This window comes from Apium graveolens, chromosome 10 (genome assembly GCF_009905375.1).
Source record: "Apium graveolens cultivar Ventura chromosome 10, ASM990537v1, whole genome shotgun sequence".
NCBI lineage: Eukaryota > Viridiplantae > Streptophyta > Magnoliopsida > Apiales > Apiaceae > Apium > Apium graveolens.
The window spans coordinates 49,015,955-49,088,043 of NC_133656.1; the positions used below are offsets into that span (position 1 = coordinate 49,015,955).

At 38.7% G+C, this 72,089-nt stretch overlaps 1 protein-coding gene, 1 non-coding gene and 3 pseudogenes across 2 annotated transcripts; 1 reads left to right on the top strand and 4 right to left on the bottom strand.

Moving 5' to 3' along the window:
- Positions 1 to 3,837: 3,837 nt before the first annotated feature.
- Positions 3,838 to 20,557, bottom strand: LOC141690563 (trans-cinnamate 4-monooxygenase-like; annotated as a pseudogene).
- Positions 20,558 to 20,670: 113 nt separating this feature from the next.
- LOC141690565 (trans-cinnamate 4-monooxygenase-like) lies at positions 20,671 to 21,772 on the bottom strand (annotated as a pseudogene).
- A 188-nt stretch (positions 21,773 to 21,960) lies between these two features.
- Positions 21,961 to 50,044, bottom strand: LOC141690566 (uncharacterized; annotated as a pseudogene).
- On the top strand, positions 43,483 to 43,589 carry LOC141694081 (small nucleolar RNA R71). Its single transcript, XR_012563412.1, has one exon. It is a non-coding gene; the product is annotated as a small nucleolar RNA R71 (small nucleolar RNA).
- Positions 50,045 to 50,153: 109 nt separating the features above from the next.
- Positions 50,154 to 50,867, bottom strand: LOC141690567 (uncharacterized). Its single transcript, XM_074495354.1, has one exon. It carries the CDS (start codon positions 50,865 to 50,867, stop codon positions 50,154 to 50,156), a length of 714 nt encoding a protein of 237 aa, XP_074351455.1.
- Between the last annotated feature and the right edge of the window lie 21,222 nt (positions 50,868 to 72,089).

Here is a 72,089-nt window from a genome sequence, read left to right on the forward strand (position 1 = left end):
GTCTCTCGGGTGCTCCTAGGATGCCGGTTACCATCAAGCATCGGCTATTTACCAGCACGCCTCCTTCTTGGGGCCACATCATTATCCAAAGACTCGGAATCTCTCTCAATGTAAAGACCAGAGAATTCTTGATTCTCCGGGATAAGAGCCAAACCCCGTATATATTGGGGCCTCTGCCCTTACGCTTCACTCCGATTTGCATGTCCAATTCCTCCAACCTCAGGGTACAGGGGCATCCCATAAAGGGGTTAGTGGTCACAATAGTGGAATACTCATACCCAACGGGTCGAGAATTCACAGGTGCATGTAGCTGCTGAAATTGGGAATTCGTCCCTTGAGGAGCCGGGGAATTCGTCCCTTGTAGAGTTGGGGGATTCGTCCCTTGTGACTGAGGCTCAGTTACCCCTATCGGGGTTCCTCCTTGGGTAGAGGCATCAGACGAGTGTGGGGGTATCTCCACTATTGACGAAATCATTTAAGTTATTCCAGCTGGTGTTCCTTCTGGGGTGCTGTTTCCACTCCGTGTTCTCGCCATGGTTGTTGTAATACTTTCCCACAGACGTCGCCAATTGTTATGGATTGAAAACTAAGGTGTATTAATTACTGTATTTACTACTAGGGTTCGTGAGCTTCGAGGCTCGGTTTGACTGCTCTTGTGTCTCGTGACTCGATCTGCCTTAACAACAAGCCTCTGAATTAGAATGGACTTTGGAGTCCTAGGAAGTAGGAAACTGATTCCTTATCCTATGAGATTTCTTGGAGGCTAATCTCCAAGGAATTGTATCCTTATCTGGACTTTATCATTAGCTATTTTATCCCTTATTAATTAACACTACTAGAAAAATGCCCTTAGACATCGGTTATAAACATATGTCTTTTTTTTTCAAACCGATGTCTTCGCATGTGTAGAGAAAGGTAGGGGTCTTTAACATTGGTTTTTAGCCGATGTTAAAGATGTACATAGACATCAGTTTTCTTAGCAAACTGATGTATAATTAGCCCCTTTTTTTAATAAAATTTTAAAACTAGATTGTGAAAAATGGTAATTAGGATGTTAAGAAGCACTATAAACATATAACAGGGAAGAACATTAAACTGATAGAAATCAGATTATTAAAAGAAATGATGACTTACTTTCTATAGTACATTGGTTGCTATATAGAACCGATGTTAAATATGGTATATCACATCGATTTCAATTAGGTTATCGATGTTAAATATGGCATATCACACCGGTTTCACTTAGGTTAGCGATGTGAAAGTCCCTATTTATATCATTTTTCCTGTCAAAATTACCTTCCGCTTTCACACTTGAGCAAATTCTATATATATAGCTATTGTCTTTTGCTTATTTTTGACATCAGTTGGTTAATAATTAAAAGCTATATCGATAAAAAAATAACCTTAAATGAGAACAAATATATACCAAAAAAACATATATATCAGCATTCAACCAACATATTTCTATATCTACATCAACATCAAAAATTATCTTCTTACAATTACATTCTAACCTATCTAGCTCATTAAAGCCGCATTCCCCAAGAAATTCTCCCCAGATGGATATGCTGCTGAACCATAAATAGTATCAGCTGAAACAAAGTTGGTAGCATCACATACAACTCCCACAAAAACTCTAGCTTCGTCAATGACTTCATAGTTCTTGCCTTTGTGTTCCGTAGTCACAGAGAAATAGGAGCTAATAATCAGTCTAAAAGAAATACAACCGAATATTTAGCACATAGATGAAATTAAAAAGTTATCTCTAGCAGCTATTTCTTTAAAACTTTTACAGTTGAATAAATTCTCTCACACTTTGTTCAACAGCTCGGATAATGACTAAAGTAGGGTGGCCTGGACGTTGATTAGGAACCATTGCTCTCAGCTCAACTAAATCAACAATTTGAAACAGGGAAATTCAAAGAGCTGTCAAGACAAGAAAAAAATCACTAATTATGGCTTGCTTGTCGCTGCTAGAGTGAGACGAAGAGAATCAAGAGATGTCTCCTGCCCAACTGTATATGTTGCTGGAAATAGCAATTGTGTTGGTAATTACAACTAATATTATCATTGTTGCTCCAATAATCTTGTCATTCTTAGAAGAGATATCATGAACATCCCTGATAATGAAAAGAAAAGAAAAAGTTTAAAACTTAGTATGCATTGTTGTAAGAAGACAACTATGCTAATTATTACATCTTAATCAAGGAAAATAAATTATATAAAACTAGATACATGCTCAGCAGTCAGCATTATGTCTTCTAGTCATAAAACTTAACAAGTTTTGCCACCTGACATATAAATAGAGAGAAGGAGAGGGAGAAGGAGATTACTTGATAGCAATGGTTCCTGGAAAGATGAATGCAATGAAGACTGCAAAAGTCGATCCTAAAAACTGAAAGAAATACCATATATTTTGGAAGGCTATAGCTTCCAAGTAAGATAAAACTAACAAGATAAAAGTAAGGAACACAAATCTTTTGTGACCTCAAAGAGAAATTTAAGAGAGGAAACACCGGCATTAGGTGTAACACATAGTTTAATCAAACTACATCATTAGGTAAAGATCCCATTGCTGATCCAGAATCCTGATCAACATTTACAAGTATGTCTACCATAATGGAATCCCCAAACAATAAAAAAGATGGACTCCATATAATTTTACTCTATTTATTATATATTAATGTTTAAATTTTTTATATAGTAACGAGTTAGAAAAAATAAGTATTAAATAAGTAATAATGAATGAGTACTAATGGTTGCAATTAATATTTTATAAATATTAATTAGAGTATTTATGATTAAATTTGCTAATTGAACTTCTATTTTGTTATATTATATAAATAATAGATTGTAGATTATTATATACTTTTACAAAATATTTTTTTCTTAAATTATTTTTGATAATATATTAATAAAATATTTTAAAGTTTTGGTTTATATAACAATCTTAAGAAAATATAAAAGTTAAACAACATAATTATAAAAATTAAGTACATATGGGGTTAATTTCAAACAAAAAAAGGTACATATCAGGGTGAGTACTTTTCCTCCTTGGTGAAATCAAATAAAAGAAAGTTATTACTGGGGCTCCTACAAATAATGTGATGAATTTGTTAATTTAATTAATAAAAGTTTTTGTTCGTCAAAGAAAAAGGAAATTACACCAATGTTAACGGAATGATACTGCTGAACTCAACCTTAATGATTCTTCAAAACAAAAAACAAAGAACACCGATACAGGGTAAGAGTATATTTCTAATAATGTCACTTGTAATTAGAAATAAGTTCCTACTTCTATAATACTACAATAATACTATATGATAGGATTCTTTGATCATTAGATGTTCATAATGGATGCATTCGCATGTTACCTTTGCTTTTGAAATAGGCCTTGCTCCTGGCTCATCCCTCATGTCAAGGGTCAGTGTCCTGATTTCTGTATACATAATAACAAATATGCAAGATCTCAATTTCATATGTCTGCTTAGTTGCACTTTGCACCACCAGCCATAAACTAGTGATAAATCATGACAGCTATAGAGGCCACCTCAGGTTCAGTAGTTATTGTTATGTAGTTATTGTTATTTAATATTACACAAACATAGAGAATGACATACAGATAAACAAACACATAAATTGATTTTATTTTTGTATTCAAAGAACAAAGATAACTAATATAATTTTTAGCAAAAATCTTACTCTTCTCAACAGCAAATCTATTGTTCTTTAGAATTTCAGCAACAGTGACCACCATAGCAATAGCTGTAAATGACACAAGACGTAAATTTAATCGCAACCGTGCAAAGGCAAAAAAAAATCAGTATACTAAAGACCTTAATCCTTAAAGAGCTTCAACCTTTTGTCCTTGATCTCCTGGAAAAGTTTAAGATAACCCCTCAAGAAAGGGCGAAGAATAAGGATAAAATCTCCAAAATTTTACTCGAAGCTCTGAGCAAGCCTACTGCGCTCCCCATTCAAAGCTTTAAGCTTCAAGAACAAAGGATTATCTACACTCTCAAACCTTCTATAAAACATGATTATGTACATATTATTATACATGAGCAACTGCAACCGGTTCCTTAACACGATCCCTTTTGTAACAACCAAGATTGGCCTTAACATCTTCAACAACACGAGCAGCCTCATCCTCCCACCCAAATCGATACTGCTGAACAACTTTGTTAGTAAAGAAAGGTATTTTCATGATTCTCCTCATCTTCCTCCAATGCTCACTATAGACTGTGAACACCAATCATGTACAAATCATATCCAAAAAAGATAATAAATAATTTATAATTTTAGATTCTTCTATAGATTAAGAACCAAAAACCAACATTTTATCAAACTTTCTTAATCCATGATAATTCTTTTACTACATTCATGTTGGGTATATTTTAGTCAAAAGAGTATTTTTTTTGACAAATATTTATTTTACCAGCAAAATCATATATACCATATTAAGTTATATCATAATACAATATGTTGATTACTAAGAACCTGAAGAACCAAATACGAAGAAAAACTATTTTATCCATTTAACGAGATTATTCATTTATCGAAATTCAAAATTAAGGGGTAGGTAGGTGTAAGCATACCTGTGAAGATATCGAAAACAGCGTTACGAGTGCGTGATCCAAACTCAATACCCTGAGTATGCAAAACATCTTTAGCCAAACTAAATAAATCAACAAACTAAGAAATAAAAATAAAAAGAAAAAAGGAACAAATGAATTTAGATCTGAAATTAAGGTGAAAAAGAGATCTTGCAGAAAAGGAGTAGAGAAGAGAAGCAGCACAAGGACCAATAGAAACCTAATCGACGACATGATTGTGTTGTGTTGTGTTGTTGATGAGATGTGAAGGAGAATCTCTCCGAGATGTAAATACCCCTATTAACTTTTCTTACACTTTCAACTGCACCTTCCCTCTATAACATCCCCTAAATGATTTTGGGCATGGTCAGTGATACATACGGTAGCAAAAATTACCCTCGACCTTTACCCATTAAACTACTAAATTAATGAAGAAAATAATGGGATATGGATTCTTTTTTTTTCTTAAAAAAAGCTACTTGTATATATACCACCTCTATTAAAATAACAAACGCTTGTATACATACCTAATCAAGCAAATCCAACTTCTTTCAACATGAACAAAACTCCAGAGACCTGTAAACAAAACTTTATTAAAATAAAAAAAATAAAATTTAAAAATAAATTGGAAATAAACTTACTTTTCTCACACAAATCGAGTAGACCCAACTTTTTTCAAGATTATTTAGCACCAATCGAGCTCGATTTAGGAATTAATCAAGTTTAATTGAAGGTTTGTACAAATAGGGGTATAATTAGGTTTAAAGAGAGTGATTGAGAAGAGAGACAGTGAGAGATGAGAGAGAAGAGAGACTGAGAGAAGAGAGAAGAAAGAGGAGAGACAAGACAATGAGAGACAAGAGAGAATGAGAGCGAAAGAAGAGAGAATGAGAGATAGGGGAAAAGGTTTTGGTTAGGGGGGAAAACTGAGAATAAAATTTTTGGTTAAGGGGGAAATTTTGTGGTGTATTAACGGGGGAAAGAAGAAGCAGGCCTTTTTTACTTTTTTTTAAAAAAAACGATTATAGACATCGATTGGTTAAGATACCGATGTCTTACAACACCTTTAGCATCGGTTTTGAAGCGACCGATGTTAAAACTGCTTTTAACATCGGTGACATTTCTAACCGATGTTAAAGAGGTGATGTCGTAGGCACTATTTCTAGTAGTGTAATTACGAAACTAATTAATATTTAGGATTTTGGGCCCTTTCTAATGGGCTTAACTGTCATCCCAATTCAGGTATAATTAATATGACATTAATTACACAATTAGGATTTGTTTTACTCCATATCAATAACTGTGTTTGATTTAGAAATGGTGCAGAATGAAAGTAGTATAGAAATCAAAACACAAAGTAATCAAATACATGTATTTAAAAACTTTCTGGTGGATTGAACTTTTACACTAGAGATATATATTAAGTAGAGAACTCTGTGTTACAATGTTGTACACAGCTGCTTACAAGTTGAACTACAAGAACAGTGAAATTCTTTACAGATTTTTCCTTATCTATTTATATGGTTTTTTTGCTTTCTAACTTAGATAGATTTCTTAATGTTCTACTTGCTACACTTGGAATATATATCACCAAGTTACATGATAAAAAGACAAACAAGTAAGACAAAATGTTTCTAGTCTAATTTCATAGTGCTTCATTTCTCTATCCAGCATCTTTGAATATTTTCAGTTTAGCATGGAAATGAAAATGCTTCTTTGTTCTCTAAACCCTGCAAATAGGCTACCACATTCTATTTGCATACAATCAACGCATGTGACTGTCAAGTCACTGTCAACTGTTCTTTTGAATTTGAATATCCGTTGAAGCTTCATTAAATTATCCGTTGAAAATGTGGTTGATCATCCGTTGAAACTTTGGATCCGTTAAGTGCGACTTGGTTCGCTAAAAATTGAAATTTGAGTTAAACCGAGCCGTAAAGGATTGGGGACACGTGTTTGTTACTTTGTTTTAGTTGGAACACCTTTCAAAAAATTGAATAATTTTTTTTGATAAGAACAGAGTTTTATTCTCCTATTTCTTCTCCTTCTTTGATCTCTCTCCCCTCACTATCGAATCTCTCTGCTCTCTCTCGCAATCTCTCTATCTCTTTGTGTTCTCCCACTCTTCCTTCCCCGTTTGCTTCTTCCTCCCGGTAATTTCTGTGCCGTTTGTTTCTTTGTGCTTTGTTGTAAGAACCTAAATTTTTGACATCGGTAAAAGACCTTTATGAATGGTAATATAATAACTTGAATTTTTGAGACCTTATAAAACGTTTAATGAATAGTAACCCTGACGGGCGGGAAAAACCTTTAAGCCCACACTAAGTAGTGCACGAGAAAATGAGTTTCGGAGTTGATATTACGAGTATACTTACCAAATGAGTGTATGTAAAAGCTATTAGTTTTCGAAAAAAATGAACTTTGAAAAACGTCCGTATTTACGACTCATCGAGGATTACAGGAATCGTAATATAATTACAAGATTAAAACCCTACGGATTTATATTCAAGTATGATAATTAAAAATATAAGGAATAAATACGAAATAAATTACGCCGCGAACCATTTACGAATAAGTATTACGAAAATGTTTGAGCGACCGTGCGAACGCGTAAACGATAAATAAACGTAACGCACTAACTAAACCATGGTAAGGAATTAACCATGGTTACTTCATCAAATAGTGAGCTAACCATAGGATGAACAAGCTAGCTAGCAAAATAGTGTGCTAAAGAAGCTAACCAAGTAGTTTAGCTTGTAACCTAGCAAGCTATTAAGATTTGTCCCTAAGATTTGAAACCAAGAATCAACATAGAATGCTATACTAGGAGAATAAAATCAATTGCAAGATATCAACCCATCTTCCTAGAAGTTACCTAGCAAATCAACCAAGCTAAGCAATCAAGAGGAGTATAAATACCCCCCTTGATGCTCCATTCGGCCCTAATGATAAAGAATGGGAAATCCAATTCAAAATATCAAGTTCTAGCCATGGTAAAATCATCCCATTAATTTTCAAGCCTCCTAGAAATTAAACTAAGGTAAGAAAATTCTTTCATCTCTTTTTATCAAGGTTTGATGGGTGAAATAAATTCAAGAAACTCACTAGTGAATAGTATGAATAGTAACCTCTCCTTGGTTTCTTGATTTCAATGGTGGTTCTAGGCTCGAAAAATCATACCAAGCACTTGCAAGCCTCCAAAATACTCAAGAACACATCTCAAGCTTCCAAGAAAGGTAAAAATCTTTTGCCCATCTTTATTTAAGATTCACTTTTAAGATCCATTTAGTATGTGGTAGAAAACTTAGTTTAAGAAGTGGTATTGTTGAGATCTTGAAGTTTAAAGTTGAGTAGATTTAAGGTTGATTGTTGTTGCCACAAGAACATGATGTTCTTGAGAGGATTTTGTATGATGATTATTAAATGATTATTGTTGATGGTTGTGTTTAGAGTTAGGGCGTAAACGAAACCCCAATCGTAAGCGTAACTCCGTTAAAACCAACGAATCGTAACATTAAGTTTCTGCAGAAAGTCCCAAAGTTTTAAACTGTAGTTTCTTGAAAACTAACCCTTGATTATGATAGGAAATTTTATAAGGATCGTTTAGGCGCTTGAATCGCTTGATTCCGATTTACGGATCAAACGTTATGGTCATTTTAGTAAAAGTGATTTACGCGACAAAAACTGCTACAAATCACGAACTTTGAAAATATAAAGGATTGACTTAAAAGTTCTCATAAATCATGAAATTTCTACAGAGAGTAAAATATTGAGTTTTCTAACTCCCATAAAAAGTTCAAGTAAAAATAATGATTTCTCAATTTTATAAAAATATCAGAGCCGAGACCGCGCGAGTAGAAACCGTAAGAATCCATAAGCGGAGCCGACGACGATAAAGAGAATGAACCTAAGATACTTAGAAAAATGAAGCGACCATGATGTGAAGAAGGACTTAAAGGAATAATAAGGGTAGTATAAGTGGAGAGGGTGTATAATAAATAGCGCATGAGTGCGAGTCGCCGTAAATTAGAACGGGACCTAACGAAATGAATCGTGTTTGTGGTCATAGATTTCCGAGCGGAACCTAGAGCATCCTCCACCTCGAGATACCCATGCAAGTTTACAAACCCAACTCCATTTTTACTGTTGTGTTGTGAAAGGATTGTTTTACTATCATCGCTTAAATACCATGTTTGCCATGATGCGTAGTTGTTGAATTTTCACATAATATAGCGATGTTGTACGATAAGTATATATCGTCAAATGTTATTTCGCTTTAAGCATGACATATTATATAAGACCGAGGGTCGGTCGGGATTTAAGATAAAACCCGGAAATCATTCCGTAGATATTATAGGACGGGTATAACTCCATAATAGTACGTTTTAAAGGGACTCATCGTCCATTTACGAAACATTAAAACACCTCGAACTTTTAAAATGATTTCCCAACGAGCATATTCCCTCAACTATATTTTATTGATTCGGATAATAAATATTATATACGCATTCCTTTATTATAAGAGTATTATACTTCAACGTTTATTTATTCAAACCCGATTAATCATTATAGATTATTAATTCTGTTAACACAAACTAGTTGAGGAATATTATTTAAATAAATCTTTTAGAGAGTAAACTCATTCGAGGTATGATTAATATCAATTATCATTTAATTAATTATAGACTATTATTTAATTAATTATTATTTATTAAAGGATTGTTCTTGATTTAAAGATCATAGATTCTGATATACTTTCTGATTTAGAAGTATTATTCGAATAATTTCAGATCGTCGGTGAATATTATCCCGACTTATTATTATATTGAATATAGTTTCGAGAAGAAACTTTTCCCCCTTATTAATTATCTGTTGACAACGGTCAACTCACATCTTTAGTACTTCCTACGAAATTCTCGGAAGTACGTATATACATATATATACACTTATATCTTAAAGAAATAAACTATTTCTATCAACAAGCAAAACGCTTGGGGAACTTCGATGTGGTTCGAGTTCTCGAGATTAATAGAATTCTTTTAAAGGACAATGGAGGGGTAGACTCTGGTACAATGTGTGCTAGATGGGCTACCAAAGGTACCGCAGGTGAAGGTACTCAGTGTACTCAGGAACTTGTGAAGTATGTGCATACCCGAAAATGGGACACGTAGCCCGAATGCGGCCAGGGTGATACCCGAGAGATGACGGTGTCGTCCTTTTACTAGTAGAAAATGTTACTATTTCCGTAGTACAACTGATCATCGTATGCGGTGGCTCCAGTGAATGTCCTATTCTTCCAATTGGAATTGAAATGCAATACCGTAACCCAAGCCTAGGTGCTGGGATTACTATTAAGGTATTCGCAGGTTAATAAAATCCACTAAAGGATTGCTTTCATAAGAAGGTGTGTATCACCAAGGAAAACTATTTTGAAGAAAACGTATCTATCAAATATGATGTTTTACGTGAGTTTATCATACAGTCATTTTCATACTATACATTATTATGTTGGGCATTATAGCTCACTCTTGCTTTCTTTTAAATGACACAACACAACAGATAACCTGTATGCCGGTGTGGGTTTTAGTCCCTTGCAGTCATGGGGAGGTTCCCTGGCAGCTTTGTCTCAGGGGTGCTAGAGTATCAGATAGATATAAGATATCAGTCGTAATTATTGTAACTTCATGTAGAGGTTATGAATAATTATTTGAGATCCTGTAAAGTACATTCGAGTGTAATAAAAGAAGATTACATCTTGTACGTCATTTCTAAGACTATAACTTGTGTGTGTGAGTATGAGATTGGGGTCTGTGGATTATTGAATCAATACCAGGTTACACATGAGTGAAGGATGGCGTGACGTCCCAGATTCCTGACCCCGAAATTGGGGGCGTTACAGAAATGGTATCAGAGTATTAAGTTATAGTACTCAGAAACGAGAGTGTTAGGAGTCTGTCAAGATGCGAGATTTCGTGAGAGCTCATATAGAGTTCATCATTGGACTACCGGATGTAGCCCAATGGGTAAGTAAGGATAAGTGTGTATTTGAGGTATTAAAGTATGACTAATGAGAACATTAGAGATTATCAGAATAATGAGGAGAAAAATTAGAATCATATTTGATTTGGAAAGGATATGGATGTAGAACTTGGAGCTATCTCCAGAGCATTTGGGGTAAAAATGATATTATCAACACCATATGTAAATTTTGATAACACGAGCCTTGTTACCTGTAGTTCTGTGTAGGTTGCCCAAGAAGGGGCATCACATGTGAGAACCAAAAAGTCTAATTATTAATATACAGTTAATATTGACCCAGACTAGTTGAAGGTGTGATTTTACCAATGAGAAGGTGAATATCGTATTAATAACGAATTCAGCAGAAATAGTGTCTGATATACCCTTGAGGATTTTTATTTCCATTAAGGAAGATTTGAATATGATATACAAATTTCATCGTAAGACAACTACACTACATGATATTATTAGTACGCTTAACATGAAGAGTTATGATGGTTTAGCTCAGAGATCGAGAGCATCGAGAATTGATGGCATGACTACAATTTGATGGCATAAGATTACACGAGCGATGGTTTGATCTTAGAACCTTTTAAAAGGATAGACCAGTGAGTCTAGAGCGGAATTCTTCGGTAGAAATGATGTCAGAGGTAACGTATATATACACGTAGACCTCTAATATATTCGGTAACGTATGTTCAATTACACACACATGCCACTGCACTTATGGACTGCATTGAAATCCCTAAGAGATCTCTTTCATCTGTTCCCAGGGGGAACTGGCCACTTATAGTTAGTAACAGATGCGTGTAGCAGACAACTATCGGCTTAACAGATGTTTTAGAATATTTCTGAGTAAGGTCTTCGAGGTAAAACACCCGAATGATAGATATACGTACGAAAGTCAAGTTAGTAAATGATTTTAAAATGATGTGGAAAGAGAAACTATTTGAAACATGGAATTACGAAGAAGAAGAGGTGGGATCATTCTCAGATGGATAATGAAGAGAGTTAGGATAATCAGTGAAATATTTTAACACCTACTCACTGTCATGTTACTCCCTCCAAATTGTTGATTATTCGTATCGCCTTGATAAGTCATATCAAGCAATCCTTTTCGTTCCCTACTTTGAACTTCTGATGTGACCATATTGAATAATCTTTCTCCGTATCAGGACTTGTTCAATTCTTTTAGTTAAATCCATGAACTTTCATTCATAGATTATGATCTTCTTGTTCAACTCAGAAATATTTATACCTCATTTCAATAATCCAATAGATTTTTATATATATATAAATTTTCCCTCAATTCGTCGATGAATATTCATAATGAGTATCTTCAATAGATTCTTCTTTCATACTTACTCTTCTCAGTCGAGATTGTAAATATCTAACAAATTGTTAAAAATGTGGATGATCTAATATCCATATATTCCTCGGGAATCCTTTTCCTCTAATCGGGATGAAATTTTATATTGAACTTAGTAAGGGTATCAATTTGATATTGGTATTCCGATTCAATTCTATTTAAAGATCTGATAAAGTAGATGAACTAGGGCACCTATGAGTGTACCCTTTATTTGGAAAGAAATATTTGATAAGAGGCTATCGATTGTTCCGATGCCAAGACCGCTCGGTTTAGAGTTATAATTGTCTTTCTCAGCCCAAATTTAAAAACTCTTTATTTCAAAATCGCATCCAGGTAGCCACAATTTCTTCAGTGGTTACGATGTTGATATTTTTGCAAACAAACTGAAATATGCCTAGTTGCATATGTTCTCATGAATGACTAGTTAATTGTCCTAACTAGTCAAAATTTTAATTAATACGACAAAAGCCTAGCTAATTGTCCTAGCTAGTTGCTATGGGCCAAACCAATTGTGATGGCCATTTTCTTAGCCGGTTATTAATATTGCTTGATATGGACTAGTTATTATTTTGTTAGTTCCACTTCCAATAAAATTTTGATTATTCCATAATGCATTATACATGCCATATTTAATTGTTGATGAAATTTTCAAAGAATGATTTACTTGAGACCTAACTAGGTCGCCCACTCAAACGAGAATTCATATTCAGTTTTATGAAATATTTTGTTCATGAAATATTTTATTCTTTCGTTGTATAACGAATATCCAATTAAAATTACAAAGTGATTGAAGAACAATATAATTCCTTATTTATTAATCATTGAATCAAATTCCTTCTTTCAAAATAGCACCTCTTTGAGACCTCAATGGTTAACCTTTGGTTGAGGATGTTATTCGATATTTCTTTCATTTTTCAGGAAGAAAATTATTCCTTCAATGGAAAAATCTTACAAGTATCATTCGTATGATGTTATTATTCATCAAACATTGCTTTCAATGGATATTCTCCATAATATCACAATATAGAATTCTAAGGACATGGAAGGATAATCCTTGTTATATTCTTCCTTTCAAGTTATAAATCTTCTAAGTATTGCGACTCTTTTATTCAGAGCTCATTATTTGTTCAGATGTTAGATTTTGAAACCTTGTTAAGACTGTCTAAATTTCATCGATATCGTGAAAATCTTTTTTTTCCGAGGCTAATTGCCTTCCCAATAAGGAGAAATATAGTTGAGAACCGATTGTTGTAATATGAGACTGAAAGCTCAGTGCTATGATGGTGCAATCGGAGAATCATGATAAGTAAGTTATTTTAAAAAGAAGAACACCATGTTTATTTATTATCATAAGTATCTTTAATATGGTTATAGAAAAACGAAAATAGGGATACAACGTGATTAGTGAGGTACACTCCTATGAAACATTATCGGGATAGGTGCTAATTAGGGAAAGACCAAGCATGTATGAATTTGAGGAATAAGATTTTCAAAAGGTAAAGGTATGGTTAGTAGCAATCCCGTGCTAGAAATACTCGACGATAAAAATAGGATGTTGCGTGAAGTCTAATGACATGTCTACGCAGCTTAAGGACCGTGACATAAGGCTTTCTAATAATAATCTAGAATAATTGTGATAAGGTTCAGATTGAAAGGGACAAGGAGTTTACTTATGAGGAAATTTGGAATTTTTTTTACACGGAACACGAGATAGAGGATATAGTCAAAATGATTAAAGGCCATGATTGAGGAATTTATTATCATCAAGGAAAGGCCAATGTGGTGGCCGATACTTTAAGTAGGAAAAGATATATAGAGGATGACAAATCTCAGAATAACTGATGAGAAGGATCACATGAAAAGAACGCTTTATTACTTAACAAGAAGACTTAAAGATGCCTAAAAACGTACACAGATATTAGTCGTGACAGAATATGAATGGGGATGTCGTAAGTATTCGACATAGTTGGAAAATGTAAACGGAAAGGCAAAGGGTTAAAATTTTGGCGATTTCAACTTGTAGATGACCCAAATAGGGTTAGGAGTTAATTATAATGAATTTTGAAGAAGGATTATTAAGAACCAAGTTAGCCATCATGCTATTTGAGGATTTTGAGTGATAGATTAAATAAGACCGCTTACTTTATTATGCAAACAATAGATGTCCACTTTACAAAATTGATATGAACGCGGAAGAGATAATTGGGACAGAGAGACCCCGTGATGACTGCGCCACACAAGAACCCAAGATTTAATTTCACAACGGGACTATTTCCCAAGATATTTTATTAAAAGGACGAACATAGGCACTACTTAGAGTTCTTAAATCGACAAGTAGAGCGAGAGGACTATCCTAATCATTGAAGATACGTCTAGCGGCTTACCTTTTATTTGGAAAGGTTTAGAGAATCTTCTATTGTTGACAGATGATTCGTGTAGATGTACTTACCACACTAGCATACGAAAAATAGTAGCCGATATCCCTTGCGAAGGGCAACGTGAAAAGAATGAAGAATGTCATTGCCAGAACTGATAGAAGGCAAAGAAGATCGTACACGCCCTATAAAGATCAATAATAGCAGGTACCAATAAACGTGAATATGTCTAAGGCGCTAGCGAGAGTAACGAGTATGACCCAGAAAGTGTCGTAGTATTGTAGATATTATACGGGGATTGATTAAAGAAGTCCGACCAATGACGGAAGCTGAACGTTGCACGATCCTAAAACGTGTCAATAAATTATGTATGAAATGGTGCTTCCTTCAAGATGGCAACAGGACGGTGACGCGCTTTACGTTACTACGGGAAGAAATGTTAAATCTGGCGCTAAGCGTGTAGCAGGAGACGAGCGTGTAGGAATGCAACGAGAACTTCTTACATAGAATAATCGACAGAGATGATGCGCCCAAAATGGGAAAACGTTAAGGAATGAAACCCTAGCACTAGTAGGAGCGATGTAGGGGGAAACGAATAAGTTGAAGGATGATTCCAAACACTAGAAGATACGCTAATCGTCCATGTTATCAATTTTTAAGGGGAATGAAGTGGCCAGTTGACGTTAATCGAATTATCGACAATAACGAGTTATCATGCGTGCATTGGAACGGCTACAAATTTTGTACGGAAGAAAGAATCATTCTCTATTAGGTTGGGAAGAAATTGGTAAACGGGGGATATTGTACCATAGTTGAGTCAACAGACCAAAGAAATTCCTAGAACTTATCAGAACCCGGCTAGTAGCAGCCCAAGATGAACAATAGAGATATGCGGACCAGAACTATAAAGACAGAAAGTACGAAGTAGAAGACCAAGTATTGTTGATAGTACCTCTCGAGGAGGGAGTGATGAGATTCGAAAGGGAAAGGAATGTTAAACCCAATATTTATTGGACCAATCAAGGAATTAAAGGACTAAGAAAGTTGACTCATAAAATAGCACCATCGTCGAACGGTCAACAAGTTTATAACGAGTACCACGAATCGAGGTTAGGAAATTTAACCGTCAGAACTAAACATATGATTGAAAATGAGCAAATAAACTCGTAGCCAGACTTAGCGTATATCAAGTAACGTGTAGAGGTCATAAGACTACAAGGACGAGTACCCGGGAATATATTGGATGGATGAGTGGAAATTTTATGAAGAGATCAAATATTGCAAGGTCAACGCGAGAACTCGAGGTTGTCATGCGAGAAGCATATCCCTACCTGTTTCTGAACTGATTCCGGCACGGAATCCTTTTAAGGGGGGAAGACTGTAAGAACCCAAATTTTTGACATTGGTAAAAGACCTTTATGAATGGTAATATAATATCTTGAATTTTTGAGACCTTGTAAAATGTTTAATGAATAGTAACCCTGACGGGCGGGAAAAACTTTTAAGCCCACATTATGTAGTGCACGAGAAAATGAGTTTCGAAGTTGATATTACGAGTATACGTACCAAATGAGTGTATGTAAACGCTATTAGTTTTCGAAAAAAACGAACTTTGAAAAACGACCGTATTTACGACTCATCGAGGATTACGGGAATAACAATATAATTACAAGATTAAAACCCTACGGATTTATATTCAAGTATGATAATTAAAAATATAAGCAATAAATACAAAAGAAATTACGTCGCGAACCATTTACGAATAAGTATTACGAAAACATTTAAGCGACCGAGCGAACGCGTAAATGATAAATAAACGTAACGCATTAAATAAACCATGGTAAGGAAGTAACCATGGTTACTTTATCAAATAGTGAGCTAACCATAGAATGAACAAGCTAGCTAGCAAAATAGTGTGCTAAGGAAGCTAACCAAGTAGTTTAGCCTGTAACCTAGCAAGCTATTAAGATTTGTCCCTAAGATTTGAAACCAAGAATCAACCTAGAATGCTATACTAGGAGAATAAAATCAATTCAAAGATATCAACCCATCTTCCTAGAAGTTACCTAGCAAATCAACCAAGCTAAGCAACCAAGAGGAGTATAAATACCCCCCTTGATGCTCCATTCGGCCCTAATGATAAAGAATGGGAAATCCAATTCAAAATCTCAAGTTCTAGCCATGGTAAAATCATCCCATTAATTTTCAAGCCTCCTAGAAATTAAACTAAGGTAAGAAAATTCTTTCATCTCTTTTTATCAAGGTTTGATGGGTGAAATAAATTCAAGAAACTCACTAGTGAATAGTATAAATAGTAACCTCTCCTTGGTTTCTTGATTTCAATGGTGGTTCTAGGCTCCAAAAATCATACCAAGCACTTCCAAGCCTCCACCATACTCAAGAACACATCTCAAGCTTCCGAGAAAGGTACAAATCTTTGGCCCAACTTTATTTAAGATTCATTTTTAAGATCCATTTAGTATGTGGTAGAAAACTTAGTTTAAGAAGTGGTATTGTTGAGATCTTTAAGTTTAAAGTTGAGTAGATTTAAGGTTGATTGTTGTTGTCTCAAGAACATGATGTTCTTGAGAGGATTTTGTATGATGATGATGAAATGATGATTGTTGATGGTTATGTTAAGAGTTAGGGCATAAACGAAACCCCGATCGTAAGCGTAACTCCGTTAAAACCAACGAATCGTAACATTAAGTTTCTGCAGAAAGTCCCAAAGTTGTAAACTGTAGTTTATTAAAAAATAACCCTTGATTATGATAGGAAATGTTATAAGGATCGTTTAGGCGCTTGAATCACTTGAATCGCTTGATTCCGATTTACGGATCAAAAGTTATGGTCGTTTTAGTAAAAGTGATTTACGAGATAAAAACTGCTACAAATCACGAATTTTGAAAATATAAAGGATTGACTTAAAAGTGCTCACAAATCATGAAATTTCTACAGAGAGTAAAATATTGAGTTTCCTAACTTCCATAAAAATTTCAAGTAAAAATAATGATTTCTCAATTTTATAAAAATATCAGAGCCAAGACCGCGCGAGTAGAAACCGTAAGAATCCATAAGCGGAGCCGACGACGATAAAGAGAATGAACCTAAGATACTTAGAAAAATGAAGCGACCATGATGTGAAGAAGGACTTAAAGGAATAATAAGGGTAGTATAATTGGAGAGGGTACATAATAAATAGCGCAGGAGTGCGAGTCACCGTAAATTAGAACGGGACCTAACGAAATGAATTGTGTTTGTGGTCATAGATTTCCGAGCGGAACCTAGAGCATCCTCCACCTTGAGATACCCAGGCAAGTTTACAAACCCAACTCCATTTTTACTGTTGTGTTGTGAAATGATTATTTTACTATCATTGCTTAAATACCATATTTGCCATGATGCGTAGTGGTTGAATTTTCACATAATATAGCGATGTTGTACAATAAGTATATATCGTGAAATGTTATTTCCCTTTAAGCATGACATATTATATAAGACCGAGGGTCGGTCGGGATTTAGGATAAACCCGGAAATCATTCCGGAGATATTATAGGACGGGTATAAGTCCATAATAGCACGTTTTAAAGGGACTCATCGTCCATTTACGAAACATTAAAACACCTCAAACTTTTAAAACGATTTCCCAACGAGCATATTCCCTCAACTATATTTTATTGATTCGGATAATAAATATTATATACGTACCTTTATTATAAGAGTAGTATACTTCAACGTTTATTTATTCAAACCCGATTAATCAATATAGATTATTAATTATGTAAACACAAACTAGTTGAGGAATATTATTTAAATAAATCTTTTAGAGAGTAAACTCATTCGAGGTATGATTAATATCAATTATCATTTAATTAATTGTAGACTATTATTTAATTAATTATTATTTATTAAAGGATTTTTATTGATTTAAAGATCATAGATCCTGATATACTTTCTGATTTAGAAGTATTATTCGAATAATTTCAGATCGTCGGTGAATATTATCCCGACTTATTATTATATTGAATATAGTTTCGAGAAAAAACTTTTCCCCCTTATTAATTATCTGTTGACAACGGTCAACTCACATCCTTAGTACTTCCTTCGAAATTCTCGGAAGTACGTATATACATATATATACACTTATATCTTAAAGAGATAAACTATTTCTATCAACAAGCAAAACGCTTGGGGAACTTCGATGTGGTTCGAGTTCTCGAGATTGATAGAATTCTTTTAAAGGACAATTGAGGGGTAGACTCTGGTTTTATGTGTGCTAGATGGGCTACCAAAGGTACCGCAGGCGAAGGTACTCAGTGTGCTCAGGAACTTGTGAAGTATGTGCATACCCGAAAATGGGACACGTGGCCCGAATGCGGCCAGGGTGATACCCGAGAGATGACGGTTTCGTCCTTTTACTAGTACAAAATGTTACTATTTCCATAGTACGACTGATCATCGTATGCGGTGGCTCCAGTGAATATCCTATTCTTCCAATTGGAATTGAAATGCAATACCGTAACCCAAGCCTAGGTGCTGAGATTACTATTAAGGTATTCGCAGGTTAATAAAATCCACTAAAGGATTGTTTTCATAAGAAGATGTGTATCACCAAGGAAAACTATTTTGAAGAAAATGTATCTATCAAATATGATATTTTACGTGAGTTTATCATACAGTAATTTTCATACTGTACATTATTATGCTGGGCATTGTAGCTCACTCTTGCTTTCTTTTAAATGACACAACACAATAGATAACCTGTATACCGATGTGGGACCTAGTCGCTTGCAGTCATGGGGAGGATCCCTGGCAGCTTTGGCTCATGGGTGCTAGAGTATCAGATAGATATAAGATATCAGTCGTAATTATTATAACTTCATGTAGAGGTTATGAATAATTATTTGAGATCCTATAAAGTACATTCGAGTGTAATAAAAGAAGATTACATCTTGTACCTTGTTTCTAAGACTATAACTTGTGTGTGTGAGTATGAGATTGGGGTCTGTGGATTATTGAATCAATACCAGGTTACACATGAGTGAAGGATGGCGTGACGACCCAGATTCCTGATCCCGAATTTGGGGGCGTTACATTTGTCGCCGTTTCTTTCCCGTTTCCAACCACCTGTCGGCCCCGGTTCTCCGGTATGGTGGCGGTGTAGGGTGTATATTATTGATTATGCGTGTGTGTGACTGTGTGTGTGTAGTGTATTGTGTATGCGGGTGGTGTGTGTGTGTTGGTGGCACATTTAGTGTGTGTGATGGTGTTGGTGATTGTCTTGTTGGTTTAGTTTCTGTTGCAATTCATTTCTTTATTTTATTATTTTTGCAGGTTGTGATTGATTAAATTTACTCAAATTTCCGTCAAATCTACTCGGTTTCTCGTCTGAATTTCACGAAATATGGATCGGTTCAAATTAGAATATCAATATGGATTCAAGTATGTGAAAATATCCATAATACATCCAGACTCAGTATTGGAGAAAAAACTGTGTACTAACCCCTTTGAGAATCCACCGAAAACTCCATTTCTGTCAAATCTACTCGGTTTCTCGTCCGAATTTCATTAAATATGGCTCGGTTCAAATTAGAATATCAATATGGATTCAAGTATGTGAAAATATCCATAATACATCCGGACTCAGTATTGGAGAAAAAACTGTGTACTATACTAACCCCTTTAAGAATCCACCGAAAACTCCATTTCCGTCAAATCTACTCAGTTTCTCGTCCGAATTTCATGAAATATGGCTCGGTTCAAATTATAATATCAATATGGATTCAAGTATGTGAAAATATCCATAATACATCCGGACTCAGTATTTGATCATTAGATGTTCATAATGGATGCATTCGCATGTTACCTTTGCTTTTGGAATAGGCCTTACTCCTGGCTCATCCCTCATGTCAAAGGTCAGTGTCCTGATTACTGTATACTGAAAAAAAAATATGCAAGATCTCAATTTTATATGTCTTCTTAGTTGCACTTTGCACCACCAGCCATAAACTAGTGATAAATTATGACAGCTATAGAGGCCACCTCAGGTTCAGTAGTTATTGTTATGTAGTTTAAACAAACATAGAGAATGACATACAGATAAACACATACATAAATTGATTTTATTTTTGAGTTCAAAGAACAAACATAACTAATATAACTTTTAGCAAAAATCTTACTCTTCTCAATAGCAAATCCATTTGTTCTTTAGAATTTCAGCAACAGTGACCACCATAACAATAGCTGTAAATGACACAAAATGTAAATTTAATCGCAACCGTGCAAAGGAAAAAAAATCAGTATACTAAAGACCTTAATCCTTAAAGAGCTTCAACCTTTTGTCCTTGATCTCCTGGAAAAGTTTAAGATAACCCTTCAAGAAAGGGCAAAGAATAGGGATAAAATCTCCAAAATTGTACTCGAAGCTCTGAGCAAGCCTACTGCGCTCCCTATTCAAAGCCTTAAGCTTCAAGAACAAAGGATCATCTACACTCTCAAACCTTATATCAAACATGATTCTGTACATATTATTATACATGAGAAACTGTAACCGGTTCCTCAACACGATCCCTTTTGTAGCAGCCAAGATTGGCCTTAACATCCTCAACAACACGAGCAGCCTCATCCTTCCACCCAAATCGATACTGCTGAACAACTTTGTTAGTAAAGAAAGGTATTTTCATGATTCTCCTCATCTTCCTCCAATGCTCACTATAGACTGTGAACACCAATCATGTACAAATCATATCCAAAAAAGATAATAAATAATTTATAATTTTAGATTCTTCTATAGATTAAGAACCAAAAACCAACATTTTATCAAACTTTCTTAATCCATGATAATTCTTTTACTACACTCATGTTGGGTATATTTTAGTCAAAATAGTATTTTTCTTGACAAATATTCATTTTACCAACAAAATCATATATACCATATTAAGTTATATCATAATACAATATGTTAATTACTAAGAACCTGAAGAACCAAATACGAAGAAAAACTATTTTATTCATTTAACGAGATTATTCATTTATCGAAATTCAAAATTAAGGGGTAGGTATGTGTAAACATACCTGTGAAGATATCGAAAACAGCGTTACGAGTGCGTGATCCAAACTCAACACCCTGAGTATGCAAAACATCTTTAGCCAAACTAAATAAATCAACAAACTAAGAAATAAAAATAAAAAGAAAAAACGAACAAATGAATTTAGATCTGAAATTAAGGTGAAAAAGAGACCTTGCAGAAAAGGAGTAGAGAAGAGAAGCAGCACAAGGACCAATAGAAACCTAATCGACGACATGATTGTGTTGTGTTGTGTTGTTGATGAGATGTGAAGGAGAATCTCTCTGAGATGTAACTACCCCTATTAACTTTTCTTACACTTTCAACTGCACCTTCCCTCTGTAACATCCCCTAAATGATTTTGGGCATGGTCAGTGATACATACGGTAGCAAAAATTACCCTCGACCTTTACCCATTCAACTACTAAATTAATGAAGAAAATAATGGTAACTGGATTCTTTTTTTTCTTGAAAAAAAGCTACTTTTATATATACCACCTCTATTAAAATAATAAACTACTTGTATACATACCTAATCAAGCTAATCCAACTTCTTTCAACACTAACAAAACTCCAGAGACCTGTAAACAAAATTTTATTAAAATAAAAACATAAAATTTAAAAATAAATTGGAAATAAACTTACTTTTCTCACACAAATCGAGTAGACCCGGCTTTTTTAGATTGTTTAGCAACAATCGAGCTCGATTTAGGAATTAATCAAGTTTAATTGAAGATTTGTACAATTAGGTTTAAAGAGAGTGATTGAGAAGAAAGACAGTGAGAGATAAGAGAGAAGAGAGACTGAGAGAAGAGAGAAGAGAGAAGAGAGACAAGACAATGAAAGAGAAGAGAGAAGAGAGAATAAGAGAGAAAGAAGAGAGAATGAGAGAGAGGGGGAAAGGGTTTTGGTTAAGAGGGGAAAAACTGAGAATAAAATTTTTGGTTAAGGGGAAAATTTTTTGGTGTATTAACGGGGGAAAGAAGAAGTGGGCCTTTTTTATTTTTTTTTAAAAACGATTATAGACATCGGTTCGTTAAGATACCGATGTCTTACAACACCTTTAACATCAGTTTTGAAGCGACCGATGTTAAGACTGCTTTTAACATCGGTGACATTTCTAACCGATGTTAAAGAGGTGATGTCGTAGGCACTATTTCTAGTAGTGTAATTACAAAATTAATTAATATTTAGGATTTTGGGCCCTTTCTAATGGGCTTAACTGTCATCCCAATTCGGGTATAATTAATGCGACATTAATTACGCAATTAGGGTTTATTTAACTCCATATCAATAACTGTGTTTGATTTAGCAATGGTGTGGAATGAAAGTAGTATAGAAATCAAAATACAAAGTAATCAAATACAGGTATTTAAAAACTTTCTGGTGGATTGAACTTTTACACCAGAGATATATATTATTAAGTAGAGAACTATGTGTTACAATGTTGTACACAGCTGCTTACAAGTTGAACTACAAGAACAGTGAAATTTTTTACAGATTTTTCCTTATCTATTTATATGGTTTTTTTGCTCTCTAACTTAGATAGATTTCTTAATGTTCTACTTGCTACACTTGGCATATATATCACCAAGTTACATGATAAAAAGACAAACAATTAAGACAAAATATTTCCAGTATAATTTCATACTGCTTCATTTCTCTATCCAGCATCTTTGAATATCTTCAGTTTAGCATGGAAATGAAAATGCTTTTTTGTTCTCTAAACCCTGCAAATAGGCTTCCACATTCTATTTGCATACAATCAACGCATGTGACTGTCAAGTCACTGTCAACTGCTCTTTTGAATTTGAATATCTGTTGAAGCTTCATTGAATCATCCGTTGAAAATGTGGTTGATCATCCGTTGAAACTTTGGTTGATCATCCATTGAGACTATGTAAATTGTCCGTTGAAGTTTTAGATGAGCAACCATTGAAGCTTTATGAATCATCCGTTGAGACTGTTTTCTTGGCAGTTAACTCCATTTTATTTATACAAGATTACAATGCATCTGATATTTACAATTAACTAACCTATTTTGCATATCAAGCTAGTAGTTAACATGACTTAAACATTCTGCAACATCTACTTCACTAAGGCATTATAATATGCAGGAGTATGCTACTAAACTTATTTTTACATAAGCTACTCTTTAAACGGATGTTGAAATGATCATCCGTTGAAAGCTACAAAATCACTTAAATAAAATTTACTAAGTGTTTTGTTCAAGTTATCATCAAGTACACAACATATTTCTAACATGAGATATATCACACTAAGCGATAGATGGCTTCTTGCAACCCCAAATATGTGTTAATATAAACCCCAAAAAAGGTTTCTTTGGGCCAAAATAGGTCTATTTTAACACTTTTTGGGTGTTGAGTGTAAGGCAACAATCATAGGTATCTAACCTTAAAACATGGACAATGTATGGTAACACAACAAAATATGTTGATATAGATGGCAATTGCAACATAATTTTTATCCTTTAGCAACACGGATTTTGTGTTACAACAGATGTACTAATTGACAAAAAAATGGTAGGGCCCACATATAGGTCCCACTAAAATGAGAAAGGAATATTTAAATATTGCATTTTCCAAAAAAAAAAAATCCAAATTTCAATTAAATTCCTTCTTTTATTTAATAATTATCATATCCAACATCATTCAAAATTACATCCAAAATATTCAATAATAAAAAACCACCGACAACATCACTTAAAAAAATTTAAAACAACCAATAATGTCTTTTAGACTTGGCCTAACATAAAACTCAATATCTAAATATATATAAAACTGCACGAAGATGCCTGAAATTCATGAAACCTTTGCAATTTTTCTAATTACATTTAGTTTTAAGTAGTACTCCAAATTTAAAATTGAGAAAATTATGTACTAAATTAAATAGCAAACTAGTCACAATATACTACTGCTAGTAAAACCTGCACAAATCCACTACAAAAAGCAACAATGATAGATTTCCATAAAGAGTTTGACTCTAAAAAATAAAAATAATTTTTGAATAAAATATAATGTTCATTTCATTCTGCTTGCTAAACATATTTGAAGAAATTATTCAACATATAAAGTGACATGGTTATAAGGTATGGTAGGGTTGCTGCGTCACATGAAATAGTAAGGTACATAAAACATAAACATACTGATAGTTTAAGGACGACTCACCTGTTGATGATGCAACACCTGAATTACTAACACAAGCAAGACTGACGAGGACGGTATAGCCGTTGGGTCGGCATCAATATTATCAAAAATAATATTAAATCAGTCTGATATGTTCGGGTAGAAAAAGGAGAGAACGGGAAAATACACTACATAATTTTGGAAATGAGAACTAATGCATCAACTAAAAAGGAATTATCTATGTGACAGCCAAAAGATCTCGCGGTGTCATATATAGAGAAGCTAATGGCTAAGTTGGGACCAACACCCTGCATTAGTGGAATAAATGAAAATATTAAGGAATATATTGTAGGAGCATTATTCAGAGCCCTGCCTAAAATGCCTTGGCATTAACAACTAGATTCTCTATAATATTACCCAAAGTATTAAGTAAATGTCTTCGCTCAGACTTAGCCATAAATTTTTTTTAAAAAAAACCATCTTAGGGAACATGGAACATGTAAAAACTCTCTATGTTTGCTTTAAAAGAACACGCGGTTAAAATATGAATTGCTTCAAGAATATAGGTTAACCATTAAATTTTCTTGAATAGTATGAGTAAAATCGGCTCATTACTAGTAATTATACCTTAAATTCTTCAACCGTCTCATACATACACACAATGCATATTTCATGCCTAGTTGTAATTTAATTAAATAGAATCTTTGGGTAAGAAGTGCCAATAGAGTACATCATACTGTTACATTGTGCCTAAAAGTAAATGTGCAACACTCAACATGGCCTTGACCCAAATATATAGAGCCTATAGATTAAAATTTCTTATAGTATATGGATCTACATACCATAATGTCATCTACTATTTTCCCTTCTATCCCATGCAGAAGCTCTGATGACGACTCCCATCCAGAAGAGAACACCAAGAAAGACTTGTCCAAGTCTTTAAATCTAGACAATGTCACTGGAACACCTATTTGACACCCATGTTCTACTTGATTCCTGTTGCGGCTAATAAACACCGAAGAGAATTCTCTGCTCCGTTGGTCATTAGCATCTGAGCTTCTTAAAAAAACATGATTTGTTTAACTCAATGCACATTCATGTCAGGCCCGCTCTAACAATAAAAAGGCCCTAATGCGAATTTCTAAAAGTAGGCCCCATAATATAAAGAAAAAAATTATTACATAGAGTAACTAAGATGCTTTCTTAAAAATAGATCTAGATGCACTCTTCGATGCAAACTCATCCCTCAAACTATCATAATCTAATTTTTCTATTAGATCTCTTTCAATAGACAACATTGCCAAGCCACTCAATCTTGATTGTAACATAGTTGAACGAAGATAAGTTTTGATTAACTTTAATTTCGAAAAACTCCTCTCCGCTGAAGCAACCGTGACAGGTATAGTTAATAAAATTCTATACACAATCCAAACTGTTATGCCCGCTTTCGGTCATGGGTCCTAAACAGGTCCCTGTAGGTGTATTGAATAGCTGGACTCTCTTGTATGGGTTAGAACAATGGATTAATGTGACTTGAGCCAGCACATGCGGGTTGGGCTCATAACATGCGAGTTGGGCTCACAGATGCAAGGTGGGCTCACACTTGCCATCTGGGCTCTCATACACGAGCTGGGCTCAGGTGTCCACACGCGAGGTGGGCTCAGGTGCCCACACGCGAGCTGGGCTCAGGTGCCCACACGTGAGCTGGGCTCAGGTGCCCACACGCGGGTTGGGCCCATGAGCCCACATCTTATGAAAATAGAGGTAACATTGTATTTATTAATCGAAAAGGAAGGCGGTGCGGGCCGAGGTGACCAGGCCCGCCCGCATCAAAGGACTTTGTGCGCAATATGGAAAGTGACTCATAGATGACTGAGTTGGTCGTAGATTTCGGGGCTGAGACGGGTTATTCCTACAATTACGGGAAGAAATGCGGAGATGCCGCGAGATTGTAGGAAGCGTGTGGAGCCGGTCGAGATTTACGTGATTAATTGGTTGAAGGCCTGACTTTATCGTGGGCTTGGGCTGCACGGGTTGGAGAACCCTAACCCTAGCCTACGTCACTTGTTCCCCAAGAACTACGTGAGGCTTGATCCCTATAAATAGGGTACATAGGTACTTGTATGAGACATGAGCCGACACTTGATAGAGAATAACAAACCTTATTCTTTCTTAAGGAGTCAACATACAAGCTCATCCACCACCATACATAACCTTCCTCCGCCCTCAAACACCGTCCTTGATCCTTGTTCCGCCCATCAACCTCCACAACATTGTTATACGAAATTCTCCCTATAACAATTGGCGCTAGAAGGATGGGGTATTTCATCTTAGGGAAAAAAAAAGACCAAAGAAGGCAAACAAGCGGCGACACCAGGAAGCGGGGGCAAGAAGAAGGACCAGAACGAGGTCGAGCACACGCCCCCAGGGAATCAGGCGCCACCTCCACCAATCACAACCGTGGATGGGCAGGCGGTCATGACGTATCTCGAAGGGCTAGCCGATCAGATGAATCAGATCAACGCCGGATGTCAAGGGTAGAGAGAAGCTCGGTCCAGAATGCTAAGCGTAAGGCGCGTCACCTCAAGGTCTCTCAGCGTAGCTGGAAGGGGAAAGGTCCTCAAAAGAGGATGATCCATGATTTTGATGACGCGACAACTGAGACCAAGCAGAAGAAAGAGGCATCATATGAAGAGGAAGATATACCCCAAGGTCATGATGCGCGGGACAGCCAGATCTCTAAGAGATCGGGGCAGAAGCCAGCTTCATCTAAGGCAAGGTCGACTAGCTTGCTAGACCGTGTGGGTAAAAAGCTAAGCGAGCATGACCTCAGGCTTAAGTTAGAGAATTTTAAGAAAGAAAGAGAAAAAAAAGAGCCCATGGATCAAAGAGGCTCAAAAAGAGAGTGCACGGCGGCCCCTCCCGAAAAACGTCAGCGCACCTCGTCCCGGAGGGAGGAGCGACGTAGACGCAGAGACAATCATGAAGAGGAGTCACAAGTGCGAGCTGGTGGAGGAGGACGCCGCGAGCGACATCAAGGCTCATACCATTCGAGTAACGCGGGTGGTGACAGAGAAGGAGAAGTTGTTAGAGTAAGAGACCTGAGGAGGATCTTAGATGAGATGGAGCGAGAGAAGAGGGGACCCCCAACCTCGGCTGCCCCTTCTCCATTCACGGTTGCCAACTGATCATCCCATCTGCCTCGGGTATTTAGGCACAACCCCGACCTTCTATTCAATGGTGAAGCTGACCCGGCGGAATACTTATACAATTTAACTCTGAGATGGAAGTCTATTTGGTGCCGGAGATGACCCGCTGTAGACTCTTGGCGGCATCACTCAGAGGTAGTGCCCAATATTGGTTCTCCAAGTTGGGGCCTGCTAGCATAAGGACATGGCAGGAATTGGAGGACCTGTTCGTTAGACAATTTCAGTCCACCCTCCACTAGTCACCTCCTGTGGCCACGTTAACCAACATCTAGCAAAGGGAGGGGGAGCCCCTGGTAGAATACTTTCATCGGTTCAATGCCGAAGTTCCCAAGGTGAGGGGGGCCAGTGAGGAGACCATCAAGAATTTCTTGATTGCAGGGTTGAAAGAAGGGTCAAAATTCTGGAAGAGCCTCCAGGCGAGTGAGCCGAGAACCTTGGCCGAGTTTTATGAGCAAACCGAACCCTTTAAGAGGGTAGAGAAGTCGATGAGAGAGCTGAAAATCAGTGAGAACTATCGAGATAAGAGAGACAGGTCTTCGAGCCCTGATGAAAGGAGAAAGATGTATCGGCGTAGCTCAAGCCCCAAAAAGTCTGCCCGAGGTAAAGAGACAAAGAAAAATTCGGGGAGACCTTATACAAGAAAATGGCAGACACACACCTCTCTGGTAGCCTCTATCGACCACATATATGCTACTTATGTTGGGAAGGGGGTATTCAGGAAGGCAGCCCCTCTCACAGACTATAACAAGAGGGACACTTTGAAGTATTGCGCATACCATGAAGCCACGGGGCACGATACAGCTGATTGCAGACAATTGAAGGATGAAATCGAGACATTGATAAGGCAAGGAAAGCTTACATAATGGGTTGTCAAGGAGGTTCGAAGGCACATAAATGATTATCATACCGTCTCTCCTCCACCCCCAGAAGATAAAGAGAGGGTACCTCGGGACGGAAGCATTCATATTATTCTAGGCGGGTCCCATATTGGCGGAGACAGCCGGAAGGCGATGGACAGGTATGCCCGAGAGGCAAAGGACAAGCCCCTCACCAACGTCAACCATCTGAGCCAAAGGCCCCAGAGCTCTTTGAAAGGAAGGCCGATGAGATCGTGTTTAGGGAGAACGATGCCAAATGGGTGCATTACCCTCATACAGATGCCCTGGTTATAAAAATGACGATTGGGATGGTGAATGTTCACCAAGCAGTGGTGGATACCGGGAGCTCGGCTGATGTTTTGACTTATGATGCCTACAAGAAGCTGGGATTGTTGGATAGAGAATTAACCTCGACAGGTGGACAACTATACGGGTTCACGGGAAACTCGATCGGAGTGAAAGGGACAATTCGGCTCCCGGTGACCATAGGAGAAGAGCCCTATGTCGCCACCCAGATCGCTATGTTTACGGTTGTAGATCAACCTTTTGCCTACAATGTTATAGTGGGCAGACCACTCATGAGGGCAATGAGGATGGTGACTTTGATCCATCACATGACGGTAAAATTTCTACCCCCATGAAGAGCTGTCAATACGAATCAAGGGTATGCTATAACCAGGCACTCAGGGCGGCCAAGTCAGGAAATGCATCAAAGGAAACAGGTGAACCGGGTGAAGGCGATGTCCTCATGGAAGAGGCTGAGGGCAGGAAGAGAGTACGTTCTGAGGGACACGAGATTTGTAACCTAATTTCAATTGAGGAATTGCCTGAGAACTATTTCGAGCACATGGGGATTCAGGTGGAACCGCGCCCAGGGGCCTTGCTAAGGGAAACCTCTCAGCCCATCATGTTAATACAAGAAGGGATTGTGGAAGAGGCAAGTGATGAAGATGAGAGCCCAGAAAAAATCGTTGTAAGACTCAAGAAAGGGAAGTGGGCACGCAAAGAAACAACAACCACTATGGATCTGCCGACGGAATCACTTGCACTGTCACTACGACCTCTGAATGCTTGATAAATCCGGCCGAAACTCACCAGCCCGAGCCCGAGGATACGGAAGGATTGACAATCACGGAAGTGGGAGAATCTATTGAGGCTCGAGCAGACTTAGACCCGAGAATGCCCCCAATGGTTGAGAGGGTTGGGGCCGCAGAGGACACAATCCCGATCTTGGTAGATCCAAATGATCCCTCCAAGGTACTCAGAATAGGCTCTAACTGAAGTCCTGACTTGAGGGAGGATCTAGCCCAATTCCTGAGGAGAAATTTGGATGTCTTTGCAAGGTCACACTCTGATATGATAGGGATTGACCCGAATGTCATGTGCCACCGGCTCAACTTGGACCCGAAAAAGAAGGGGGTCAGACAGAAGAGGCGGTCGATTAGTGGAGAGAGGGCAGAGGCCCTCAGAGAAAAGGTGGATAGACTGATGGAGGAAGGACTTGTGAGGGAAGCCTTCTACCCCATGTGGTTGGCCAACCCAGTTCTTGTCAAAAAACCAAATGGCAAATGGAGGACATATGTGGACTTCACCGACCTAAACAAAGCTTGACCGAAGGATAGTTTTCCTCTACCCCGGATTGACCAGCTGGTTGATTCCACGGTCGGGCACACACTGCTTAGCTTTATGGATGCTTATTCGGGATATAACCAAATCCCCATGTATGGGCCAGATCAAGAGCACATAGCACACCTCCTTTATCACTGATCGGGGCCTCTATTGTTATATCGGGATGCCTTTCGGGCTCCTTAATATGGGGGAACCTATCAAAGGCTGGTGAACAAGATGTTCAAATGTTAGTTGGGGAAGACTATGGAGGCCTATGTAGATGACATGCTTGTGAAGTTGAAGGAAGCAAAGGATCATGTCCGTCACCTATCGGATATGTTCCAGATCCTAAGGGAGTATAATATGAAGCTCAAAATGTGTGTCCGGGGTCGAGTCAGGGAAGTTTTTGTGATTTATTGTCAACCATAGGGGCATTGAGGCCAACCCCGCCAAGATACGAGCCCTACTCAGGATGAGATCCCCCCGACGGGTGAAGGACGTCCAAAGCTTAACGGGGCGAGTGGCTGCCTTAAATCGCTTCGTCTCAAAGTCCTCCGACAAATGCCAGGAGTTCTTCAAAGCTATTAAAGGAGTGGGGAGGAATTTTGAGTGGACAGAAAAGTGTGAAGAAGCCTTTCAGAACATAAAGAAGCATCTCAGTAGCCCTCCAATATTTTCCAACCAAAAGAAAGGTGAGACTCTGGTCCTAACTTAGCCGTCTCTAACTTTGCAATAAGTGCGGTATTGGTTCGAGAGGAGGATGGTATCCAGATCCCGGTATATTATGTGAGTAAAAGGCTGGATGACGTGGAGACTCGGTACACGAGCCTCGAGAAATTAGCATATGCTCTGATCCTGGCCTCCCGAAAGCTCAGGCCCTATTTTCAGGCGCACAGGGTAGAAGTACGAACCTCCTACCCCCTCAGGCAAGTAACGCACAAACCAGAGTCTTTTGGTCGAATACTAAAGTGGACGGTTGAGCTCGGCCCATTCGAAGTGGATTATAAGCTAAGGACTGCAATCAAAGGCCAAGCCCTGGCCAATTTTATGCTAGAATTTCCTCCACATCAAGAAGTAGAGCCGGGAGCCCTTGTTGTCATACCTAGCACAGAAGAAGTCGGGCTGGAAAACCAAAATAGTGCCCCATGGTGGAGCCTATTTGTGGATGGAGCCTTTAATGGGGATGGTGCAGGAGCTGGAATTGAGTTAATCAGCCCGGAGGTGCACAAGATCAGACGCACGACCCATCTAGCCTTTCATGCAACCAACAATGATGCCGAATATGAGGCCTTGATCAACGGTCTCAAGCTAGCTTTGGAAATGAAGGTGGAGAATTTGAATGTGTTTAGTGACTCCATGATTGTGGTATATCAGATAAACGGGGGGTATCAAGCTAAGGGGCCGAGAACGGAGCTTTACCTGAAATGTGCGCAGAGGATAATCGCAAGGTTCAACAAGGTGAGGCTGAAACTAATCCCGCGTGGGCAGAATGAAGGCGCTGACGAGCTACCTAAACTCGACTCACGCCGCGAGGCCACTCTGCTAGGGGTCATGCCCCTTGACATACAGAGGTAGCCTAGTGTGCCCGAACACGAGGTGGGCAGCTTCAGTGATGACCTCGACCCCACATGGATGACACCTATCTTAGCCTACATAAAAGAAGGTTCACTCCCGGATGAAAAGAATGAGGCATGGACGATAAGATACAAGGCAGCCCGCTATGTGATATACAATGGGGTACTATACAGAAGAGGGTTCAGTGTGCCCCTCCTCAAGTGTATAGATGGGGATGAATGCAATTATATCCTAAGGGAAGTACACGAGGGCATTTGTGGCAATCACTTGGGGGTAGCTCTATAGCTCAGAAAATCCTCCGTAAAGGTTACTATTGGCCAACAATGAAAAAAGATGCATTTGAATTCTCCCGAGCCTGTGATAAGTGCCAGCGATATGCCAATTATTATAACAGCCCCGTGGGTCCTTTCACATCCCTCATGAGCCCTTGGCCCTTCGCTATGTGGGGGATAGATCTAATTGGAGAACTCCCGAAGGCCAAGGGAGGTGTCAAGTATGCGGTTGTCGCGATGGATTACTTTATTAAGTGGGAAGAGGCCGAGCCTCTAGCAACTATCTAGGCAAAAAAACTCAAGGAATTTGTGTACAGGACTATTGTGTGTCGCTATGGCATCCCTTACAAGTTGATATCTGACAACGGGAAACAATTCGATAGCAAGGAAATACGAGAATTTTGTGAGCAGCTTCGGATTCAGAAGAGTTTTAGTGCAGTTTGTCACCCCCAAAGCAACGGGTAGATGAAGGCTGTTAATAAAATCATTAAGCACACCTTGAAGGAAAAGCTTGAAGAGAAGAAAGGGACATGGCCGGAGGAGTTTGCCCATGTCCTATGGTCTTACAACAAGACTTCCCGAACTACAACTGGAGATACCCCTTTTTCTCTGGTATATGGGTGTGAAGTTATGGTGCCCGTCGAGGTAGGGGCAGGATCTTTTCGGAGGGACAACTATGACTCAGATGCAAATGAGGTCAACCATCGACTCTATTTGGATATGATTGAAGAAACTCGGGAAGATGCTCAGATCAGGATAGCAGCATATCAACAGAGGACAGCTCGATACTACAACAGTAAGATTCGAGCCCGGACTTTTAAGATGGGAGACTTGGTTTTGCGTCGGGTCATGCCAAACACCAAGGTGGTGAGCCACAGAGTCTTTGCAGCAAATTGGGAAGGCCCCTACAAGATAAAATCAGTGCTTTGGGAGGGAACCTACCACCTCAATGATATGCAAGACAAGTTGATCCCGAGAGCCTGGAACGCGGAACACCTCCGCAAGTATTATCAGTAATATTATTTCTTCTCAGATTTAGTATTTTTTTAAAATATTCCTAAGTATCGGGGGGGGGGGGGGGGTAGTGCCATATAGGTGCCTCCCTGAGACCACAAACATGTACTCCTTTCACTTTCCATTATCTATGAATAAATGATTGATATCTATTTATGCCCTTGATATTTTAACTCCTGTTAATAGATTAAAGTACCCAGCAGGGGAGCCCATCCTTGGGAGCCCATGCGAGGACAAAACAACTGTTTTATTAACATGTTAAAATCACAAGTTAAGCCGGGCCCCGACCCACTTCACAAAAAATCTATGGAACGAGTTGGACCCCTGCCCGCTTGGAAAAATAATGAGCACAAAGCGGATTAAAGATAAAGATAGAGAGAGGTGACCACAATCTAACTTAAGAGTTAAGGATACCCGCAATGCGAGCCCATATCAAGGCGAGCCGGGTAGACCAGCCCGCTGTCATGATATCAACGTGATCCGGGCAGACCAGCCCGCTGTCATGCGTACATGGCCCAGGGTCGTATTATGCTAGAAGAAGATACAGGAACAAGATGCGAGCCCCTAGGCCTGGCCCGCTAATGCGAGTATACCTACATCATTTGTAAGTTAGTAATGATTCGAGCCTACTTTACTTAAATTATCACTGATTTTTACCTAATTGAACAAGATGCGAGCCCCTAGGCCTGGCCCGCTAATGCGAGTATACCTACAACATTTTTGAGTTAGTAATGATGCGAGCCTGCTCTACTTAAATTATCACTGATTTTTACCTAATTGAACATGAATGCGAGATGATGAGCTCGGCTCGTTGTGAAGGTGTAATATCCGCCATACGCGGCCAGGCTATGATAGCTTTTGGTTAGTAGGGGCATGGTAAGTTAATACAAAATAAAGAAAATTAGCTAGCACAATAAAGACATACGCGGGCACAAAAGACTTGATATTTTATACAAGAAAGTTGCAAATAAGTTATGCCCCAAGGCAGATACTTCAAATACATATGCAAGGAGAGAAGGGTGCCCGCTTACCCATTCAAAAGGCTATTTTTAAAAATAAAATTACACTAAGGCTTATCAGCCTCTGCCTCCCTATAAACTTCATCATCCGCGACCCGGGCCTACTCGGCTGCGAGCCGGGCCTCCTCAGCAATCTGAGCATCCCTTTCCATCTCCAGCTTCAGCTTCTCAGCGTGCCTAGCTGTGCTCGCACCCAGAGCCGCCCAATCAAAGTCTGGAACCTTACTGATGAAGATTTTCATGAAGTTCCTGGCCCCCAGGTTCCTGGCATCAGCAAGGGCGACCTCGTGGCATGAGGTCAAGGCAGAAACTGTTAGGGCGAAATCACGCACTAATATTCACGCAAGTATACGCGTTCGCAAGTAATATAGAATACTTTCTAGTTCATTCCCTCAGAGACTCAGACTAAGTTATTGTCTAATTAAACTCACTCACCAATGTATGATTACTTCTCAATGTTAAGATAATAACACTTAAAATTGTTGATTAAATATTAACTATAATTAACTACTTAATTAACCACTTAACTAACACTTCAATTTATCAATAATAAAACACTCATGAGATCACAACTTCATTATTACCTCCTTCTATAACCATTGTTATTACCTTTAGCATGTGACAGTGATGATATTAATCGAATAACACAAAACTGATAAAAGCCAACTTTCATTGTACTAATACCATTCTACCAAACATCCATAATTAAGATAGAAGTTGAATAGTCATCAATTATGTTGAGTTCCTATATGTCTACAGAAATTGACAACACAACGATTTAAGCACAAGTTATTCCTTTTTGATCACATAGGGCAAATAAAACTGTTAGAGTTACCCATTAATCATGCACAACGTACATGAACCTATGCTAGCATGGCGAGTTCTAAATCTCAAGATCCACCGTCGCTTCACAAGAGATTAACACCCTATCTTATATGTTCGCGACGCACATAAGACGAATACGCACAACCAATACTAGATATCATGCAATCATCACATACTAAAGTATTAAACAATTAACTAAAGAATTCCATAATAAATCCGTTGCAACCCCATGATCACGATTAGCCCATAATAGAACTTATCGCCATCATGGGTTCATATGAAATCATGATAAACAAACACAAGAAAATAACAACTAAACTGATTATATTAAAACAGAGTACGTCACAAGAGTAAATAAGTCAAAGCAAGAAAACTAGCATCCAACGTTACAACGAAACAAGAATCACAAGAATATATGCTTCCTCTTTGTTGCGGTGTGCTAAATCGGTCTTCTTCCTTATCTCCTTCACTTCTTGCCAAAAAACAATCTAAAACATAATCTCCTCTTTATTACTCTAAGAAAACATCTCAAATCTACTTATATAATAGTCCCATAAAACTCAGATTACATAGAAGTTGGAAGCCAAACAGAAGTAGAAGTCTAAAATAATATATCTTTTTCCCCGACCCTGCGTGGCCGCTCAGCATTTCTGCGCGGGCGCGCAAGGCTGCTGCGCGGCCGCTCAGCATTGCTGCGCGGGCGCGCAGGACCCTACTGGAAAATTTCCAGGTTTGCTCCGTTTCTTCGCCGTAATCTGCCCGTTCTTTTCCTCTCGCAATGGTGAACACATGCCAAGGATTATTCTTGATGATTCCTTCTCCGAAATGCAACTAATACCCTGAAATGCATAAACACTAGAGAAACGCATCAAATACACAAAATACTTGATTTCAAGACACCAATTTAAGCCGTTTTAAGACGTTCTAAGTGGTATAAAATTCCACTTATCACACCCCCAAACTTAAATCGATGCTTGTCCTCAAGCGTCACAGACTCAAAAACAAATAAAAATATGCATGAATGCAATCTATATGAAAATGCAACGATCCCCCTTACTACAATTAACCAACCAAATTGTCACGTCTCAACGAATGCAGTTAGACACTAAAGATCAAGAAACTCATGCAAACGGACATACCGCCAGAAACGTGGTGTGTGCAAATGCTTAACAGATATGCTTTGGAACTAGACCAATTACTATGACTAGACTATCCTCAAGACAATCCTACGATTATACAAAGAATAAAAATTCTAGGCACAAAGTGATATACAACACTACAAGAACTCTGGAGCTTACTACGGAATCGTGCTTTTTATTTACAACTCAAATGCTTATTTGACCGTGCAATGAGTGAGGTCCACAAAAGACTTATACAATGGTATCCATGTAACGAGCGTTAGGTTAGCGGATCCCAGACTCTAAAAGCCTTAGGTCACTAGGCACAAAGTCCCCTAAGAACTTAATAACTCGAATACCAAAGAGCCCACTCTTGATCAATTATGCAAATTTTTTTTTTTTAATAACTCTGAGCAAGTGCGTTTCACTCCATCTTGCTCAACCCTAGACTACTCGCATAACATACGAGCCGGCTACTAGCCATTTGACGCCTAGCCACAACTAGCAATAAATTCTATTTTTACTCCATTTTTTTTTTCTTTTTCATGCCTTTACCACTAAGAACCTATTATCAAATTCTAAGCATAATAAATAGATTATCCTCGAAAATAATCAGATCATAACAACAATCTAGTCCTTAAGCATTCTCTAAGACTTAGTGACAATACAAGTGCTTCTAGCATGCATATCAACCTACACAACTTAATATCACTTTAATGCTATCACTACACTCGCATCAATATCACAATTCAGTCGATAAATCATTGTAAAAGGGATCATGGTATATGCATGAGCTAAATGATATGACAAACAAATAAAGCTATATATATAAAAAAACTATATGGCAAAAATTATGCAACTATATGAACTAACTATCATGAATATGCAGCTATATGACACACACAAAATATTCCTTAACTACCACCCCCAAACTTAAAATCTTCACTGTCCCCAGTGAAGGTAGTAGAAAGGAACACAGGGTATACCTACTCGGAGTCATCATCATCATCACCCTCAGTGGGTGGAGTATCAGGCGGCGGGTATGCAGAGTCCTCACCAAAAACTGACCACTGGATATCAGCTCTAAGGCCTCGAAAAGCAGTCCCTAACGCAAGGGTGAGCTCCTAAGCAAACCTGCTCTGCGTCTCATACATTGCATCCATCCGCCGTGAAAGCCTCCTATACTGGGCATCACCCATCCCAGCACCCTCCTGAGCTCTCGAAGAACTAGCCTCACCACGCCCTGGCCTGGCCATAGTAGCACCTCGTGCTGGACGCCCTCCTGGAAGACGATAACCCAGCCCATGCTCCTCAGGCTCACCACCGGTCCACTCCTGCATCCCATTCAGAGTGCCAGAATCTATCGGAGCTGCTGGCAACTGCAACTGCTCATGAGCCGGCCAGTTCACTCCTACTACTCGGCATAGCTTTGTAACCGTGGATGCATAAGGGATGTTCATATGCTTTGCTCCCCTCAAAAACCTCAGAATTCCTTGGTAGATAAACTCACCAAGGTCCACATAGTATTCCTCATTCAGAATTCCTCACAACAACTGTGCTCTCTCAACTGTGACCTCGTGTGCATGTGAAGAAGGCAAAATATTAGCACATATAAATGCATTCCATGCACGGGCATACCTGTTCATGGCGATCGCCGGAAAGTGACGATACTCATTATTGGCTGGACTGCGGTTCCAAACTGTGCCCGGTCGACAGAGAGTCGCACAAATCAAATCCAAGTCAAAGTCCTCAGCAGTCTTTTTATTCCAGTTCTCCTCCTCGGGCTTCCTCTCTCGCTGTCCAATCACACGGCGAATCGCCACAGGATGATAATCAATCGTCAGCCCACGAACTACAGAAAACCCATTCTTTTCAGCCTTCGCGTTCGCGTAGAACTCGCGAACAACACTCATCGGTACTGCTTCGGGTGACTCACAAAAAGCTATCCACCCCTTCTCTGCAATCATGGGCAACAACTCACCATCCCTCCCTGATGGTAAAAACCCCCTCTCCTTCAGAATCGGCTTCCCCAACAGCCTAGTGTACTCCTCCTCCGCGGCTCTGTCAGTTAACCGAGGCCTTGCAGCAGTACCCCTTGATGAATCAGCAGTAGGAACTGTGCTGCTGCTGTCAATAGTGCGTGCTCTCTTGGGTGCCATTGATTTGTGAATAAAAGTGTGTAAGAACTGATTTTTGATGTTTATGAGAGGGTTTAAGTGTAGGAAGTTTGTGGGAGATATATAGGATATGTGTATGTATATATAGTGTGTGGAGTAGGTTAAATTAGATTAGGAGTGGGGTTGAGGGATAAAATCATGGGGTAATGGGAAAAGGATTCGTGGGTTTATGGGCTGTGATAGGTTTTTGTGTTTTTTTGTTTTTTTTTTTCTGAACTGTAAAAAAAATTTCTGGAACTCGACCCCTGCGCGGCCGCTCAGCATTTCTGCGCGGGCGCGCAGCAAGCTGCGCGGCCGCTCAACATAGCTGCGCGGGCGCGCAGAGGGTCTCTGGAATTTTTTTTTTTCAGCCCCTGTTTTCTGATTTTTTTTGTGTTTTTGGATAGGTTATTAACTTCTAAGGGTTCTTGTAACAACAATTCATGGGTTGCCTCCCACGCAGCGCTTCTTTTTCGTCATTAGCTTGACGTTCCATACCTTTCTCACGTAGTCAACAACATGGCACTAACCACCTCTCGGTTTGCCATGTCCCCATAGTAGTGCTTCAACCGCTGACCGTTAACCTTGAATGCTTGGTCCGAATCATTCTCAAAAATTTCCACCGCTCCATGTGGAAACACAGTTTTGACAATAAAAGGTCCAGACCACCTTGATTTCAACTTCCCAGGAAAAAGTCGGAGCCGAGAGTTGAATAACAGAACTTGTTGCCCTGGCACAAATAACTTAGGATGTAGCTTCCTATCGTGCCACCTCTTCACCTTTTCCTTATACATTTTGTTATTCCCGTACGCTTGAAGTCGAAATTCATCAAGTTCATTAAGCTGAAGCATTCTTTTCTTACCAGCTGCATCTAAATCCAGGTTCAATTTCTTCAATGCCCAGTAGGCCTTATGCTCAAGCTCCGCCGGTAGATGACATCCCTTACCGTACACCAACTGAAACGGTGACATCCCAAGTGGAGTTTTGTATGCTGTTCTGTAAGCCCAAACAGCTTCATCGAGCTTTAAAGACCAATCCTTCCTTGACGGACAAACAACCTTCTCTAGAATGCGCTTTATCTCTCTGTTAGACACTTCCGCTTGACCATTTGTTTGCGGATGATAGGCAGTAGCTACTCGATGATTCACATTATAACGCTGCATCATAGAAGTGAACTTACGGTTGCAAAAATGCGATCCTTCATCACTTATGATTACCCGAGGTGTTCCAAACCTTGTGAAAATTTGCTTATGAAGAAAATTTAGCACTGCCTTTGCATCATTTGTCGGTAAAGCTTTAACTTCGACCCATTTTGAGACATAATCGACTGCCAGCAAGATGTACTGATTATTGCAAGACGAGATAAAAGGCCCCATGAAATCGATTCCCCATACATCAAAGACCTCGACTTCAAGCATCACATTTAATGGCATCTCATCCTTCCTTGACAAATTTCCCACTCTTTGGCAACGATCACACCTTAAAACAAACTGATGAGCATCCTTGAACAAGGTAGGCCAGAAAAAACCTGCTTGCAGAATACGAGCTGCCGTCTTCTCACCTCCATAGTGTCCACCATAAATCGTGGAATGGCAGTCTCGTAATATCCCCTCCGTCTCACAGAACGGGATACATCTCCTGATGATCTGGTCAGCTCCCTGTCTAAACAAATATGGTTCATCCCACATATACCACTTCACCTCATGCAGAAACTTCTTCTTTTGTGCGGATGTCAAATTAGGAGGCATTATATTGCTGACAAGATAGTTTACAATATCTGCAAACCATGGTTCTTCCTCCTGAATTGCAAACAACTGCTCATCCGGAAAAGATTCATTGATTAACGTTCTATCTTGTGAAGTAGAATCGGGATTCTCCAACCTAGAGAGATGGTCAGCTACTTGATTCTCAGTACCTTTTCTATCTTTGATCTCTAACTCAAATTCTTGAAGTAAAAGCACCCAACGAATGAGTCTCAGCTTCGAATCCTTCTTAGAAACCAGATAGCGAATAGCTGCATGATCAGTGAATACTGTCACTTTCGTACCAAGCAGATAAGATTGAAATTTCTCAAAGCCAAAGACTATAGCCAAAAGCTCCTTCTCAGTAGTGGTGTAGTTCAATTGGGCCCCATTTAAAGTTTTACTCGCATAGTAGACCACATGGAAGAGATTTTTCTTGCGCTGTCCCAGAACTGTACCTACCGAATAATCACTCGCATCACACATCATCTCAAACGGTTCTGTTCAATCTGGTGCTGTAATAACTGGTGCCGTGATCAAACTTTCCTTGAGAGTTTCGAATGCTGCCAAACATTCATCATCAAATTTAAAAGGCACATCTTTCTCAAGTAAATTACACAACGGCTTCGATATCTTTGAAAAGTCCTTGATGAATCGCCGATAAAAACCCGCATGACCGAGAAAACTACGGATTCCTTTCACCGAATTAGGTGGGGGAAGATTTTCAATGACTCCCACCTTGGCCTTGTCCACCTCCAGACCTTTGCTAGAGACCTTATGCCCAAGGATAATGCCTTCACGCACCATAAAATGACATTTCTCCCAATTAAGCACCAAATTAGTTTCCACGCATCTTTTGAGTACGGCGCGCAGATTATTCAAGCATTCATCATATGAGTGTCCAAAGACGGAGAAGTCATCCATGAACACTTCGACGTTATTTCCAATCATGTCAGAGAATATAGCCATCATACATCTCTGAAAGGTGGCCGGGGCGCCACATAACCCAAACGAAACTCTACGAAAAGCAAATGTGCCAAATGGACAAGTGAAGGTAGTCTTTTCCTGATCCTCTGGTGCAATACAAATCTGATTATACCCAGAATAACCATCCAGAAGACAAAAATACTCATGTCCCGCCAATCTATCAAGCATTTGATCAATGAATGGGAGAGGGAAGTGATCCTTTCTTGTGGCTTTGTTCAATTTCCTATAATCCATGCATACTCTCCATCCTGTAACTGTTCGAGTAGGGATGAGCTCATTCTTTTCATTTGCGACCACAGTGATACCTCCTTTCTTAGGTACACATTGCACGGGGCTCACCCACGAGCTGTCAGAAATAGGATAAATGATGCCTGCATCTAGCCATTTCAGAATTTCTTTCTTCACCACCTCCTTCATGATCGGGTTCAGTCTTCGCTACTGTTCCACAGTTGGCTTACTACCTTCCTCTAACAGAATTTTATGCATATAATATGAAGGACTTATCCCCTTGATGTCTGCTATGGTCCATCCTATAGCCGATTTGAATTCTCTCAAAATCCTTAAGAGCTTATCTTCCTCACTACCTGAAAGGTCAGCTGAAATAATAACAGGTAACGTAGATGAATCACCTAAAAAAGCATACCTCAAGTGTTCAGGTAATGGTTTAAGCTCCAAGTTAGGTGCTTCCTCTATTGATGGTTTGAGCTTCCCTTCAGCATTCTTAAGGTCAGAAGTACCAAGAGATTCAAATGGTATGTCGAGCTTTCGCTTCCATGGAGAAGCGTTCAGATATTGTAATTGCTCGTTGCTATCTTCATCATCGCTGTCAAAATCCCCCACCAAGGCCTTTTCCAATGCATCAGACATCAGCATGTGATCGAGTTCCGAAGTAACTGCGGAATCAATCACATCCACTTTTAAACACTCCTCATCTTCTGTAGGGAATTTCATTGCCTTGAATACGTTGAAGGTCACATCCTGATCTTGGACCCGCATAGTAAGTTCCCCTTTTTGCACATCTATCAAGGTACGGCCAGTAGCCAAGAAAGGCCTCCCCAAGATTATGGGAATCTTCTTATCTTCCTCAAAATCCAGAATAACAAAATCTGCAGGAAAGAAGAGCTTATGCACCTTGACAAGCACATCCTCAACTATGCCCCTTGGGTAAGTAATGGAACGGTCAGCCAATTGTAGTGACATGTATGTGGGTTTTGGATCAGGCAGATCCAGCTTTTTAAAGATCGACAAGGGCATCAGATTAATGCTTGCTCCCAAATCACAAAGGCACTTGTCAAAAGTTAGATTGCCAATGGTGCAAGGAATGGTGAAGCTTCCTGGATCTTTCAGTTTTGGTGGTAACTTTTGCTGCAGAACAGCGCTGCATTCTTCCGTGAGAGCAACGATTTCAAGGTCATCCAGTTTCACCTTCCTTGAAAGAATAGTCTTCATAAACTTCGCATAACTAGGCATTTATTCCAGAGCCTCAGCGAAAGGTATATTGATGTGAAGTTTCTTGAACACATCCAGAAACTTCCCGAACTGTCTATCCAGCTTTTGTTGCTGCAATCTCTTAGGAAAATGTGGTGGAGGATAGAGCTGTTTCTCCCCTGTATTAGCCTCAGGCAGAGTGTGTTCAACAGTAGTCTTCCTTGGTTCCGCCGCTTTCTCCTTTTGCTTAGATTCTTCATCCCTAACTTCAGCTTCGACTTCTTTTGTCTTTTCAGCATCAGCTACTTTTCCAGACCTTAAGGTAATAGCCTTGACTTGCTCTTTAGCTTCCTTCCTGCCTGGTACTTCCGTGTCACTAGGAAGAGTGCCAGGTTGACGATTGAGCACTGCATTGGCTAATTGACCGATTTGATTTTCCAAGGTCTTGATAGAAACCGCCTGACTCTTGCACAACAGCTTAAGTTCCTCAAAATCAGCACTAGTAGGTGCAGCTGCACTTCCCTGTTGAGGATATGATTGCCTTGTAGCATACTGCTGTGGTTGCTGGAATCCAGGTGGGTTAAACTGTTTACTTACTCCTTGCTGATATGGTGGCTGAATAGCATTCTGATTATTCCCCCAGCTGAAATTTGGATGATTTCTGTTGTTAGGATGATAGGTCGCTGGCACAGGCTGCTGTTGTCGCTGATAATTATTCACATACTGAACAGATTCATTGACAAGAGAACACTGATCCGTAGCAAGAGAACCTGCACAAAGCTCACAAACCATAGCTATTTGATTAACTCCATACGTAGCCAGAGAATCAACCTTCATTGATAGCGCTTGGAGCTGGGCTGCAATAGCGGTGGCTGCATCAACTTCCAGAATACCTGCTACCTTGCCTGACGTCATCCTCTGAGTTGGGTTTTGATGCTCATTTGCAGCCATCGTCTCGATAAGATTATACGCCTCAGTATAGCTTTTAGCCCATAAGGCGCCTCCAGCTGCTGCATCGAGCATGGGCCGAGATTGGGCCCCCAAACCATTATAAAAACCAGTGATTACCATCCAATCCGGCATTCCATGATGTGGACATTTTCTCAACATTTCCTTGTAGCGTTCCCAAGCCTCGCACATAGATTCTGTAGGTTGCTGCGCAAATTGAGTAAGAGCACTCCTCATAGCAGCAGTCTTTGCCATTGGATAAAACTTCACCAGAAACTTTTGCGCAAGATCTTGCCACGTAGTGATTGACCCAGCTGGTTCAGAATGTAACCAGTCTTTAGCTTTATCCCTCAGTGAGAATGGGAAAAGCCTCAACTTGATAGCCTCATCAGTCACGCCATTATACTTAAAAGTGCTGCAGATCTCGACAAAATTCCTTATGTGCATGTTGGGGTCTTCAGTTGCCGCTCCTCCAAAAGAAACAGAATTCTGCACCATCTGAATAGTGCCCAGCTTGATCTCAAAGGTGTTGGCTTGAATAGCCGGATGAAGGATGCTTGACTGAATGTCATCAATTTTAGGCCGAGAAAAATCCATAAGAGCTGGATCAGCTTGAACAATACGATCTCCCATGTTTACTGGTTCTTTCTGCTCAGTTTCTGAATCCGAATCCTCAAAATCTAACTTCTCCGGAGTATCAAGAACTTCGTCTTTCTCCTCAGCTCTTCTAAGGTCCTCTTGCAAGCACGAGAATGAGTTTGCATAAACGCTTGCTAAAGTACCTGAAACACAACCGAAAAGAGTAATTAACTACTACGTCCTAATCACTGAGTCCTAATGACCAATGATGGTAAGTACATAAACTAAACAAATACGCCGAGTCCCCGGCAGCGGTGCCAAAAACTTGTTAGGGCGAAATCACGCACTAATATTCACGCAAGTATACGCGTTCGCAAGTAATATAGAATACTTTCTAGTTCGTTCCCTCAGAGACTCAGACTAAGTTATTGTCTAATTAAACTCACTCACCAATGTATGATTACTTCTCAATGTTAAGATAATAACACTTAAAATTGTTGATTAAATATTAACTATAATTAACTACTTAATTAACCACTTAACTAACACTTCAATTTATCAATAATAAAACACTCATGAGATCACAACTTCATTATTACCTCCTTCTATAACCATTGTTATTACCTTTAGCATGTGACAGTGATGATATTAATCGAATAACACGAAACTGATAAAAGCCAACTTTCATTGTACTAATACCATTCTACCAAACATCCACAATTAAGATAGAAGTTGAATAGTCATCAATTATGTTGAGTTCCTATATGTCTACAGAAATTGACAACACAACGATTTAAGCACAAGTTATTCCTTTTTGATCACATAGGGCAAATAAAACTGTTAGAGTTACCCACTAATCATGCACAACGTACATGAACCTATGCTAGCATGGCGAGTTCTAAATCTCAAGATCCACCGTCGCTTCACAAGAGATTAACACCCTATCTTATATGTTCGCGACGCACATAAGACGAATACGCACAACCAATACTAGATATCATGCAATCATCACATACTAAAGTATTAAACAATTAACTAAGGAATTCCATAATAAATCCGTTGCAACCCCATGATCACGATTAGCCCATAATAGAACTTATCGCCATCATGGGTTCATATGAAATCATGATAAACAAACACAAGAAAATAACAACTAAACTGATTATATTAAAACAGAGTACGTCACAAGAGTAAATAAGTCAAAGCAAGAAAACTAGCATCCAACGTTACAACGAAACAAGAATCACAAGAATATATGCTTCCTCTTTGTTGCGGTGTGCTAAATCGGTCTTCTTCCTTATCTCCTTCGCTTCTTGCCAAAAAACAATCTAAAACATAATCTCCTCTTTATTACTCTAAGAAAACATCTCAAATCTACTTATATAATAGTCCCATAAAACTCAGATTACATAGAAGTTGGAAGCCAAACAGAAGTAGAAGTCTAAAATAATATATCTTTTTCCCCGACCCTGCGCGGCCGCTCAGCATTTCTGCGCGGGCGCGCAAGGCTGCTGCGCGGCCGCTCAGCATTGCTCCGTTTCTTCGCCGTAATCTGCCCGTTCTTTTCCTCTCGCAATGGTGAACACATGCCAAGGCTTATTCTTGATGATTCCTTCTCCGAAATGCAACTAATACCCTGAAATGCATAAACACTAGAAAAACGCATCAAATACACAAAATACTTGATTTCAAGACACCAATTTAAGCCATTTTAAGACGTTCTAAGTGGTATAAAATGCCACTTATCAGAAACTAACCCCTCCAGTTCGAGCACCCTCTCCTTGAGGCTATCCTTCTCCTTCTTCCATGCTTCTGCGGCCAGGTCATGAGCCTCCTTCTGCTCCCATAAAGCCTTCTCGTGACAGCATTCAAGTCAAGCATCTTTTGATTATAATTATTCATCAGCGTGACTTTTTCCTACCCGTGCTCGGCGACCTTGCTCTGAAGAGACTTGACCTTAGAGTCGAGCTTTATATTGGTCTAGCTGAGGGCTCATATTTCTCGAGCCTTAGATAGCTGACGTTAATACACCTCAGCTGCGGCCCGGGTCAGTGCATCCTGGTTGGCCTCGAGAGAAGAAGAGAACCAATTCTTCATATCCTGGTCGCTGATGTGAGCTTGAGCGAGCCGGCCAAATATGGTTGCGACCGTGTTGACAGAAGAAGAAGTGGGGAGAGGGGCATCAGATGGAGCAGCCTTTTTCGAGTCCGGCTCGATAGTTTTTCCCTCTTTGTTCCCTCGATGCCTTTTCAGCCGAGGAGAAGGCCCTGAGCCCCTGAGATGCTCGGTCAGAGTAGTCATACGGTCTGGAGGATTAGCCTGATAGCGAGCCACTATGGTCGCAGCAACGGGATGAACTGGGCCCGAGTCCGCAGCTTGCTCTGCCTCTTCCATAAAGGGGATAGGGGAGATGGCCATTTCTGAAAAAGGAAATAATAAAGTGATATATTAGTCACAACGAGATACAATGGAATGAAGAAGTGCGAGCAGATAATAAATGCAGAGAACTAAAGTGCAATATGAAGTGAGATGCATGCAGGAAATGTAAACATGCGAGCACAAGAGCTCGTACATGCGAGCAGATAGGCTCGCACATGCGGGCCCGACATTCTTACTCTTTCTGGCCCTCTTCTTAGATTTCTTCTTTTGAGGAGTCAGCCTCACTCCTTCCTTCAAAAACCCACACGCAACCAGGTTTGAGGTCGTTATGAGTTTTCGAATATCCCTGTCCGCCTTAGGAATATCTAGAAGGCTGTCCGCATTTATTTTTTTTTGTCCCACAAGGATAGTGCGAGGCGGGGTGGCTGGAGATAAATAATTTTTTTTTTGTTAAAAGAAAGAACTATGGTGAAGGAAAGGAGAGCGTCCAGGGAGGACTTACATGGATTATAATAAAAGTGAGTCTGGACTCGAGGCACCTCGTGGACATAAAAGTAGGGGCTCTTCCATTTTCCTGAGTTGCTTGGCCCGTTGTGAATAAGGTTCTTCTTGTTGAAGCACGGCCAGACAGAGAGGTAAAAATACCCAAAGTCATAGGGAGAGTGCTTCAAATTGAGGAAATAACCCAATTTCCTCGCGGTTAGAGGAGGGTACCTGTATTTGTGGTACATGATGTATAGTGTGAGGGTGGCCCAATATCCGTTTGGATTGATCTGAAGAGGTGCGAGCTGGTAGCACTCGCAAACATCCTTGATGAAGGGGTGAAGGGGAGAGGAGATTCCTAGCCTTAGTAGGAAGGTGGACAAGACCATGCGAGGCACCCTGCCTTCATTCTCCGGATGGTTGAACCTGTAACACCTCATGTGAGGCAAGGACAAGAAAACATGACCCTCGAGCTGGAACTGCTTGATGTGCTCAACCAGGTGCTTCTGAGTAAGCGAGGTGGGCAGGTCACGGAAAGCGAGCACCTTTATCTCCTCGGCCGCAGTAGAGCTCTCCTCCCCATCTGGGATGATCTGTTTTCTGAAGATAATCTCATCCTCAAGTTTGGGCTGGGCGGGAGGCACATAAGGCTCAGGATAAGCTGCGGGGACATAGTTATAGTTGCAATTTTTATACTGACTAGTAACATCTGCCACCTTCTCGCTTTGAGGGGAGTCATAAGACTAGTGCGAGCCATCTTCTTCACCCTCGAGCCCCAAGATGGGATATTCCGTGGCTACAAGTTCCTTCCCTTTCTTGGTGTCATAATAGGCACTCCCCAAGTCGCTATCAATAGACTCCGAGTCAACCTAAATGGGGTCGAGGTCATTGGCTGCAGCTTGCCTAATGCGGGCCTCCCTCTCTTCAACCATTTCTCTTAAAATCTCCTCAGCTCGCTCTTTGTCCAAGGGAGCGGGCTCGCGGTTTAGCAGCTCCTCCACCTCAAGGGAAGGTGGTATATTGGAGAGGTCCACAGGCCTGTTTCTCCAATCATATATATTTTTCTCCCTGGTGTAGTCTTCAGGGTTAGGGTCGAGGTGAATATCCAGCGAGCCGGAGCCAGCTGCTCACATTAAGTTCTCAACTCTAGCAATGTTTAGGGCCCCTTGAGGGGTGAGAGCAGAGCTAGAGGAAATAGGTTGGCTGAGACAACCATAGAGTGAAATCAGCTCACGTTGGTAGTCCTTTGAGCCTCGTTGCGCAGGTGGATATTGATTTAATGGAGACGGAGTGGTTGAAGAGCAAACCGGGCTGGCGGAGGAGCGAGCCGGGCTCGAGGAAGAGGGAGACGATCCGTAAGAGCGGGATAAAGACGCACTCGACATCTGTAAAAGATGGTGAGAATTAGTGTGTGACCCTAAAAAGAAAACAAAAATAAGTATAGGGTCGCACCTAAGTGTCCTCACATCTCACACGGGATTGCACCTAGGTATCTAAGCGAGCAGACGAGCTCGCATCGCATATCGTGACTGTGTGTGGGCTTGCATCGAAGAGGTGGTGTGTGCTCGCATAGTGCGTATAAACAAACATGAATGAATATGGGTGATTAAGGATCAATGGGGTACCTGTGGGTGAAGTGTAAGATGATCCTGATGAATCTGTTCCCGGAGAATATCGCCGCTGGTAGACGGTTCTTGTGGAGATGACGATTTTTGCCGTGGCAGATCCTTGAGCAAATTGGGCAGAGTTTTGTTAAGTGTTCTTGAGACTGTGAGAAATAAAATGTGATTCTCACATATTTATAGGAGATAGGAGAGAGAAAGGAGGAGTGCTACGTGTCATCATCTCAGAACACGGCACGAATCCCTATGCCAGCTGTCCAACAGCTATCATGTGTTCAAACATATGATCGTTGAAAGGCATGCAAGGCGAGGCATGCAAGGCGGTTTGGTGCGACCTCGTGGGCTCGCGCTTTCGTGGCCATAAAAAACTAATATTGGAAAGATTCCTAGCCTCAAGATGCAACCAGGAATTTTGGGGGGTAGTTGTTATGCCCGCTTTCTGTCATGGGCCCTAAACAGGTCCCTGTAGGTGTATTGAATAGATGGACTCTCGTGTGTGGGCTAGAACAATGGATTATTGTGACTTGAGCCAGCACATGCGGGATTGGCTTATGACATGCAAGTTGGGCTCACACATGTAAGGTAGGCTCACACTTGCCATCTGGGCTCTCATACACGAGCTGGGCTCAGGTGTCCACACGCGAGTTGGGCTCAGGTGCCCACACGCGAGCTGGGCTCAGATGTCCACATGCGAGGTGGGCTCAAGTGCCCACACGCGAGCTGGGCTCAGGTGCCCACACGCGGGCTGGGCCCATGAGCCCACATCTTATGAAAACAGAGGTAACATTCTATTTATTAATTGAAAGGGAAGGCGGTGCGGGCCGAGGTGACCAGGCCGGCCCGCATGAAAGGACTTTGTCTGCAACATGGAAAGTGACTCATAGATGACTGAGTTGCTCGTAGATTTCGGGGCCGACACGGGTTATTCCTACAATTACGGGAAGAAATACGGAGATGCCGTGAGATTGTAGGAAGCGTGTGGAGCCGGTCGAGATTTACGTGACTAATTGGCTGAAGGCCTGACTTTATCGTGGGCTTGGGCTGCACGGGTTGGAGAACCCTAACCCTAGCCTACGTGACTTGTTCCCCAAGAACTACGTGAGGCTTGATCCCTATAAATAGGGTACGTAGGCACTTGTATGAAACATGAGTCGACAGTTGATTGAGAATAACAAACCCTATTCTTTCTTAAGGAGTCAACATACAAGCTCAACCACCACCATACATAACCTTCCTCCGCCCTCAAAACCGTCCTTGATCCTTGTTCCGCCCATCAACCTCCACAACACTGTTATACGAAATTCTCCCTATAACACAAACATTTGGATAACATCCATCCAAATTCTTTACAAAGTTCAACACTTGTACTGAGTTTTTACAAGTATCAAGGAGGACTCTCTTTAAGTGTTTCAACTCCAAAAATAAATCATTTCCATCAATATCAGAGACCGTATCATTTTTTAAATATGCCTATAAATTTTCACAAGAAGCCCTCAATATGCCATCTTCCAATAACCTTAAGTTCTGAATATCAAATAAGAAGCCAAAAGTACTTTCATATACGTGGAATTGTTCAAATCGAGAAGTAAGTGAAGATGTTGCTTGACCCATAACGTGTAAAAAGTATGCAACTCTAAATTCTTCTTCACATGATCGTACCACCTCTTTACTACCATTCTCATCCGCTTGCTTTTTTCTACGAATGGTACGTTTTGAAGAAAATACGGGATCAATGTCCATCTTAACATGGATCAAATTCAACAATTATTTCAACTATGCCAAAAAATATTCCATTATATTCATCCCCAATCTTTTCACTATTACCACGAAAAGCCAAATTATTTTTAGCCAATGTTTTTACTATAGCAAAAATCCTCAATAATACTTGCCTCCAATGTTCTTTTTCATTCTTGATTTGTGCTTGTAACTCAGTGTCAATAGTCACGTTTTTTTGTAGTCTCTTCTCTGCCTCCTTCCAATCAATCAAACACTTAAAATGAGCATGACTAGTATCATGCTCCTTAATCCTGACAATCAAATTTTCCCAATCTTGATATCCTTCGTTAACCAAATAACTATTAGACTTTTGTTGAATGAATAATTTACAACAAAAGCAGAACACTTTGTTGACTGCAACTGAATACACTAGCCATCTTCTATCTTGTTTCTCTCCATTTGGCAAAAATTTAGTATAATAATCCTCTGAAAAATGTCTTCTTCTATTATCTTTAGGAAACTCAAAGTCGACTTGACAAATTCTTATGGGGCCTCTCTCCACCAAAAGATCTCTAAAACTCTGTTTCTTTTGATTCCAATTTCCCGGATCATAAATATCCAGTGGTCCGTATGATTTGTTATAATCAACCACATCTTCAGCCACACTATCTTCTGCATTGGTTTCATCTTGAGTCACATTATCTTCTAAATTTAAATACTCCTTATCCGCAATCTCCATATTATCTTCCACAACCACATCATCTTGTATACTTTAAACACTTTGAGTAACATTGTCCTCCATAGTTCCTTCACTTGGACTCTCGTCAGTACATGGTTTCATCTTTTTTGTGAATTTTAGAATCCCTCCTTCGAAAGATTTATCTAATTAAGCTTACTTTTTAAATATTTTTCTCTTCGCTGAACCACTTAATTGTTTAGGAGCCATATTATCACAACATCCTCCCTGGTATATGACAAATTGACCAAATTAAACACCTAAAATAATATACTTTAAACCTTAAATTACATAATTCTAAATTATTTATATATTGAAACTGATAAATGAGAATTAAGATATTCAGAGATTAAAATACATACCTTGATTAGTTATTGATATTTGTAAGTGTCTAAGTGAATGTCTAAGAAAGTCACCGGAACCTGGGAGTTATAGGCTGAGAACCACAATTGTATTATTGGGTGTCTTTTTTTTGAAAAAGCAGGGGAAGGGGAGAAGGTCACGGGACTTCAAACAAATAAGAGAAAACAATATTTTACTTTTCAATCTATTATATATATATATTATAGTTTACTTTTTTTATATATAGGTATATGTATTTTTTCTCAAAATTTAGCCCCCCCTGAAAAGCAGGCCCCATGCCATTGCATGGGCTGCATAAGTTTAAAGCTGGCCCTGATTCAAATGAATAAAACTGATATAAATTCCTACCCTTCAATTTCTCAAGGAGATATACAAAGAAAAATCACCACATTGCCTATCATATAGGAAACTCTGTAAGAAAAAAGACATCTGAGAGTGCATCGCTAGAGGTGTATACAAACTGTATCGAGCCTGTTGCTCTGGCAGAAAATGGACAGAGAATTTAGATTCATATGCTACTAGGTAGAAGAAAATGGACAAGGACAAATGGACAAGGACATAACTATAAAAGAGGTCTACAACATTATATGTAATATCCGAGACAGAGCGTGTAATTATTTTATCAATAAATAATTATTTTGTGATTATTATGTGATTTTTGGTGAATTATTTAATGATTGGAGTTGATATGTGGATGTTTATATATGGTAAAGTATAATATGTTAATTTTATTATGTCCAGAATAAAATATAGATAATTATGGTATTTTTCTGGTAATTTTTTGACTGTTATATAATTTTATATTGATTTATGAAATTATTAATTATTTTCTGAATAATTACAAAACCATTTTATAAAGCCGGGAATCGTCCAACTTCAACCGTTTTTGTATATTTACAACCCGAAACTTTTTGGAAAACTCCCTCCTAACATAATCTGATAATTCTGGACATTTTTCCGTATTTTGACTTTTTCAATCCGGGTTACAGTTTGACCCGTGCGCGTCCCGGCGCAAAATTTATAATACGATAATCATTTCGATATCATTATCTTCGTATAAAGTGTTTATAAGAAGCCCGATTTTGATGGTTATCCAAAAGTTTTGATAATTATCCAAAACAGGATGATAATTATCCAAAACATTATCCAATCGGATCATTTTTGTAGTTACTTAGCGACTAAGTAACTTATTTTACGATCCAATACGATCCAACGCGTACTAATATTCCATAAATATAAGTAGCCCTTTTCTTATTTCATTTTATTCGTATAACCATAATCAACCAGTAAAAATCGATAAAATACAGAGAAAACCCTAATTAATCGTCGCGTGTTCTTGAAAATCAAACTCACAAACGAAAGCGTTATCTAATTCAGAATCAAGCGTTCCATATATCAAATTGAAGCTTTTGAAAAGCTCTTTCATAATCAATCATCCATTTCAGTGCAAAAATAAAGGTTATTTTCTTATTTATTTAATTTAATTTGAATTATATAATGATCAAAATAGGAATTTTTGTTGTTGATGTTGTTTGTGTAATTTGATGCTTGAATCATGTAGATATTTTCTTCCCGATCATTTTGGTATATTATATGACTGATTTGTAGTTCAATAACATGTTGAAATTGATGTTTGATTCTCGAATTGTTAAATTAGGGTTTTTAAATTTTTGAATGTTCTAAATTCGAATTGGGGATTTCATTTTGGTTGATTCTGGGTATGATTGATGAGTACCATCTTGTAGATCGTGTTATGAGCAATCCAACCATGTAAATAAATCAGGAATTGGAAGCCGGAATCGACCCACCGGAAAAGCTCGAAGCTTTGTCGGCATTAATGGCGATTTCGCCGGACTTCCATTTCTGAAGGTTTTTAGCTACAGTTACTGCCATAGTCAGACTTCTGATACGATTTTAAACCAAACCTAGTCGAAAAATAGGAAAAAGTCGTGACGTTTTGATGAATATCGCGGCTTGCCGGATTATTTTCCGGCCATCGGATTCTGTAGTCCGACCGGCGAACGGAGGGGGTGACTGAAACAATTACAGTTTAGCCCCCAAGTTTTCGTAAAGTTTGCATTTCTAATACTCCTGTTTTAAAAATTTTAAAAATCACATTTCAGTCTTAAAAATATTCAAAAATTAGTTTTCAGTTTTATATTTTTCAGAAAATGTATTTTCTTTTTATAATTATTTTCAGAAATTGTTTTAATTATTTAAAAATTCCAAAAATTCAATATTTATTTTTGAAAATTATTTTAATTCTAAAATAAATCTTAATTAATTAATTAAATAATTTTAGTTGATAATTAATTATTTAATTAGTCAATTTAATTTAAATATCAATTAATTATTTAATTTAATTAGTTATTAATTAATTTTAATTAATTATTTAATTTGATTTAAGTATTTATTTGGATTTAAAAATTCCGAAAAATAGTTTCGAGCTTTAAAATATTATTTTAAATTATTTTCAAGGCTCGACAATTATTATAAAATGATTTTAAAGTCAGATTTGGGTGTTCGAACCCTATTATTTAATTATAGAATGATTTTGGAGACCCGTTTTAATTCCGAAAAATGTTCAAAAATTCGTATTAAAAACCTGGAAAATTATTTTAACCCCGAATCTTCTTTGAATAATTAATTTGATTGAATATCTTACGTGCTCTGTGCTATATGTGATCCGATTGTTCTATAATATGACTATATGTGCATTGTTTGATTGTTTTTCTGTAATTTTCAATCCGTATGTCGGATTTGGGTGAAACGAAGGGTAGATAGAAGCTTGTAACGAATATAATGAGATGGGAAATGGTATTGATAAGTACATGTGATGTTTAACAGATGAAGCGAGACGTAGAAAGGGAAAACAAGTGGTCAGTGAATGGGAACCAATTGACGAGTGCAAGTAGAGTAAAAACGAATTGATAAGGCAAGTGTCCCTGAACTTTCTTGTAATGTCTTGTAAATATTTTTAATCTTTCTTGTTATACAGCAAGTGTTTTGATTCATTCTTGTTATATTGCAAGTACTTTGAAGTACTTAAACCTAAACCCTGATTATTGTTATTGATCTTGAGACATAAATCTTATTCCTGTAAACAATTAATTGTTGAATTCTCAAATACGAACCACACATATACGCTACTACTCCACAAATACATATCTACCACATACTGATTCTTGATATGAGATTGCTTAATATACGAACCTTATACTTTGTATAAACGAAGACCAATCCTTGTAACCATTGAGCCCTTGGTCTTCTACATTCTGATTCTTTCCCTGGATTAAAACTGAGTCTTCCTGTTTAGCTTGTATACCTTTAGGGTATTGTAAATCACCCTATGCTTCAAGATAAATGTTGTTTATGGTTTAGTTTATTGAATTACATTATTTATCATGTTATTATTATAGAATTGGATTGTTTTTAAATATGGACCAGATTCGTGGTCTGAGTGGTCATAATAGGCCAATGTGTGCCTTGGATCCAGTATATAGAGCAAAGTTGGGAGCCTTGCTCGGGGTTAGTGCGGGACTTATCAGCAACCTAACCTTGGTTTTAAAAATGAAAGTGAATGTCCAATTCTAATCATTGCTGATCAGAAAACTTAATTCTTTATATCATTTCAATTAATCATTGTTTAATCTCAGTGCTGTCATTATGACTTGCTGAGCTAGTTAGCTCACTCTTGCAAATATGTTTACATTATTTTCCAGTTAAAAAGTGTTAGGTCTCAATATGTTTGTAGAAGGGGGGTTGAATACAAACAATACCGTTTAATTGAATAAAATGCGGAATAAAAAAGTGAAACAAAATTCAAGTTAAATAAAACTATTATTAAACTTGAAAGGTGTTACAACAACGGTATCGTTTAGAAGGGATTAATCTCAAATAAATTATTCCAAATCTAGAATAAATTCGACATGAACTTTTTCTATTTTTGTAATAAAAAAGGATCAAATGCTAAATGCAATTTGAGATTAAGTTCTAGGGATTTTGATCCGCTAGATAGTTACACAAGAACAAGAAAAGGATTTCTAGTGGATTAGATTTAACAATAAATACTAGAAATAAATGATCTGTGAATTTGCAATAAGTTTACTGCTGTTTTTCTCTGTTCTGTGTTCTTCTGTATTTGATATTCAATGCTCTGTGTTTTTGTTGAAAAACAGCTGCTCTGCTTTATATTGAATCCTTTGATTTTAATTGGCAAGACAATCCTTTTAGCTCAGTATGACAATCCTTTTAACTGGTAAGACTTTCAGTAGGACTATCAATTGAACTGATAGGACTTTCGGCAAGACAATCTAAATGCACTAGCATGACTTTCGGTATGACTATTGATTGTCATACCGATTGTCTTGCTAATACAAAAGATAGTCTTGCTGGATTAAAACAGATTTTAATCAAATAATAATTCTGAATTAATTAATCAATTAATATAATTAATCAATAAATTAATCTTTGCAGATTTAATTTATTTTCTTAATTAAATCATATGACTTAATTAATTAATAGAGAATTAATACTAATCTTGAGCAGCAACCATTCTTCTGAAAATCTTCTGAAAATCACTGTCAATTATGAATCAATTCCATCACTTCAATGTTGACACTCGATGTACTGTCTGGTTCATGAGTGACTAACTTCCGTGACGTTTCTTCATGCCTTGACCTTGATACTCTTGATTTTCTTCAGACTAAATCCTTGTAATTAATTGATGCCCTGACTAGATCTCTGTCACTTGATTAAATCCACAATCTTGATTTATATCACTGAGGCTTGATCAATTTCTTGAGCTTCTTCCATTGAATTAAGTCCTCAAGTCTGTAGACGAACAATGTTACTTAATCCTTTGACATATGTTACTATGAGAGATCTCTCTGACGATAGAACCACTATTTACTTGTTACATCCTTATTTGAGTTGAGTTAAATCCTCGAATAAACAAATAGGCTATGACATATGCCTTTCAATCTCCCCCTATTTGTTTGTTAGATAATAACAACAAATACCTAGAGGATAACTCAACTAACAAATAAGAAAAAGATATAAACAGTAATGCAAAGTAAATAGCAGAAAAGTTCTGGATTATATTTAACATTTTCCAGATTCCAAAAGAAATTTACAAGTGAATACAAGATAGATGTTCCTCTAGTCTGAACATATAACTACATTAGTCTATCTTGATTTATAAAGCTCTAATCAGATTACATTAAGTTTTGAGATAATTGAATTCAGTTGTCTTCCCTTCCGAATTCACCTTCTTCCAAATCTTGAAGCAACTCCTTGTCAGAGACACGATCCTTTTTCAGAAGTGAAGCTGGCTGGCCTGACTGGTTGAACTCCAACTGACTTTAGCTTATTCTTGAACTGATTGTACTTTTTAATATTCTTTTCACAATAAGCTTGAATCAGATCAGCTGCTTGAGTTTTCAACATGGATGAATATCCAGCAGTTCTTAAGTGATGTTCCATCCAGACAAGATGCTTAGCTGAGTAATCTTTTAAAGATTGTGAATCGAGCTGGAAGATTTGAAGACAGTCAGACTTAAAGAATCTTACCTGATGAGGATTGTTGACCACTTGAGGACTAGCCCTGCTGGCAAACTCTTTGAGCCTTTTTCAAAGAACTTCATTCAATTCTGAGCTTCTTTTGACTTTGTTGAGAAGAACCCAAATCTCTGATAAAGAATGATTCTCAAACAGATGAAGTGATACCTTGAAAGATCCTTCGCTCTGACAATATACAAATATGCTCATTTCATTTAGAGACCTGTCAAAGGTAGCTGTGATCCTTGAGACTTCAGTCTTTATAGCATTCATGTACACGTCATTGTTTGGATTAGAGATCTCCAGCTTGTCCAGAAGATGTAGAAACTGCCTATCATTGTTTTTGCTCAGCTGAGGCATATCAAGTACTCTCCTAGCTTTATCCCATTTTTCACCAATCTTCAGTCTGGCATCTCTTCTCCTTTCTTTAGCTTTAATATCATGAAGATGTTGCTTTTCAAGAGTTTCTGTTCGTTCAATGTTTTTCCTCATATCAATGATCTGGGATACCTTTTTGAGTTCAGCTTCTTTTCTTTTCAACTCTGACTGCTGCTGCTGAAACTCTTTCTCAAACACAGGATCCACTGGAGCTTCCTCTTCCCATTCTCCAAAATCACTTTCCTCCTCAGCTTCAAAGAAACCATCTTTATCTTCCAAGACTGATTCAGTGGGAACGTCATAAATATCAAAGTCATCTTATTCTACACTATAGTAGACATCATCAGCCTTGCCTGTGCCTCCAGCAGAAGAATCTTTTTCTTTTCCCTTTCCACTTCTCCTTTTCTTCTCCCCCTTAGTTGAGGAATCCTCTACAGACTTTCCCTTAGATCCTCTATGACCTCCATCACCTCCAGAGCCTGAGCCTCCACCAGACGGCCCTTCAAAGAAAGTCCTTTGTTCTTCATTAGGGCAGTGAGAATTTTTGATCATGAAGTACAGGTGCTTCATCCCTTCATTGAGATGTTCCATGCCCGTCTCTATCTTCACTGGAGGAATCCAGGGAATGATTCATTTCAACCAAGTCTTCAAGAGAAGTCATTCTTGTATGGAGAGAGCAGAAGTTTGAAATGTCTTCAGCTGATAACGTTTGAGATGCCTGTATTGAGTTAAGCTTTGGTACAACAGATGTCTTCAAATCTGATATTTCAGTCCTGATGAGAGCCAGCTGATTATTGACAGAGGTGGAAGAAGAAGACCGTTCAACCACTTGTGCTTTGAATGATTGAGCCTTAGCTTGACTTTTTGCAAGTTGTTGTTTCAGTTCAGCAATTTGAGCTAACAAATTTTCAGTGTTTATGTCTGTGTGTGCGCTCACCTGAATATATCTCCTGTTTGATTCACTCAACTCACGTGCTTGTGTATCTCTCAATATTATTGCTCTTGAGGAGTCTTCCTGATGCTGATCTTCTGTACCTGCATTTAAAATCACCCTAGCCTCTTCAAGAGAGGTTAGTGGTGGTGCAATGGGAATTCGCGAGTCCCGATTCTCAGTCAAATCTATCTTTTCATGTGAAATAGATGTCTGAATTGCTTCAGGGATAGATTGACCGAGTTGCCCTCCACTTTCTCCAGATAAATCTTTGAGTGGAGAATCCCGTGAGGGAGCCAGAGGTGTTGGATCTGGGAGGGGAGAAAATGACTCTATTAAAGGTGGCTGAGAGTCAGATTTTCCTTCAGAAGCATGTGACTGCTCTTCTGCCGTAACTATGGTAGGCACTGTAACCAACTCAATGTGCACTCCTCGTTCCGTGTCCTGAGTATCATCTATTGGTCTGTATGCTTCCATTGTGAGTAATGGAATTGTGCTTGACTCAGTACAGGATGCCATGACCCTATGGCGAATTTTAATAGATTCATCCTGTTGAGAGAATATCTCTAGTAACTGTTCAGCGGCCATATCAAAGTCCATGTCCTGTTGAGAGGACAATGATGGGCTTTCAGATGCCTCAGTAAATGTTTTTCTTTTCTTGGGAGGAGGCAGAGCTGAGGGTTCATTCACATCCACCAACATACTACTTCCTACTAACCTTCTAGGCAACATTTTAGACAGTGGGGGAGAGATTGAGATAGGTTGTGACTCTGTGTTTGGCTCTATGACCTGGGATTGAAGCTGTGGTTCTACAACTTCATGGTCAGTCCTATCAACCACTGGGGGTCTTTAAACAGAAGTAGGAATAGTTTGAGTTTGAGGAATTATTACCTGCAGAGGAAGAGCATCTGATATTTGAGCCTGGGTGGTTTGAACCACTGGAGGTTGAGCTTGTTGTTCATGACCGGGAAGATTGAAAATAGGTAAAGGAATGTAAGTGGCCATGAAAGCAGATACAAGTACTGGAACTTGCATGAATTTGAAGGTTGTGTCTTGGCGAGTGTAAATCTTTTTGCTTACTAGAGGGGGTTCAGTTACTGAAGAGTTAGCAAAAAGAGCTTTATGCTCAGGTGAGAGAAGATGTTCTGCTATGAGCATGAGAAAATGAGCGTAGTAGCATGAAACCCTACGATTTGTAGAATGATCACGTAAAGCAGTACTGAGACGTCTCAGAAGAATGGGTAAAAGTAGTTTGCCAAAATTGATCCTTTGATTGAAAATAATCGCAAGACCAATATACTGCAGAGTGGAAGTGATGTTGTGAAAGTTGGATTTAGTGCAGTTGGAAAATACTTTAGGAAGTGTATCGAAGAAAATATCCCATTCAGAAACCAAATTGGATTTAGACAACTTGGTTAAGTTAATCACCCCCTGATAGTGAATAGTGATAGGGGTAAATAAATTGTGATAGTATAATTAAATACTGCAAGGTATGGGCTGCTAGGCCCAATAAAAAGATATGTGATACTCAGACCGGAAAGGTTAAGCCTGATGGGCTAGATCAGGCCTAATGAAGGCCCAAAAGCCCTGATTATTAATTAATTTTGTAATTGATTAATAAGAGAAAAATCAGCTATTGAGAAGAGTCCTGATAAGGATATAAATCCTTATAGATTAGCCTCAAAAGGACCTAAAAGGATAAGGAATCAGTTTCCTACTATCTAGGACTCCAAAGTCCATTCTAATTATGAGACTTGCCCACCAGGTCTCCTATACCAAGTCCAATTCAAGGACTCCCAACATCTATATAAGGGGTCTCACCCCACAAATCAGAACTACGTTTTTTGGCTTGATTCTCTAATTCACAGAGATACGTAGGCATCTCGTAAAGGCAGAATTAAGCTACGAAACACGAGAACAACCATTAAAGGCCTTGAGCTCCTGAATCTTAGCAATAAATACAACAATTATATATATTAGTTTTTAATCCATAACATTTGGCGCCGTCTGTGGGAAGACAACAACAACCACGGCGAGAACACGGAGAACAATTGGAGCTATAGAGGAAGGAACACCATCAGAGACAACCCAGGTGATTTCATCAACCGTGGAGATTCCTCCCCATTCAACTTATGCATCTACTCAGGAGGAAGCCCAGACAGGGGCAACTCAACCCCAGCTACAAGGGACAACTCCCCCGATTCAAGGTACGAATCCTCAAGTTCAACAAATACATATACCTGTGAATTCTCGACCCGTCGGGTATGAATATTCAACTATTGTTACTACTAACCCCCCTTATGGGATGCCCCTTCACCCTGAGGTTGGAGGAAGCGGATATGCTGGGCGAAGCGAAGCACGAGGGCGGTCGCCCCCCTATATACGAGGTTTGGGTCCTATCCCTGAGGATCGGGAATTTTCTGGTCCATACACTGAGAGAGACTCCGAATCTTCGGATGATGAAGTGGCCCCGAGAAGGAGGCGTCCTGGAAAAGAGCCAATGGCCGATGGAAGTCAACGCCCCCAAAGCACCCCAGGGGTGAATCCCCAAGTAGTGCAGGAAAGGATCAGGGCTCATGAGGCTAAAGGCTGAGGCGTGATTTGGAGGCTCACCAGGCCACCAGACCCCACATACCTCCTAGGGGGAAAAATCCTCCTCCTATCATAGACCTGGATGGTCCGGTAAGAAGAAGGGCTGCTGTCCCAAGAACTGATCCAAGCAATCTCCTTCCCCTTGGAGATCCTGACGATCCAACTCCACCCTTCACAGAAGAGATAATGAATGCCCATATCTCAAGGAAATTCAAGATGCCCACTATCAAAGCCTATGATGGCACGGGAGACCCCGCTAAACATGTTAGGACATTCTCTAATGCACTGCTGCTGTAACCCGTGAATGATGCTATAAAATGTCGGGCCTTCCCTCAAACCCTATCGGGTATGGCTCAAAGATGGTACAGTCGCCTACCCCCAAATTCTATTGGATCGTTCAGAGAATTAAGTCAGGCTTTTATTAAGCAATTCATCAGTGGAAGAGTCCATGAGAAAAGTTCAGCATCTCTTATGAGTCTTGTGCAGGGAGCTAAGGAATCCTTGAGGGATTACCTGAATCGTTTTACAAAGGAGGCTTTAAAAGTCCCAGACCTTGATGATAAGGTAGCCATGATAGCACTACAACAAGGAACTAGGGATGAGTTTTTCAAGATGTCCTTGGCCAAACGTCCCCCTGAAAACATGTTGCAACTCCAAGAGAGGGCAGGGAAGTATATCAAGGTTGAAGAAAGCATGAGGAAGACCGTAGTGAGTAATGAGCCCACTGGAGGCAAGAAGCGAAAAACTGATCTGGAGTATATCGCTAAGGACAAATATCCTAGAACCGAACAAAACCCTGATTCAACCCCCAAGAAGGGAGGACCTGGGCAAAAGTTCACTGAATACGCTAAGCTGAGTGCTCCTAAAAGTCAGATTTTGATGGAGATTGAGAAAGATAGAGATATTCGCTGGCCTAAGCCCTTGAAGGCTGATCCCGCCAAGCTAGATAAGAGCAAGTATTGCAGGTTTCACAAGGATGTTGGCCATGACACCGATGAGTGTAGGCAATTAAAAGATGAAATTGAGTTTTTGATTCGAAAAGGAAGATTGGACAAGTATACTGGAGATGGAGGGGACAGAAATAATAATGGAAGGAAGAACTTTGAAGATCGTAGGAGAGACCAAGACGATCAGGGGCGGAATCCCCAACCTAGAGGGCCGGTTATAAATGCAATTTTTGGAGGACCGCGACGCCCTCGAGGGCCAGTGATAAACACGATCTTTGGAGGTCCAACTGCTGCTGGATTGTCCAAAAATTCCAGAAAGGCATATACTAGGGAGGTTATGCATATTGTTGGAGAAGCCTCGAAGAGGGCCAGGACAGAAGTAACATTGGCTTTTGATGATTCCGACCTAGAGGGTGTGAAGTTTCCCCATGACGACCCGCTGGTCATAACACCGATAATAGGAAATAGCCTGGTTAAGAGGGTCCTTGTGGATAATGGTGCTTCTGTGGATATCTTGCTCCACGACACCTTTCTAAGAATGGGGTATAACGACTCCCAGTTGACACCAACCGACATGCCGATATATGGATTTGCTGGAGTAGAATGTCCTGTGGAAGGGATAATCAAATTGCCAACCACCATAGGTACGGAACCAAGGCAAGCAACGCAGATGCTGGATTTCGTGGTGGTAAAGGCTAGTTCAACTTATAATGCTATCATGGGGAGAACAGGGATACATGCCTTTAAGGCAGTCCCCTCTTCCTACCATTCAGTCATGAAGTTTCCCACCCGAAACGGGATTGGAGAAGAGAGAGGAGATCAAAAAATGGCTAGAAGCTGTTATGTGGCCTCTTTGAGGGCAGATGGAGTCGGGGGGCAGGTTCTTCCTATTGAAGATATGGATGTTCGAGAAAATGATGAGAATAGAGGAAGGCCAGCAGAAGAATTGGTTTCGGTTCCTTTAGACCCCGAGAATCCTGAGAGGATGACTTTCATTGGAGCCACATTAGAGGAGCCTCTTAGAGGGAAGTTAGTGAAATTTTTACAAGAAAATAGTGATGTGTTTGCATGGTCAGCAGCTGATATGCCAGGCATAGACCCGGAGTTAATTACTCACAAGCTAAATGTGGATCCAAGCCGGAAGACAGTGAAACAAAAGAAAATAAATTTTGCCCCGGAAAGACAGGAGGCTATAAAACAGGAAGTAGAAAAGCTCTTAGAGGCTGGTTTCATTGAGGAGATTCAATTTCCGGAGTGGTTAGCAAACCCTGTAATGGTGAAGAAGGCTAATGGAAAGTGGAGGATGTGTATAGACTTCACTGATCTGAATGATGCATGCCCCAAAGACTGTTTCCCACTGCCTAGAATTGATACTTTGATTGATGCCACTGTTGGACATGAGATGCTGAGTTTCATGGATGGATTTAGCGGATACAATCAGATCAAAATGCATAAGAATGACATTCCAAAGGTATCATTTATCACTGACTTTGGTGTTTATTGTTATCTTGTTATGGCGTTTGGTCTCAAGAATGCAGGAGCCACCTATCAGAGGTTGGTGAATAAAATTTTTAAGGATCTTATTGGGAAGACTATGGAAGTCTATGTTGATGACATGCTAGTCAAGAGTCTAGTAAAGACTGATCATATAACCCATTTGAGGGAAGCTTTTGAGGTCCTAAGGTACCACAAGATGATGTTGAATCCAACGAAGTGTGCTTTCGGAGTAGGATCGGGAAAATTCTTGGGATTGATGGTCTCAAAGAGGGGAATTGAGGCCAACCCCGATAAAATAAAGGCAATCCTGGATATGGAACCACCAAAAACTGTCAAGGATGTACAGAAACTCACAGGAAGGGTTGCGGCGCTAGGACGATTCATCTCCAAGTCAGGAGACAAGTGCTTGTCATTCTTCAAGTCATTAAAGAACATTAAAGACTTTGTATGGAGTGAGGAAAATCAGAAGGCATTTGAAGAGTTAAAGAAGTATATGGGCCAGGCCCCGTTGTTGGCCAAGCCAGTTCTGAGTGAAGTTTTATTCTTGTACTTGGCTGTTTCAGAAAGCGCCTTGAGCGCGGTGTTGGTTAAGGAGGAACTGAAAGTCCAGAAACCCGTATACTATGTCAGCAAAATCTTGCATGGTGCAGAGTTGAATTATTCAACTATTGAGAAATTCGCTTTAGCCTTGGTAATGGCTTCAAGAAAGCTGCGTCCTTATTTTCAAGCTCACCAGATTGAAGTGCTAACAAATCAGCTGCTGAGAAACATCATTCACAGTCCTAAGGCAAGTGGGAGACTGATTAAGTGGGCAATAGAGTTGGGAGAGTTCGATCTCAAGTATAAGCCACGTACGGCCATAAAAGCCCAGGCACTAGCTGACTTCGTGGTGGAATGTACCATACTCAACCAAGAAGTCGGGGGGCAGGAAGATACCATACCTCAAGACAAGGGAGTCGACAATGGGGATAAGGAGAAAGAATATTGGGTTCTCTATTTTGATGGAGCATCAAAAACAAATTCCAGTGGAGCAGGGTTGGTTTTGCAAAGCCCTGATGGATTCCTAATTGAGTATGCTATGAAGCTAGACTTCCCAACCACAAACAATGAACCAGAGTATGAAGGCCTGATTGCTGGCCTTGGTCTAGCTGGGACACTTAGAGTCAAAAACTTAAAGGTCCGTGGAGACTCGAAGCTGATCATATCCCAGGTAAAGGGAGAATTTGAGGCAAGGGATGATACGATGGCTAAGTATGTTCGCCTAGTAAGGGCTGTGATGACCCAATTTAATGAATGCCATGTTGAACACATTCCAAGGGAAGAAAATGCTAAAGCAGATGCGCTATCAAAGTTCGCTTCGTCTGAGATTGAAGAAAGTTCAGGAAGTGTGTACTTTCGTGTTTTAAAGACACGGAGCATAGATGTTAAGCTTGTGGCTCCCATAGGCTTGGGGACGTCATGGATTGATCACATCAAGGCTCACATTCAGAACGGTTGGTTGCCAAGTGATACAACTGAGGCACGGAAGTTAACTATTCGAGCACTAAGGTACTCCTTGATAGATGGAATTCTGTATAAGAGATCTTTCGTGGTTCCTTACTTGAAGTGTCTCAGGCCCGACGAGGCACGCTTGGCTCTTGAGGAAGTACATGAAGGTATTTGTGGGCAGCACTTGGGGGGCAGGGCCTTGGCTCATAAAATAACCCGTTTAGGCTTCTATTGGCCAGAAATAATGGCTGATGCCAAAGAATATGTGAAGAAGTGTAATCGCTGTCAGAAGCATGCACCAGTTGTTAGACAACCCCCCGAGATGCTGACCTCTATCAACTCGCCTATTCCCTTTGCTATGTGGGGGATGGATATTCTAGGGCCTTTTCCTATGGCCACGGCACAAAGGAAGTTTCTGATTGTAGCCACTGATTATTTCACCAAGTGGATCGAAGCCAAACCTTTGGCCAAAATCACAACTAAGCAGGTTACACAATTCCTGTGGGAAAACATTATGTGCCGATATAGAATTCCCCGTATCCTCGTCACTGACAATGGAACACAATTTAACAACGAGGAATTCAAGAAGTATTGCGAAGAAAATGAAATTGAGTTACGATTCACCTCTGTGGCTCACCCACAAGCCAATGGGCAAGCGGAAGTAGCAAATAGAATAATCCTGGATGGACTAAAGAAGAGGATCGAGAAGTCAAGAAATAATTGGGTGGATGAGATACTTCCCATATTATGGGCCTATAGGACCACCTGTAGAGTCACGACAGGAGCAACTCCCTTCATGTTGGCATATGGGGCAGAAGCAGTAGTTCCAGTGGAAATATCACATTCCTCTCCAAGAATCCAGGCTTTTAATGTTGAAGAAAATGAGGAAGGGCAAAGATTAGCCTTGGACTTAATTGATGAGGTACGGGACGAAGCACATGCAAAGATAGTGGACTATCAGAAGAAAGCCTCGTTCTATTACAACCTAAGGGTTAAGGAAAGGTTCTTCAAGCAAGGAGATTTGGTCCTTAGAAAGGTGGAAGCTTCTGATGTAGGGCAGAAATGGAAGCTTGCCCCAAATTGGGAAGGGCCATACAAAGTTAAGAGTGTTCAGGGTAGAGGAACCTACAAGCTGGAGACTATGGATGGTTTTGAAGTCCCGAGAACTTGGCATGCACAAAACCTGAAGGTTTACTATGTGTAGGGCAGTTGGATACGATTCTCACTTGTCATGATGGAGAGTAGGTTGAAAAGCACCTTGAAGCTTTGCTTGCTTAGGATTTATATGTCTTATTATGAAGTTTATTAAAACTTGTGTAAGGGATGAATCCCAAACAATTTTTGAAGCTCAGAGAATTTTTTGAAATATGTTTGAATCTCTATGGCATGGCAAGTAAATTAGATGCATGATATGAAAGCCCTATAAAAAGGCCCAATTCAAAAAAAAAGGTTAAATCTTGTTAGGCCTGGAAGTATGTCAAGCCCAGATAAGGGCCCCAAATATTCAAAGCCCAGCACCCGGGGTCCAAAAACTGGAAGAAAATATATATGAGTATTATCTTCAAAAACCAGAAATAAGTCCCAAATCCAAAAAGGATTTGGATAAATGAAGGCCCAAAAACAAGGCCTAATCCTACTTGAATTAGGAAAAAACCCAGTATAGGGATCAATAAATCAAGCCCAGGGTCAATACTAAGTGCCCAATTAAAGATCAAAGCCCAGAAGGGCCCAAGTTGAAACCCAATACAAGGTTTCATAAATCTAGCCCGGGTTTAGGGCAAATATCAACCCAATAAGAGGTAAGCCCAGAAAAGGGCCCAATTAGCTGAAAATTAAGTGGCCCCAAATTAAAGACCAATTTAGGGTGGACCAAAGAAGCCTAGTTAAAAGTAAGGGGCCTAATACAAAAACCCAGTCAAAAAAGGGGAAGGGCCAAGGTAAAGGCCTGGTTTAGAAAAGGCCCAGGGTCAAAAATAAAGTACCCATAAAAGAATTCAGGCCCAAATCTTAGGCTCAAATTTGAGATTGGAAAAAATCCAGCCCAGACTTAGGGCCCAAATCAAATATATGGAGTCACAGAAAGTAATATATCCCAAATTCCAGACCCAATTCGATCAGGTTTCATGTTGTATTCATCGTCGAATTAGTTGAGATCGAAAAGGCTTCGACCAAGGCTAGAAAAGGAGGTTAATTCGGTCAAAAATATTTATCAAGACCAAAATGTTCCTGAGGAAATAATCATGCCCAGTTGACAACCCAAGTGTTTGAAAAGCCTTGTATGAACCCACTTGATTTTTAGGAAAAAAGGGTGAAAAGAAGCCCAGCTAAATTTTTGGCCCAAATTGAAAGCCCAGAGTTGGGAGCCCAATTGAAAGGCCTCTGAAGCCCAATAAAAAAGAAGCCCAGTTAAAAACAAAAGTTAGCCCAATAAGAAACGAGCCCAGTAAAGGGCCTATATAATTGATGTGAGAGGCCCAGGGATAAGGCCCACTAAATTAAGGCCCAAAGATCAGCCCAGTTTTAAGGGCCCAAATCCATGTGTATATTCCTGACCTGTTCGACCAGAAAACACAAAGAAGTCCTAGTCGAATTGCTTGAAGTCGAAATCCTGTCGATCAGGGTAAATAAAGGCCTTAATTCGACCAGGACCAGGACCAATTCGACCAAAAAGTGTGAAGAATTCCTGGTCGAAATCCTCGAGCTCAAAATATCGTCGACCTGGGCATCTAAAAGGGGGCTAATTCGGTCAAAAATGGAATCTTGACCGAAACAGAAGTTTCCTACTCGAAAATTCCTGGTGGAAATATTTCAAAAAAAAAAAAAACAAAAAAAGGGAAAAAATCCTGGCCGAAATTCGACCAGGACTTCTGCTCGAAATACTCCTGCTCGAAAGGCTGTCGACCAGGGCAATATGGAGGTTAATTCGACCAGGATCCTGGTCGAATGGATTCCTGGTCAAAAATTGTATAAAAAAAAAAAGAAAAAAAAAAGGAAGAAAAAGGGAAGAAAAAATCCTGGAAAATTACAAAAAAAATAAGGAAATTCCTTAAATATTTTCTGAAAAGTGTTAATATTTTCAGAAATAAGGAATAAATCCAGAAAATTAAAGGATAAATCCCAGAAATTAGGGAAAAAATCCAGAAAAATAAGGAAATTCCTTAAATAATTTCTGAAAAATGTTAATATTTTCAGAAATAAGGAATAAATCCAGAAAATTAAAGGATAAATCCCAGAAATTAGGGAAAAAATCCAGAAAAATAAGGAAATTCCTTAAATAACTTCTGAAAAATGTTAATATTTTCAGAAATAAGGAATAAATCTAGAAAATTAAAGGATAAATCCCAGAAATTAGGGAAAAAATTCAGAAATAAGGAAATTCCTTAAATATTTTCTGAAAAGTGTTAATATTTTCAGAAATAAGGAATAAATCCAGAAAATTAAAGGATAAATCCCAGAAATTAGGAAAAAATCCAGAAAAATAAGGAAATTCCTTAAATAATTTCTGAAAAATGTTAATATTTTCAGAAATAAGGAATAAATCCAGAAAATTAAAGGATAAATCCCAGAAATTAGGGAAAAAATCCAGAAAAATAAGGAAATTCCTTAAATAATTTCTGAAAAATGTTAATATTTTCAGAAATAAGGAATAAATCCAGAAAATTAAAGGATAAATCCCAGAAATTAGGGAAAAATCCAGAAAAATAAGGAAATTCCTTAAATAACTTCTGAAAAATGTTAATATATTCAGAAATAAGGAATAAATCCAGAAAATTAAAGGATAAATCCCAGAAATTAGGGAAAAAATTCAGAAATAAGGAAATTCCTTAAATATTTTCTGAAAAGTGTTAATATTTTCAGAAATAAGGAATAAATCCAGAAAATTTAAGGACAAATCCCAGAAATTAAGGGAAAAATCCAGAAATTAAGGAATAAATCCAGAAAATTTAAGGACAAATCCTAGAAATTAAGGGAAAAATCTGGAAATTAAGGATAAATTCCAGAAAATTAGGGAAAATCCCAGAAAATTAGGGAAAAATTCCTGGAAATTAAGATGATTTCTGAATAAAAGGAAAATTCATTGGAAATGTGTAGGTCGCTCCACACTTTACGCAAAAACAAAACCCTGTAAGGGAACGAGTAGATTTAACTTCTGCGAAACCTAATCAATGTTTTCCAAAAGTTGGGGGGCAAATGATAGGGGTAAATAAATTGTGATAGTATAATTAAATACTGCAAGGTATGGGCTGCTAGGCCCAATAAAAAGATATGTGATACTCAGACCGGAAAGGTTAAGCCTGATGGGCTAGATCAGGCCTAATGAAGGCCCAAAAGCCCTGATTATTAATTAATTTCGTAATTGATTAATAAGGGAAAAATTAGCTATTGAGAAGAGTCCTGATAAGGATATAAATCCTTATAAATTAGCCTCAAGGGGACCTAAAAGGATAAGGAATCAGTTTCCTACTATCTAGGACTCCAAAGTCCATTCTAATTATGAGACTTGCCCACCAGGTCTCCTATACCAAGTCTAATTCAAGGACTCCCAACATCTATATAAGGGGTCTCACCCCACAAATCAGAACTACGTTTTTTGGCTTGATTATCTAATTCACAGAGATACGTAGGCATCTCGTAAAGGCAGAATTAAGCTACGAAACACGAGAACAGCCATTAAAGGCCTTGAGCTCCTGAATCTTAGCAATAAATACAGCAATTATATATATTAGTTTTTAATCCATAACAAATAGCATGGAAAAAATTTGAAATATCATTTTCAGAGGGCAAATTACAGAAATTGTTCAAATGAAAATTTAACGCACGATTGACGACCATTTCATCAACTACATACTGTGTGTTTTCCACGGTGAATGAAAATGATTTAAAATCATCGGCCACAGTAGAGGTTGTGTAAATCAGTCTGAGCTGATCAACATTTAAAATCACATTTGATTTAATAGCAGAGCTAACAATCGAATGGTCATTTAAAAATCTAATTTATGGCTTAAATTTTTCCACATCACATTTATCTGGATTAAAATAATCAACAAGATTATGCGAGACAATTTCGAAATTGAGAGCCATAAAAAAATAATAAAACACACACTTTCAGAATTTTAAGAGTAATATTAAGAAAATTCGAATTAATTAAATTAATTTAATAATTCGAATTAAATCAATTATATCCGAAAAATTTAGAAAGTAATGTATCTCGTTAATGTTCTTAACTCACAAAAAAAGATCTGAAAAACGCACAAGACACAAAAAAAAACTAAAAATACCCAAAAACAAACAAACACTGATTTTGAGGGGAACAAAAATGAAGTGAAAATTTAAAAATAAAAATTGGACAGCACTTCTATATGTATATACCTGTATGTATATATCACAGGAGTGAAGTTTTGTTTGCTGAGTAAAAACTCGAGCAAGAAGTATCAATGGAGGTTTGATTAAGATCGAACAGAGAGAGAGAGAGAAATAAGAGAGAAAACTGTTGGAATTTTGAAAGACTGAACTGAATGATTTACAAAAGAAAACAAAAAAGCATTAAGTAGAACAACTGGTATGACAATCGAGGAAAGTCATACCGATTGTCTTCCTGATTGTCATACCAGGAAATTGAGAAAACAAAAAATACTAATAATATAACTGGTATGACAATCTGATAGTCATACCGATTGTCATACCAGTACTAAATAAAAACAAATATTATCTGAAATAAATTTTATTACTGGCATGACAATCAATAGTCATACCGATTGTCTTGCCAGTTATAAAATTAAACTGAATTTAAAAATAAACACTTATATGTACCGGAATGACTTTCAACAAGATAATTTCAATTGTCTTGCTGATTGTCATTCTAGTATAAAATAAACTAAATATTTATATATATACTGAGATGACTTTCAGCAAGACAATTTCAATTGTCTTGCTGATTGTCATTGCAGAAGGTTTACAGATACAGAATAAAACAATTATAAACAGAATTAACACTTACAGTTTATAGAATAAATTTACAAAAACAAAAGCAATATTTTAGAAATAATTATATTTTATTCCAAAATTAGATTTCTGTTGAATTTTAGCAAATAAAATTCATAGACAAATATTTTTAGAGAAAATAAAATATTTTGAGATATTAAAATTAACAAGTAGAATAAATAAAATAAGATAAGATAATAAAACTTACATAGAAATAAGCAGGAAATTATGGAAAATATGATAAAATAAATTTGCAAATGAATTTTTCATTTATGAAAAATTCATTTATAAATTCACTCAAGAACAACTTTCAGATATTCACAAGTTTAATCACTAAAGCTATTCAACATACCCAATTTACCAACTAATTTGTTAAATATGGATTCTTCCAGAGGTTTAGTGAAAATATCTGCTATTTGTTCTTCTGTTGGAACAAAAAATAGTTCAACAGTACCATTCATGACGTGCTCTCTAATAAAATGATACCTGATGTCAATGTGCTTGGTCCTTGTATGCTGCACAGGGTTGTTGGTGATGGCTATTGCACTTGTATTGTCACATAAAATAGGTATTTTGTTCAATACAGAGCCATAGTCTCGTAGCTGATTCCTAATCCACAAGATCTGAGCACAGCAGCTTCCAGCAGCAATATATTCAGCCTCGGCCGTTGAATTTGAAACTGTTTGCTGTTTCTTGCTGTACCATGAGACTAGTCTGCTAGCTAAGAATTGACAACTCCCTGAGGTGGTTTTTCTATCAACAACACTTCATGCGTAATCTGAATCTGTATATCCAACAAGGTTAAAACTAGATTCTTTAGGGTACCAAATACCTAGATTTGGTGTTCCCTTAAGATATCTCAAGATTCGTTTAACAGCAACGAGATGAATATCTCTAGGATCCGCTTGGAACCTTGCACATAAGCATGTAGAATACATAATATCTTGTCTACTTGCAGTAAGATAGAGTAACGAGCCAATCATACCTCTATAGCTTGTGACATCTACCTTAATGGAGTTTTCACATGGTCCAAGCTTGACAGCTGTAGTTGACGGAGTCCTTGCTGATGCAGAATCCTCTAGATTGTACTTTTTGAGGAGTTCCTTGAGATACTTGGATTGACAAATAAAAGTTCCATCTAACCTTTGATTTACTTGTAATCCAAGAAAGAACTTCAGCTCTCCCATCATGCTCATTTAAAATTTGTTGTGCATTAACTTAGCAAATGTCTTACAGAGATTATCATTAGTAGACCCAAATATTATATCATCCACATAGACTTGGACTAATATAGTATCATTCTTATGCTTTTTAGAAAAGAGAGTTTTGTCTATGACACCTCTAATAAATCTATTTTCAATAAGAAATTCAGAGAGAGTGTCATACCATTTTTTCGGAGACTGTTTGAGTCCATAGATAGCCTTGAAAAGAAAGTAGAAAAAATCCAAATGATCTGGATCTTCAAAACTAGGAGGTTGCTCCACATAT

Coding starts and splice junctions, on each gene's coding strand:
- LOC141690567 (XM_074495354.1), bottom strand. CDS start 50,867: ATGGAGATTGCGGATAAGGAGTATTTAAATTTAGAAGATAATGTGACT.